Source organism: Sarcophilus harrisii, chromosome 4, assembly GCF_902635505.1.
Source record: "Sarcophilus harrisii chromosome 4, mSarHar1.11, whole genome shotgun sequence".
In the NCBI taxonomy this organism is placed as follows: domain Eukaryota; kingdom Metazoa; phylum Chordata; class Mammalia; order Dasyuromorphia; family Dasyuridae; genus Sarcophilus; species Sarcophilus harrisii.
In genome coordinates, this window is record NC_045429.1 from 428475994 (window position 1) to 428547724 (window position 71731).

General features: G+C 38.5%; 4 protein-coding genes and 1 pseudogene across 4 annotated transcripts; all 5 read right to left on the reverse strand.

The window, feature by feature from the left end:
* Positions 1-8911: 8911 nt before the first annotated feature.
* Positions 8912-10626, reverse strand: LOC116423764 (C-C motif chemokine 3-like). The gene is made up of 3 exons (XM_031969158.1): positions 10441-10626; positions 9725-9836; positions 8912-9277 (listed from the first exon to the last, which is right to left on the reverse strand). The coding sequence occupies exons 1-3, from the start codon at positions 10619-10621 to the stop codon at positions 9175-9177; spliced, it is 396 nt and encodes a 131-aa protein (XP_031825018.1). The 5' UTR covers positions 10622-10626; the 3' UTR covers positions 8912-9174.
* Positions 10627-26877: 16251 nt separating this feature from the next.
* LOC116423442 (C-C motif chemokine 4-like) lies at positions 26878-28582 on the reverse strand. Its single transcript, XM_031967572.1, has 3 exons — positions 28399-28582; positions 27711-27825; positions 26878-27263 (listed from the first exon to the last, which is right to left on the reverse strand). Exons 1-3 carry the CDS (start codon positions 28544-28546, stop codon positions 27176-27178), a joined length of 351 nt encoding a protein of 116 aa, XP_031823432.1. The 5' UTR covers positions 28547-28582; the 3' UTR covers positions 26878-27175.
* Positions 28583-34765: 6183 nt separating this feature from the next.
* Positions 34766-36356, reverse strand: LOC116423443 (C-C motif chemokine 3-like). The gene is made up of 3 exons (XM_031967573.1): positions 36238-36356; positions 35557-35671; positions 34766-35142 (listed from the first exon to the last, which is right to left on the reverse strand). Exons 1-3 carry the CDS (start codon positions 36308-36310, stop codon positions 35028-35030), a joined length of 303 nt encoding a protein of 100 aa, XP_031823433.1. The 5' UTR covers positions 36311-36356; the 3' UTR covers positions 34766-35027.
* A 17898-nt stretch (positions 36357-54254) lies between these two features.
* LOC116423444 lies at positions 54255-63124 on the reverse strand (annotated as a pseudogene).
* Positions 63125-68904: 5780 nt separating this feature from the next.
* On the reverse strand, positions 68905-70820 carry LOC100916478 (C-C motif chemokine 4-like). The gene is made up of 3 exons (XM_003770433.4): positions 70468-70820; positions 69786-69900; positions 68905-69333 (listed from the first exon to the last, which is right to left on the reverse strand). The coding sequence occupies exons 1-3, from the start codon at positions 70538-70540 to the stop codon at positions 69246-69248; spliced, it is 276 nt and encodes a 91-aa protein (XP_003770481.1). The 5' UTR covers positions 70541-70820; the 3' UTR covers positions 68905-69245.
* Between the last annotated feature and the right edge of the window lie 911 nt (positions 70821-71731).

A 71731-nucleotide genomic window follows, 5' to 3' on the forward strand; every position in this document is an offset into this window, starting at 1 on the left:
ATAAATGTCATAACATTTAAATTGTTTCCTTTAGAATTCTCTGTTCATACATTCATTCCTATCCACTCTCTCATATGACTGTAAGTAGTTCTTTCTGTTTTTCTAGATCTACTTTTTTAAAAAAGCTTAACCTTATTTCATAAATCTTTATTTCATAAAGATCTTTCAATATTTCTCTCTATCTTTCATACTTATTGATCTAAACTAAGCTATAAAATTTTATTACATTAACATTCTTCAGTTTATTTCCCATTCCTCTCTTTTTGGACATTCACAATCATAGAATTAAACATTTAGAGTTGAAAGAAACATTAAAGGCTAGGGAATCTAACCACTTCACTTTCCAGAAGAGGAAACTAAGGTCAATTGAGGTTACAGTGTCTGAGCGAGGATTTAAACCCTGTTCTCCATGTTTCCAAAACTAGTGCCTGCTCTTCTAGAAACAGCTGGTACTACAATGGATTGAGTGTTTTTCATTGTGTGACTTTGGACAAATCATTTAACCTCAATTTTCTTCATTTCCTTAACTATCAGAAGAAGATAATAATAACATCTACTTTGCAGAATTCTTATGAAGATCAAGAAGATCTAAAAAGCACTTAGAACAGTGTAAGGCACATAGTAGATACTGTATAATTATTCATTCCCTTCCCCTTTGCCTTCTCCATCTACCATGCTATGCTGCTTCTCCATCTGATTGCTCTAAAGTGTGTTTTTGAGGTTTTTGTTTTTGCAGTTACAAATAATACCCTGTAGAATTCTTGGAACAGGCTGCCCTTTGGTTTGATTGTATTTGGTAATGCTTCCCTGAGTACATTGCCAATGGTGGAATTGTTCAATTACTCTAGTTCTTCAGTTAATTAGTATTTCTCCATGTTCTCAGACAGTTTGGACACCGAGGCTACAAGGTATGTCTTGAAACCTAAAACCATCAAGCATTCAGGAGCCATGAGAGAAATAGAGATTCTAAACGATATGTAGACCCAAACTATCTGTTTCTTTATTTGTCTGGAAAAACACTTGTTCTGTGTCCATCTTCTCGCTACATTTGGAATTTGGAAAGTTCCAGCTCCAGAAGATCCAGGACTAGCTAATAAAGCTGAATGGCAACAAGAAAGAAAAGGGAATCATAACTCTCAGTGCTGTAAAGGTGGAGAGGGCTTGAAAGAACCTTAGTTTCCCCCTCTTTTGCCTCCTCAAAATCTCCAAAGTGGGATGAATCCCAAAAAGATAGAGGGAGGGATAGATGAACCCCTTTGCTTATATTTCTCCAGGAATCCCCAGAGTATATCCTTCTTGGACATGGTGAGGGAATACATTGAAGTTAAAGGGGAAGCAGTTACTGGGGACCCAAAAAGTGACCCAATAATCCCAAGGTTAATAATAATACTGGCCCTTTTAAAGTTTGCAAAGAGATTCCTATCCATCTTCTTACTTGAGTCTCATGATACCGCTGTGAGGATATTATCATGCCCACTTTATAGTGGAAAAACTATAGCTCAGAGAGGTTAAATCATAATATTGTTGTTTAGTCATTTCAATTGTGTCTCTCTCTGTTAGAGATCCCCATTTGAGATTTTCTTGGCCGAGATACTGGAGTGTTTTGCCATTTCACTCTAGGTCATTTTACAGATGAGGAACCTTAGGCAAATAGGGTTAAGTGACGTGCCCAGTGTCACACAGCTGGTAAGTATCTGGGGCCAGATTTGAACTCAGATGTTCCTAACTTCAGGTCCAGTGGTCTATCCACTGCACTTACTAGCTGCCCCCAAGTCATAGTAGCTAGCATTTAATACAGTGCCTTATGGGTTGAAAATACACATCAATGAGTTAGAAAGAGCAGTAGGTGGTTTTGCTAGAGATAGAAGTAGGAGTAAATCCCCAAATTCATAACAAGGTTCTAGAGATATCTTGAAAAAAAGATCTGGGTTTTGGGCTTCAAATGTTCATTTCAGAATCACAGCTGAGAATTTGAGCTAGAAAGGGATATAGAATTAGTCAGCAATTATTAATAATGGTAGTTTTTGTCACTGAGTCATTTCCGTCACATCTGACTATGACCTTATCTGGGGTTTTCTTGGCAAAGATACAGAAATGGTTTGCCATTTCCTTCTCCAATTCATTTGATAGAGGAAGAACTGAGGCAAACAGGGTTAAGTGACTCACTAAGGATCCCCCCAGCTAGTAGGTATCTGAGACTGGATTTGGACTCAGCTCCTCCTCACTCCAAGGTCAAGGCTCTATCTATTTTGCCACTTAGCTGCCCCAGTAATAATAGTTAACACTAGCGTACCACTTTGTGAGTCACAAAATACTTTACTAATCTAATCTGATTAGATTAATCTAATTTGATAACAATTGTGATCCTCACAATAATCCTGCAAAGTGGGTGCTATTATTATCCCCATTTGACAATTGAGGAAACTGAGGCAGACTGAAGTTAAGTGATTTACACAGTCACACAGCTAGTAAGTATCTGAGACAGGATTCTAACTCAGACTTTCCCAATGCCAGATCAGTTGTCTGTGCCATCTATTTGCCTTTGTAATACTGAAGGTCTGTGCAACAGGTTCATATAAGGCTTTAGCCTGGACTTTCACCAGTTGACCCTGCTCTCCTGGCTCTCTTCAGCTGGGGATCTCTTAGTGTTGTTACTTTCTTCATTAATCATCTTGAAATCTATAGGGTGGTGGATAAGCATGGAATGCTAAACTGGAAGAAAACCAAGATGAACACCAAAATGAATCTGTAAGGCAGTGTTTAGGGGGGATGAGTAAAAGAAAAACTTGATATATCAGAATTTTCCTGTGGAGCGTAAACTAGTCATCTTGATACAGATGTGTCATAGGATCCTAGATTTAGAGGCAGAAATGACCTGAAAGGCTGTCTACCCCACCCCCACCCCCTCATCCCCACGTCATTTTACAGATAAGTCCTGAGAAATTGTGATTTGTTTGAGATCACACATGTAGGAAGCAACCAGAGATGTTATTTAATTGAGGTTTTGTTTTGTTTTGTTTTTGAGAAACAATTTGGGATTAAATGATTTGTCCGTAGTCACACAGCTAATAAGTGTAAAGTGTCTGAGGCCAGATTTGAACTCAAGTACTCCTGACTCCAGTGCCCCATCCACTGTGCCATCTAGCTGCAGGCTTTATTTGAATCCAGAAAGTCTAACTCCTTAGCCACTGAAACAAGTTGTTACATTCTGTTTATTTCCTGCCCCCCAGGTGATAGACAGTAGCCAGGTAAATTTTTACCTAAAGATATGGCACTTCAAAAGTATGAAATCAACTAGGGTCTAAGCTGGAGCTAAAATGGAAGGGGGGGACACAATGGATCCAGAAAATCTCCAGAGAACTGATGAGTAGCATAGATGGTAAGGAATGGATTTTTTTCTTTTACTTTTTATTATCTTTATATATATTAAATATATTATATTATAATTAACATATATTATGTATAATATATATTAAATATATATTTATTATGTTGGTCAAGTCATCAGAGACCACATGGAAATCATCATGCTTGTAGATAAGGGCAAGCCAGTCGTGAGATCCAACACTCCTACTCCCCAGGAACACAAGAGATTTGGCAGAGAAGGTAGCAAGCCTTTGGGTTTCTCTATGGGATCCTTGGCTTAGTCACACACTGCCCAGGATTGTATAAGAAGCACACAGCTATAGCTACCCAAACCCCAGAAGACTATATGCAAGGGTATGAGCAGTTTGCTGGAACTGATAGCAGAGACACAGTACTGTAGGCAGAACAATGATCAAAGATCCTGCCTGGGATGATACAAAGTTAAGAATAAATACACTGGAATCTATCATCCAGATGGTTTTGGAGTCAAAGAGTCCTATGTAGCACCAATGGTCTGGGAACTCTTGGGACATATCTCATGCTGGTCTGTTGTCCCTACCTGGGACCATCTGTAGCTGATAACCTCCCAAATATACCAATTAGACGCCCTCACAAGCATTCACTCCATTTAAAAAAATTATTAAATATCTACTCTGTGTTAGTCACTGTAAGGATAAAGACCAAAATTTAGCAATGTCTTCCCTCAGAGAGCATTTATATTCTATAAACATACATACACATGTGTGTAAATACGAATATATGTATCTACATATACATACATATGTATGTGATATAAAACGTCTGTATATATACACTTATGTATATTTACATGTATATATAGTATCTACCTGTGTATCTCTCTTTCTGTATCTCTCTCTTTCTCTCTCTCTCCACATATATATATATATATATATATATATATATATATCATATATATATATATATATCATATATATATATATACACACACACAAGTGTGTATGTGTGTTTGTGTATGTGTGTGTGTACACATACATACATATACATAATAAGTAGCAGGTCATCTAAAGAGGGGAAAGTACCAGAGATTGGGGGGATAAGGGAAAGCCTCATGGAGAAAATGATATTAAAGATGAGCTTTGAATGAAATTCAAGATTCTAAGAGGCAGACATGAGGCAAGAATGCATCCCTGGGCCAAAGAGTAGAGATAGAATGCTACATGTGATGCTCTATAACATGGGCAATAAAGAAGGAGCACTGTGTTAGAAGCTAACAATTAAGTAAGAACTAGGTTGTAAAGAAAAAGCTTTAAATATCAAAGACAGTGCTTTATATTTGCTACTTGAAGTTATAGAGATCCACTGGAATTTATTGAGGAAAGAGATGCCATAGTCAAAGTTGTGCCTTAGAAAAATCAAGATGATAGAAATGTCTGTTTGATGAAAAAAGCACTTTCATTGCAACTTCATTCCAAATTATATTTTCTAGTCTTATTAAGAACCTTTAAAGGAGGGGGAGGAGGGGGGAAACAGGGCTATATCTTCCCCTTAAAAGTCAAATCCCTTGTGCTAGGAATTCCACAACCTGGAGAAGAAGAGTCCATACTGGAAGGTACTTTTAGGTCTATCCCTGGGACCTGCACTTATTTTGCAGGACAGAGAAAGGCTGCATCAATAACAGGAATGGGAGGTCAGTTGAACTGGGTGGAGCTGCATCAACTTGAGACCCAAGTTACTGTTTCCTGTACTACTCAAAAAATATGAACCTTGCATCAGAGACCAAAGGATGAGAGGAGCCTGTGGAAATGTCACACTTCTAGCCAGAAATCTAAAGAAGTCTCTTAATGGGCTACCCAGTGAACAAGAATTGACGATGGTCATGGTGTGCCTCAAGAAAGCTATCTTACCAGAAAAGTAAAATAGAAACACTCAGACATTGTGCAATAGGTAAAGTCCCAAATTGCTACATCACTCAATTTTCATTGAGAAATGTTTTTAGATGGCTGATGGACATGTAAAAATGAGGGAAAAAAGAAGACACTTTTCAGAAGCAGAAGGCTGACATGCCTAAACAGCTGACCTTGGAGTCAGAAAAAACTGAGCACCTGATGGCTTTATTACTCTAGGATGCAAATCTCTTAGCTTTTCATAGATTGGTGTCAAGCTCAAGTCCAAATGAGAGTCACTAAACCATGTGGAAGGACTTCTATGGGAAACATAATGACTTAAAAAATAACATATTTTTAATATTTTTATTAATAGAAAAGCATATTAAAATCACATAGAAATTATATTTTAATCTGATTTGGGAGATACTTTGGGAGTATTGTGGACCATGTGAGGGTTCATGAGCCATTTATTTGATACCTCTGCTCAAGGCAACTCTGTTTCTTTTTTATTAAAGTTTTTTTTTAATTTTCAAAACATATGCATTGATAATTTTCAACATTCACCTTTGCAAAACCATAATTTATTCAGCCATTCTCCAACTGATGGGCATCCATTCAATTAAGACAACTCTTTAAGGGGAAGGGAGAAAAGAAGGAATGGCCAAGTTCTGTGCCAAGTATATTATCTCATTTTATTCTCACAACATCCTTGCAAAGTAGGTGCCATTTGAGAAATAGCAAGTAGTTGAAAAATTGAAGCAAACAGAGTTTAAGACTTTAAGACTATAACATTGCAGAGAAGGGTTCCATCTGTACTACTAAGGCGTTTAGTCCCTAAGGATTCATTACACTGATAAAATCACAAGTCTAGTTTAAAAAATAATACAAGACCCAGAGACAAAGTAGCACTGTCTAAGGCCATTGAACTTAAGCATCTGACATTCCATTGTTAATTTTAATCATTTTAATTTTTTAAATGTCATTTTAATCATTTTAATGTCATTGACTTTGGCAGGCTAGTCAATCTAAGGATCCCTTTTCAGAAGAATGATTTTAAATGATGCAAAATCATTTGCTAATGCAAAATTTCAGTTAGAGGTGAGTGAAAATAAAAATACATTTCCCCCTCACTTCACTCAGCAACAATTCATGTAAGCCTCTCCAGGCCTCTCTAAAATCATCCTCCTGATCATTTCTTATAGAACAATAATATTCCATAACATTCATAGACCACAACTTATTTAGCCATTCTCTAGCTGATGGGTATCCATTCAATTTCCAGTTTCCTGTCTGTCACTACAAAGAGGGCTGCCACAAGCATTTCTGTCAAATAGTGAGTTCTTATCCCAGAAGAAAAAGACTTGGAATTTTGATATTGTCTTACTTGTCTTTTTCAGTTCTAGGTACAGGGAGTAGAATCTCAGACCCAGTAGCTCCAGCCATGGAGATGTAGAAACTCAAGAAGCCAAGCCAGAAGCTGCAACCAGTTTCTAAATAAACCCTGTGAAACCAGGGTCCCAGGGATGGAGCAGGAGACTGACTTGGCATCTGATGAGATAATGGTATGTAAGAACTGAGCTGAAATCTAGATTGTGAGCTCCTAGAGAGTTGGAACTATCTCTACTTTGTATCCCCACCACTTAACACAGCACTCTGCACATAGTAGAGGTAAAGCAAATGATTTTTGATTAATTAGTATATTTATTCATTCATTCAAAAATAATACTGAATAAGTAGAATCAGATTGTGGAAAGCTTTAAATAGCAGACTAAGGAATTTTTTTTAATCCTAGAGACAAATGGAGTCATTGAAATTTTTGAGCAAGAGAGTGACATGACTAGACCTCTGTTTTATACAAGTTATTTTTGCCTCGTGCAGAAGAATAATTAAAAAGGACAGAAACTATTACAATAAGTTAGATGAGAGTTGATAAAAGCATGAGCTAGAGTGTTGACTATGTATGTGGAGCGAAGGGAGTAGACACTAAAGGTGATATGGAGGAAGAACCAACATGATTTATGATTAATTGGATACTGGGGTGACGAAAGGGAAAGAGTCAAAAGGAACTCTGAGGTTACAAATCTCAGTAACAGTCAAGATGAAGGGCCATTTAGCAGAAGAAGGAAAGTTCAGAGGAAGGTAGGATTCAGGGAGAAAAATAATGAGTTCTGCTTTAACATGTTAAATTTGAAATGTCTAGCAGGGAGATGATAAGGCATAACAGGAATTAGAGAGATAGATGAAGGCTTTATATACAAATTTGGAAGTCATTGGTATAAAAATGTTGCTTGGATCAATGGAAACAGACTTGGGATAAGGCTTGATAAGATGTGTTAAAGAGCATGCTTATCTATGAGAGTTTCATCTATATTAAAAAAAATCAATATTGAAATTCTGAATGTATAGTCTGTAATAGCTATGATTAATGAGATCAGATAATCTACTGTTCAGCTGGCTAGAATACTGTTATTTTTAAGTTCTAATAGTCTTAATCCCTGGCAGATTTGTTAATGTGTAGAGCCTTCTGGCTCCTATTCAGGAATGAAATGGATGGCTGGAAACTCATAAATCTTAGTACACTGGGTCTTGTCTGTTACTCATGCCATTACTTTCTGTATCTCAGTTCAACAATATTTTCTACTCCATTGTGTCACGTGGTGTACTGTTATAAACATCTAGAATAGTTCTTATCCCATTGTTAGATGCATCCATTGTTTTAAAACAGAACACTGAAAACTCCATATTTTTGACTAACTAGAGCAATCAAACATGTTTTTTTTGTTGTAATATGCAAATCAAAATAACAGAACAAGAAATATAAGTTATGCTTCAAATAATTGGATTTAGAAGCATAAAGGGAGGGGAGAATTATGGAAGGATATTATGTTCTCCATTTATATTTTAACCAAAAATACTAATAAAAGGAGCCAGATGGCAGAGTAGAGACAAGGACTCATCAGAACCCAACAGTCCTTTCCAAATAACTTTAAAATAAGATTTTAAATCTAATTCTTCAGTGTTAAGAGATAAGAAAAGATCAGGATGAGACATTTTTATGACTTAAAACAACTTGGGAGGGCAACAAAATAATGACTTCTATCTCCTTATGTGATAATATTACCAGAATGCATTTGTATAATATTTTAAGGTCACAAAGTACTATTTCATCTGTTATCCCATTCCATCTTTTTTTTCCTAAAGCAAAAATTGAAATTAAATGATTTCAATGGGGTCACATACCTAGTAAGTATCTGAGGCCACATTTGAATGCAAGTCTTTCTTATTTCAGAGCTGGTACTCTATCCACTGTGCCACCTAACCCCACCACCTCATTTCACCTTAAAGACCCAATTAATTTATTTATTATTAATCATAATTATAATTAATTAACAAGTTCAATAAATAATTAATTTGACTTCTGAGGTAGGCAGGCTTATTGTTGTTATCACCATTTTATTCATAATGAAATTGTGAGTTGAAGTACATGTGAGATCTTGTCTAAATTATTTTTTCCCAACTTTTTGGTTTTCCCAGAAGTTTGGCTGAAGAGAGTCAAATTTGAACTCAGGTCCTCCTGACTTAAGGGCTGGTGCTCTATCCATTGCATCACCTAGCTGCCCCCAACAATCCTATTTCTGCTGAGAAAACCAAAAACACTCAGAAATCATATAGCTTGAAAAAGTTTTATTATGAAATCTTTGTCCAAAAGATGGTTATGGAATCCAACAAATGGCCCCAGGATTCAAAGGAACCAAGGTTTGGCTGCTAACAGAGCTCTCCATGGGGAAGACCAGTATCCTCCAAAAGTGCAAATAGTACTAATAAATACCCCAAATTGCCACCAAATAATTTACATAAATTAAATTTCACTTATATAAAGCTTCGAGGAAGGCTGGGGTCTGGGGAGATTGCTTCTGAGTGTCGAATCCTTTGGCTCAGTCTATTTTCCTGTAGGGTTAGACCTTGATTTCACATAATTAATATAGTCCCGAACCCAGGCATCTCTGGGGTTGGCACACACCTTTCCATTGTTAGTTATGAACCTGTGAAATGAGAGGAGAGGACATGAGAGACCAAAGACCTTTTCAGCTGGAGATAAAAGGAAGATTTCTCTGTTGCCCTCTTCCCAACTCCCTGCAGATTTCTAGAAGGGATTAAGGAACCACTATTCCATCTTCTGAAATCTCCATCAGACTCCTTGAGTCCACCTGTTTCTTTTTAAAGACCTCTTTAGAAGAGATTATCTTAGACTCCTTTTCAGCCTCTGATTCCTGTTGTTTCCCTTTATCTCTCCATTGAAGGGAGTCGCTTGCATCTTGCTCTTGGGAGGACCAAACCTGGCCATGGGACCACATGGATCACTGCTCTACCTTTTATCTACCTGAGTTGCCTCATGTAGCCATTTGGCCAAATTGCCAAACAGCTTCATTTTCTCTTTCCATCATCTCACCCTTTTTCACCCTAAGGAAACTCAGTGGGTAGATACTCACACCACAGCTGGTTTGGAACACTGGCTGCCGGTCTCAACATAACTTTGCACAAGATGTCTTGGGATCCGCTTGTTATATTTGTAGCAGCAGAAGGGAGAAGTTATGATGCTCCCTGTAAAGGAACGAGATCCCTAAAATGAGTAAGGTCATACCTTTAGGTGCTGGAATTATCTCAGCAACATGCTTTCCATCAGGCACACTGTGGATGTGGTCCCTCATGTCTCCCTACCCTGGTTCTCTCCAGCACCAAGTATGATTCTCATCCCACCTAGAGGAGGGTCAGATCTGCTCTTCTCCTCCCCAGAAGGGAACCCTGAGAAAACCTGAAATATGAGAGCTGGAAGGGATGTCAGAGATCCATGCAATTTCTAACTTTTATAGAGGAATCCAGTTGCTGCAGATCCCATGGGTACTTAGTGTCAGAGTCACTAGAAGATAGTCTTGGACCCTTTCTGCTCTTTTCTCCTGCCTTGAGCTTGCATATTTACCAGCACATATTGTTAAGAGTATGTTAATGTTTTCGAGTCCAAAATGCTTAGAAGGCATCCCTGTTCCTACTTTCCCACTCTCCCACTCTTCCCTCTCCAGCCTCCCTCTCCATCCCTCCCTTACCAGACTCCTTTGATCATACTGTGGGTGCTCTTTGGCCAGAGCTCTATTTAGCTTGTGTTTGGAGCCTGAACACAGCCACAGAAGGCAAGAAGAAGTCCACTTACATGGTGCAGAGGATGTTAGAGAGCTGAAAGCCATGACCATGAGGATGGAGAGGGCAGCCACAGAGACCTTCATGATCCTGAGAGAGAGCAGCTGGAGGAGCAGAGCACAGGCTGAGAAACACTGTAAATCTGTGCCTGGATCGTGTCTGGATCCTCTTTTTATACAGGACTGGGAGTTCATGAAAAGATGGAATCAACAGAAAATGAAGAAAATTTCCAAGAAATAGATGATGCCATAGTGAGAATTTGGAAACTGGAAATTCAAACTTGCCTATCAAGAGCTGACATTTTCTTCCTCATTGTGGTTTCATCATGGTGGGAGGAATGCTTATGAAGAGACAAGATAAAGAGAGAAGGATGTGGGGAATTGGAGAGTGGTGCTCACTAGGGATGTGATGAACTTGAGTTAGTAGCAGAGACAAGCAAAACCAAAGAGGAAGGATAGTAATATTAATCATCAATTTAAAGGGGGGGAGGGGGTATTCAGAATGAGTTCCATATTGACATGTCTTTGCCTACTTAAATCACAAGATTGTAGATTTAGATGTAGAAGTGATCACCTAGCCCAAATTTCTCATTGATTATATCCTATGTAGGCACTATGGATCTTTATTGGAACATTCAATCCAAATGAGAAGTTAAGTTGAATTTGGCTCCATGTTCTCCCCATCCTTATCCCACTCCTGCCCTTTAGCTTATAAAAACTTCTTTAGAAGGTTCAGGGAGTATTCCCTAATTCCATAAAATGGAGCTTTGTTTGTTTCCCTCTGAAATTATGTGTTGAGAATCAATCGAATCATTCAGATTTGAACAGTTTTTACAAAGAAATATCAGCTAAAGTGGTTGCATAAAAACAGTTGGTACATAAGTCTGTGACACATCCCCTCAAGGACATCCAGGGTTCCAGGGAAAGTGAGTTCCAGCTTAGAGAGTACAAAGATGATTAAGCAATGTGGTGACTGAGAGTTGTGCTTCTGACAAAGGTTTAAATCATAGCCTCCATCCATGGAACAGTTAAGCAGCTCCATTGAGCATGATGCATCTTCCTGGCTTGTGATGTGGACAGTGACATCCAGGTGAAACAAGGGAATTGATAGGAAAGCAGGGAAAGATAGGAAGTCCAAAATCTTCCAGAAGCATTGCACCAATACATGATATAAGCTACCAATAAAGCAAGCATGATATTCATCCAGCCAATTAAGGGATGTCGATTAGGAGTGGGAAGAAGACCTGGCCAAGGTTTAAGCCAAAATCTCTCCTTAGGCATTTCCTTCTGCACAGCAGTTACTCTAGGAAGCCACACTTGTCCCAGTTTCTGGAATTTATCTCTTCTCAACTTCCTTGATAATTCATAGATGATCCTTGGACTGAGGTTTCTTCCTTGACCTTTCTAACATAATTCATGTGTAAGATCATTTCAATTTAAAGGATGTTTAGCCCCCAATTTATCACCAATATATGAGTGAAATGTGTGTGTGTGTTTGTATATATCTATGCTTTGTGTGTTTGAATGTATACACACAGAAGTAAATACCCTCCCATTACCAGTTGCTTTTCTGTGTCAGCCAACAAATATCCAGGAATTATGTAATAGAGTATATATATATATATATATATACCCTAATTTCACAGACTCCACATTTTACCAGGGGAACCATGGAAGAATTTGTTGCAAATGCTGGTCGAGCACAAATAGGGAATGAGTACTCTGAGATCGTGGCTCCTATCTCCTTATGTGATAAGATTACCAACATATATTTGTATAATATTTTAAGGTCACAAAGTACTTTTTCATCTATTATCCCATTTCATCTTTTTTTTTCCTAAAGTAAAAATTGAAATTCAACGATTTCGTTGGAGTCACATACCTAGTAAATATCTGAGGCCACATTTGAACTCAAATCTTTCTTACTTCAGAGCTGGTACTCTATCCTCAGTGCCACATAATCACCCCACCTCATTTCACCTTAAAGAGCTCAATTGATTAATTTATTATTAATTAACAAGTTCAATTAAGTAATTAATTTGGCTTCTGAGGTAGGCAGGCAGGTTTATTGTTGTTATCACCATTTTATTCATGGTGAAATTGTGTCTTGAAGTACATGTGAGATCTTGTCTAAATTATTTTTTCCTGACTTTTTTGGTTTTCCCAGAAGTTTGACTGAAGAGAGTCCTACCTAGTAAGTGCTGTCTTTGGGTTTGCCATGATCTGTGATGTCATTTTTTTTTACTTCTGTATGAGAGTTAAGTGAAAAGGAGACAGGGGAAGAATTCATACAATGGCAGCAAAATGTGGAAAGAAGTAACTGAAACAACTGAGAATGCTGATCAGTGGAATGACTAATCATGATTTCCAAAAGACTGATGATAAAACTTGTTTCCCACCTTTGCCAGAGTCCACATACTTAGCACTAGAAAGGAGCAAACATTATAACCATGATTGTTTATTATGCTTATTTGTTACATGTGACAGGTTCCTTTTGGGAGGAATGAATGCAAATTTGGGGGTGCAATCCTGATGCAAAAAAGAAAAAGACAAAAGAGTATCAATGGAAAAAATAATACAAAGGAGGCAGTAGGAGAAAGAAGAAAGTTCAAAAGGGGATCCAGGAAAGCAAGGGGATTTACTGATCATTGCGACAAATTACCTACATACTAAATAGACCATTAAGAGCAGTTCAGGAAAGCCTAATTTTCTCTATTGCTTCTAAATCACATATTGGGATTTTATACTCTGCAAAAATCTTTCCTGTCTCTGTTTCTCTGATTCCCTTTAGCACTCTGTCTCTGTTTTGTGGTCTCTGTTTGTCTCTCTCTTTCTCTGTCTCTATCTCTCTATCTCTTTCTCTGTAACTCTATCTCTTTCTTGATTCTGTTTCTAGCATTCTGTTTCTGTGTCTGTGTCTTTCTATCTGTCCATCTGTCTATCTCTGTTTTTATCTCTCTATCTCTGTCTTTCTGTCTGATTTCCTCTAGCACGCTTTTTCTGTTTGCCTCTGTATCTTTCTGTCTTTCCATTCATCTGTCTGTCCACCTATCTGTCTGTCTGTCTGTTTCTCTCTCTCTGATTGTGTCTTTCTCTCCAATTTAACCTCTTCCTCTTCCTCACTCTCTTTGAGCTTGTGTTTGATAAGAGAAACACAAGATATGAATAAGTATCCTCAGTCAATCCAAACACTCCTATCTTCACACCTGTTCATCCAAGGATTTTTCTCCTTTAACCTCAAGTGTCTGATTGACAGTTGCTTGAGACTTGTCATCTTTCATTTTATAATTTACTTTGAGAATGGGGCCAATTGACTTTTTTTTTTGCTCATTCAATAGTCTAACACACACACACACACACACACACACACACACACATATGCATTGTTATGGCAATTAATGTCTTTAAAAAATATCATTTGAAAACTAAAAGTGGCAGTACTAAGAATTTACACCTGCTGATTCCAAATCAAAATTAGCCAATTTAATAGGGATTTTTCCAACTTTAAAACAAGTACTTCTTAAATTAAAGTTAAATGTACTGAATCTGTATAGAAGCCCAGTTTAGCTACGCTGTACATAGTCACTCAGATTGTGAACACAGGATTTGGACCTAGTAATTCTGACTCCAAATGTAATATTTTTTTCTGTTATCACATCATGCGGAATACTTCCCTTTTTGATGACCCCTTTTCCTCATTCTCTTTTCCATTCTGACACGGATTTTCCACTGTGTTTTGAGCCTATCCCTTACATACATACTATTTCCTGACAGTTCTCTCTCAGAATCATAAAATCGTAGAATTGAAGATTTGAAAGGGACCCCATTAGACATACCCTACTACAACTACCTCCATAGGTAGTCACCCACCTCAGGCCTGTTTAATGGCCTCAAAGGAGAGGAACTAAGTGCCATTTGAGGCAGCTGGTTTCAGTTTTGGACAGCTTTAATTATTGTTTGGTTGTGCTATGATTAAGTTTCTATTTATTTCTTTGTTACTTCTACCCATTGCTCATGGTGAAATAGTGCTTCCATAAAAACTAAGTATGTACTTGAATATCAGTACAATGAAGATCCTGAATTTTTTCTTTCTTCACTGGTCATCCTACAACTCATTCTTAAATCAGGGACTCTCGACTCTTTTTCTTCCTGATTGCTTTCCTTGGCACACTATCAGCTTCCAAATATTTTTCTTAAACTGTGTGCCCAGAACTGAACATAGGCCACATGCCAGAATATGAATGGCATTAGCCTCTTACTCCTGGAAGCCATGTTTCTCCAGGTAGATTAGACATTTGGTAACTATTCAAAGTGCTAAGTCAAAATGAGATTGTCATACACTTCAATTATCAAATTTTATTTCTTTCAGAACAAATGCTGTCTGACAAGTCTTCCCTTACCTAGTATAATAATACAGAAAATACACCTGAACAATGCTATTTCTGTCATAGTAACTTTTTTTCCCCTGAGGCAATTGGGTTTAAGTCACTTGGCTAGGGTTAGGAAGTGTTGGGAAGTGTTAAGTGTCTGAGGTCAAATTTGAACTTGGGTCCTCCTGATTACGGGCTGGTGCTCTATCCATTGCATCACCTAGCTGCCCCCAACAATCCTATTTCTGCTGAGAAAACCAAAAACACTCAGAAATCATATAGCTTGAAAAAGTTTTATTATGAAATCTTTGTCCAAAAGATGGTTATAATCCAACAAATGGCCCCAGGATTCAAAGGAACCAAGGTTTGGCTGCTAACAGAGCTCTCCATGGGGAAGACCAGTATCCTCCAAAAGTGCAAATAGTACTAATAAATACCCCAAATTGCCACCAAATAATTTACATAAATTAAATTTCACTTATATAAAGCTTCGAGGAAGGCTGGGGTCTGGGGAGATTGCTTCTGAGTGTTGAATCCTTTGGCTCAGTCTATTTTCCTGTAGGGTTAGACCTTGATTTCACATAATTAATATAGTCCCGAACCCAGGCATCTCTGGGGTTGGCACACACCTTTCCATTGTTAGTTATGAACCTGTGAAATGAGAGGAGAGGACATGAGAGACCAAAGACCTTTTCAGCTGGAGATAAAGGAAGATTTCTCTGTTGCCCTCTTCCCAACTCCCTGCAGATTTCTAGAAGGGATTAAGGAACCACTATTCCATCTTCTGAAATTCCATCAGACTCTTGAGTCCACCTGTTTCTTTTTAAAGACCTCTTTAGAAGAGATTATCTTAGACTCTTTTCAGCCTCTGATTCCTGTTGTTTCCTTATCTCCATTGAAGGGAGTCGCTTGCATCTTGCTCTTGGGAGGACTCAAACCTGGCCATGGACCACATGGATCACTGCTCTACCTTTTATCTACCTGAGTTGCTCTCATGTAGCCATTTGGCCAAATTGCCAAACAGCTTCATTTTCTCTTTCCATCATCTCACCCTTTTTCACCCTAAGAAACCTCAGTGGGTAGATACTCACACCACAGCTGGTTTGGAACACTGGCTGCGGTCTCAACATAACTTTGCACAAGATGTCTTGGGATCCTTGTTATATTTGTAGCAGCAGAAGGGAGAAGTTATGATGCTCCTGTAAAGGAACGAGATCCCTAAATGAGTAAGGTCATACCTTTAGGTGCTGGAATTATCTCAGCAACATGCTTCCATCAGGCACACTGTGGATGTGGTCCTCATGTCTCCCTACCTGGTTCTCTCCAGCACCAAGTATGATTCTCATCCCACCTAGAGGAGGGTCAGATCTGTCTTCTCCTCCCCAGAAGGGAACCCTGAGAAAACCTGAAATATGAGAGCTGGAAGGGATGTCAGAGATCCATGCAATTTCTAACTTTTTATAGAGGAATCCAGTTGCTGCAGATCCCATGGGTACTTAGTGTCAGAGTCACTAGAAGATAGTCTTGACCCTTTCTGCTCTTTCTCCTGCCTTGAGCTTGTATATTTACCAGACACATATTGTTAAGAGTATGTTAATGTTTTGAGTCCAAAATGCTTAGAAGGCATCCCTGTTCCTACTTTCCCACTCTCCCACTCTTCCTCTCCAGCCTCCCTCTCCATCCCTCCCTTACCAGACTCCTTTGATCATACTGTGGGTGCTCTTTTGGCCAGAGCTCTATTTAGCTTGTGTTTGGAGCCTGAACACAGCCACAGAAGGCAAGAAGAAGTCCACTTACATGGTGCAGAGGATGTTAGAGAGCTGAAAGCCATGACCATGAGGATGGAGAGGGCAGCCAGAGACCTTTCATGATCCTGAGGAGAGCAGCTGGAGGAGCAGAGCACAGGCTGAGAAACACTGTAAATCTGTGCTGGATCGTGTCTGATCTCTTTTATACAGGACTGGAGTTCATGAAAAGATGGAATCAACAGAAAATGAAGAAAATTTCAAGAAATAGATGATGCCATAGTGAGAATTTGAAACTGGAAATTCAAACTTGCTCTATCAAGAGCTGACATTTTCTTCCTCATTGTGGTTTCATCATGGTGGGAGGAATGCTTATGAAGAGACAAGATAAAGAGAGAAGGATGGGGAATTGAGAGTGGTGCTCACTAGGGATGTGATGAACTTGAGTTAGTAGCAGAGACAAGCAAAACCAAAGAGGAAGGATAGTATATTAATCATCAATTTAAAGGGGGAGGGGTATTCAGAATGAGTTCCATATTGACATGTCTTTGCCTACTTAAATCACAAGATTGTAGATTTAGATGTAGAAGTGATCACCTAGCCCAAATTTCTCATTGATTATATCCTATGTAGGCACTATGGATCTTTATTGGAACATTCAATCCAAATGAGAAGTTAGTTGAATTTGCTCCATGTTCTCCCCATCCTTATCCTACTCCTGCCCTTTAGCTTATAAAACTTCTTTAGAAGGTTCAGGGAGTATTCTAATTCCATAAATGGAGCTTTGTTTGTTTCCTCTGAAATTATGTGTTGAGAATCAATCGAATCATTCAGATTTGAACAGTTTTTACAAAGAAATATCAGCTAAAGTGGTTGTAAAAACAGTTGGTACATAAGTCTGTGACACATCCCTCAAGGACATCCAGGGTTCCAGGGAAAGTGAGTTCCAGCTTAGAGAGTACAAAGATGATTAAGCAATGTGGTGACTGAGAGTTGTGCTTCTGACAAGGTTTAAATTATAGCTCCATCCATGGAATAGTTACAGCTCCATTGAGCATGATGATCTTCCTGGCTTGTGATGTGGACATGACATCAGGTGAAACAAGGGAATTGATAGGAAAGCAGGAAAGATAGGAAGTCCAAAATCTTCCAGAAGCATTGCACCAATACATGATATAAGCTACCAATAAAGCAAGCATGATATTCATCCAGCCAATTAAGGGATGTCGATTAGAGTGGAAGAAGACCTGGCCAAGGTTTAAGCTAAAATCTCCTTAGGCATTTTCTGCACAGCAGTTACTCTAGGAAGCCACACTTGTCCAGTTTCTGGAATTTATCTTTCTCAACTTCCTTGATAATTCATAGATGATCCTTGACTGAGGTTTCTTCCTTGACCTTTCTAATATAATTCATGTGTAAGATCATTTCAATTTAAAGGATGTTTAGCCCCAATTTATCACCAATATATGAGTGAAATGTGTGTGTGTGTTTGTATATATCTATGCTTTGTGTGTTTGAATGTATACACAGAAGTAAATACCTCCATTATAGTTGCTTTTCTGTGTCAGCCAACAAATATCCAGGAATTATGTAATAGAGTATATATATATATATATATACCTCTAATTTCACAGACTCTTACATTTTACTAGGGGAACCATGGAAGAATTTGTTGCAAATGCTGGTCGAGCACAAATAGGGAATGAGTACTTGAGATCGTGGCTCCTATCTCCTTATGTGATAAGATTACCAACATATATTTGTATAATATTTTAAGGTCACAAAGTACTTTTTCATCTATTATCCTATTTCATCTTTTTTTTTCCTAAAGTAAAATTGAAATTCAACGATTTCGTTGGAGTCACATACCTAGTAAATATCTGAGGCCACATTTGAACTCAAATCTTTCTTACTTCAGAGCTGGTACCTATCCTCAGTGCACATAATCACTCCCACCTCATTTCACCTTAAAGAGCTCAATTGATTAATTTATTATTAATTAACAAGTTCAATTAAGTAATTAATTTGGCTTCTGAGGTAGGCAGGCAGGTTTATTGTTGTTATCACCATTTTATTCATGGTGAAATTGTGTCTGAAGTAATGTGAGATCTTTGTCTAAATTATTTTTCCTGACTTTTTGGTTTTCCAGAAGTTTGACTGAAGAGAGTCCTACTTAGTAAGTGCTGTCTTTGGGTTTGCATGATCTGTGATGTCATTTTTTACTTCTGTATGAGAGTTAAGTGAAAAGGAGACAGGGGAAGAATTCATACAATGGCAGCAAATGTGGAAAGAAGTAACTGAAATAACTGAGAATGCTGATCAGTGGAATGACTAATCATGATTTCAAAAGACTGATGATAAAACTTGTTTCCACCTTTGCCAGAGTCCATACTTAGTACTAGAAAGGAGCAAACATTATAACCATGATTGTTTATTATGCTTATTTGTTACAGTGACAGGTTCCTTTGGGAGTGAATGAATGCAAATTTGGGGTGAATCCTGATGCAAAAAGAAAAAGACAAAGAGTATCAATGGAAAAATAATACAAGGAGGAGTAGGAGAAAGAAGAAAGTTCTAAAAGGGATCCAGGAAAAAGGGATTTACTGATCATTAGCATAAATTACCTAATACTAAATAGACCATTAAGAGCAGTTCAGGAAAGCCTAATTTCTCTATTGCTTTAAATCATATATTGGGATTTTATACTTGCAAAAATCTTTCCTGTCTCTGTTTCTCTGATTCCCTTTAGCACTCTGTCTCTGTTTTGTGGTCTCTGTTTGTCTCTCTCTTTCTCTGTCTCTATCTCTCTATCTCTTTCTCTGTAACTCTATCTCTTTCTTGATTCTGTTTCTAGCATTCTGTTTCTGTGTCTGTGTCTTTCTATCTGTCCATCTGTCTATCTCTGTTTTTATCTCTCTATCTCTGTCTTTCTGTCTGATTTCCTCTAGCACGCTTTTTCTGTTTGCCTCTGTATCTTTCTGTCTTTCCATTCATCTGTCTGTCCACCTATCTGTCTGTCTGTCTGTTTCTCTCTCTCTGATTGTGTCTTTCTCTCCAATTTAACCTCTTCCTCTTCCTCACTTTCTTTGAGCTTGTGTTTGATAAGAAACACAAGATATGAATAAGTATCCTCAGTCAATCCAAACACTCCTATCTTCACACCTGTTCATCCAAGGATTTTTCTCTTTAACCTCAAGTGTCTGATTGACAGTTGCTTGAGACTTGTCATCTTTCATTTTATAATTTACTTTGAGAATGGGGCCAATTGACTTTTTTTTTTGCTCATTCAATAGTCTAACACACACACACACACACACACACACACACACACATATGCATTGTTATGGCAATTAATGTCTTTAAAAAATATCATTTGAAAACTAAAAGTGGCAGTACTAAGAATTTACACCTGCTGATTCCAAATCAAAATTAGCCAATTTAATAGGGATTTTTCCAACTTTAAAACAAGTACTTCTTAAATTAAAGTTAAATGTACTGAATCTGTATAGAAGCCCAGTTTAGCTACGCTGTACATAGTCACTCAGATTGTGAACACAGGATTTGGACCTAGTAATTCTGACTCCAAATGTAATATTTTTTTCTGTTATCACATCATGCGGAATACTTCCCTTTTTGATGACCCCTTTTCCTCATTCTCTTTTCCATTCTGACACGGATTTTCCACTGTGTTTTGAGCCTATCCCTTACATACATACTATTTCCTGACAGTTCTCTCTCAGAATCATAAAATCGTAGAATTGAAGATTTGAAAGGGACCCCATTAGACATACCCTACTACAACTACCTCCATAGGTAGTCACCCACCTCAGGCCTGTTTAATGGCCTCAAAGGAGAGGAACTAAGTGCCATTTGAGGCAGCTGGTTTCAGTTTTGGACAGCTTTAATTATTGTTTGGTTGTGCTATGATTAAGTTTCTATTTATTTCTTTGTTACTTCTACCCATTGCTCATGGTGAAATAGTGCTTCCATAAAAACTAAGTATGTACTTGAATATCAGTACAATGAAGATCCTGAATTTTTTCTTTCTTCACTGGTCATCCTACAACTCATTCTTAAATCAGGGACTCTCGACTCTTTTTCTTCCTGATTGCTTTCCTTGGCACACTATCAGCTTCCAAATATTTTTCTTAAACTGTGTGCCCAGAACTGAACATAGGCCACATGCCAGAATATGAATGGCATTAGCCTCTTACTCCTGGAAGCCATGTTTCTCCAGGTAGATTAGACATTTGGTAACTATTCAAAGTGCTAAGTCAAAATGAGATTGTCATACACTTCAATTATCAAATTTTATTTCTTTCAGAACAAATGCTGTCTGACAAGTCTTCCCTTACCTAGTATAATAATACAGAAAATACACCTGAACAATGCTATTTCTGTCATAGTAACTTTTTTTCCCCTGAGGCAATTGGGTTTAAGTCACTTGGCTAGGGTTAGGAAGTGTTGGGAAGTGTTAAGTGTCTGAGGTCAAATTTGAACTTGGGTCCTCCTGATTACGGGCTGGTGCTCTATCCATTGCATCACCTAGCTGCCCCCAACAATCCTATTTCTGCTGAGAAAACCAAAAACACTCAGAAATCATATAGCTTGAAAAAGTTTTATTATGAAATCTTTGTCCAAAAGATGGTTATAATCCAACAAATGGCCCCAGGATTCAAAGGAACCAAGGTTTGGCTGCTAACAGAGCTCTCCATGGGGAAGACCAGTATCCTCCAAAAGTGCAAATAGTACTAATAAATACCCCAAATTGCCACCAAATAATTTACATAAATTAAATTTCACTTATATAAAGCTTCGAGGAAGGCTGGGGTCTGGGGAGATTGCTTCTGAGTGTTGAATCCTTTGGCTCAGTCTATTTTCCTGTAGGGTTAGACCTTGATTTCACATAATTAATATAGTCCCGAACCCAGGCATCTCTGGGGTTGGCACACACCTTTCCATTGTTAGTTATGAACCTGTGAAATGAGAGGAGAGGACATGAGAGACCAAAGACCTTTTCAGCTGGAGATGAAAGGAAGATTTCTCTGTTGCCCTCTTCCCAACTCCCTGCAGATTTCTAGAAGGGATTAAGGAACCACTATTCCATCTTCTGAAATCTCCATCAGACTCCTTGAGTCCACCTGTTTCTTTTTAAAGACCTCTTTAGAAGAGATTATCTTAGTCTCCTTTTCAGCCTCTGATTCCTGTTGTTTCCCTTTATCTCTCCATTGAAGGGAGTCGCTTCCATCTTGCTCTTGGGAGGACCAAACCTGGGTATGGGACTACATGGACCACTGCTCTCCCTTTTATCTATTTGAGTTGCCTCATGTAGCCATTTGGCCCAATTGCCAAACAGCTTCATTTTCTCTTTCCATCATCTCACCCTTTTTCACCCTAAGGAAACTCAGTGGGCAAATACTCACACCACAGCTGGTTTGGAACACTGGCTGCCGGTCTCAACATAACTTTGCACAAGATGTCTTGGGATCCGCTCGTTATATTTGTAGCAGCAGAAGGAAGAAGTTATGACACTCCCTGTAAAGGAACGAGATCCCTAAAATGAGTAAGGTCATACCTTTAGGTGCTGGAATTATCTCAGCAACATGCTTTCCATCAGGCACACTGTGGATGTGGTCCCTCATGTCTCCCTACCCTGGTTCTCTCCAGCACCAAGTATGATTCTCATCCTACCTAGAGGAGGGTCAGATCTGCTCCCCTCCTTCCCAAAAGGGAACACAGAGAAAACCTGAAAGATGAGAGCTAGAAGGGATGTCAGAAATCCATGCAATTTCTAACTTTTATAGAGGAATCCAGTTGCTGCAGATCCCATGGGTACTTAGTGTCAGAGTCACTAGCAGCCAGTCTTGGGCCCTTTCTGCTCTTTTCTCCTGCCTTGAGCTTGCATGTTTACCAGCACATATTGTTAAGGGCATGTTAATGCTTTCCAATCCAAAATGCTTAGAAGGCATCCCTGTTCCTACCTTCCCACTCTCCCCTCTCCAGCCTCACTCTCCATCCCTCCCTTACCAGACTCCTTTGATTATACTGTGGGTGCTCTTTGGCCAGAGCTCTATTTAGCTCATGATTGGAGCCTGAATACAGCCATAGAAGGCAAGAAGAAGCCCACTTACATGGTACAGAGGATGCTAGAGATCTGAAGGACATGATCATAAGGATGGAGAGAGCAGCCATAGAGACCTTCATGATCCTGAGAGAGAGCAGCTGGAGGAGCAGAGCACAGGCTGAGAGACACTGCAAATCTGTGCCTGGATCGTGTCTGGAGTCTCTTTTTATACAGGACTGGGAGTTCATGAAAAGATGGAATCAACAGAAAATGAAGGAAATTTCCAAGAAAGAGATGATACCGTCAACAGCTGACATTTTCTTCCTCATTGTAGTTTCATCATGATGGGAGGGATGCTTATGACGAGACAAGATAATGAGAGAAGGATGTAGGGAGTTGGAGAGTGGTGCTTCACTGGGAATGTAATGAACTTGAGTTAGTAACAGAGACAAGCAAAACCAAACAGGAAGGCTAATAATATTAATCATCAATTTAAAGGAAGGTATTCAGAACGAGTTCCATATTGACATGTCTTTGCTTACCTATATCACAAGATTATATATTTAGATGTAGAAGTGATCACCTAGCCCAAATTCTCATTGATTATATCGTATGTAGGCACTATGGATCCTTATTGGAACACTCAATCCCACTGAGAAGTTAAATTCCCTGAATTTGGCTCCATGTTTTTCCCATCCCTATCCCACTCCTGTTCCTTAGCTTATAAAAACTTCTTCAGAGGGTATTCCCTAATTCCATAAAATGGAGCTCCCATTAGTTTGTTTCCCTCTGAAATTATCCGTTGAGAATCAATTGAATCATTCAGATTTAAACAGTTTTTACAAAGAAATATTAGCCAAAGTGCTTCCATAAAAACAGCTGGTACATAAGTCTGTGACACATTCCCTCAAGGACATCCAGAGTTCCAGGGAAAGTGAGTTCCAGCTTAGAGAGTATAAAGATGATTAAGCAATGTGGTGACTGAGAGTTGTGCTTCTGACAAAGGTTTAAATCACAGCCTCCATCCATGGAACAGCTAAGCAGCTCCATTGAGCATGATGCATCTTCTTGACTTGTGATGTGGACAATGACATCCAGGTGAAACAAGGGAATTGATAGGAAAGCAGGGAAAGATAGGAAGTCCAAAATCTTCCAGAAGCATTGCACCAATACATGATATAAGCTACCAATAAAGCAAGCATGATATTCATCCAGCCCATTCAGGCATGTAGACTAGGAGTAGTAAGAAGACCTGGCCAAGGTTTAAGCCAAAATCTCTCCTTAGGGATTTCCTTCTGCACAGCAGAGTTACTCTAGGAAGCCACACTTGTCCCAGTTTCTGGAATTTATCTCTTCTCAACTTCCTTGATAATTCATAGATGATCCTTAGACTGAGATTGTTTACTTGACCTATCCCAACATAATTCATGTGTAAAGTCATTCCAATTCAAAGGACATTTAGCCCTCAGTTTATTGCCAATATGTGATTGAGTGATGATTTAAATTAAAGTGTTCCCATTTTTAAAATGGCATTAGGTGCTTTAGTCATATACATATCACAAGTTTTTTATATATAATATATATACATATGTGTACATATGTATATATACACAGAGATAGATATCCTTCTTCTACTTGCTGCTTCTCTTATGCCAGCCAAAAGATATCGAAGAATTATGTGATAGAGTATACATATATTTTAAATTCACAGACTCCATGTTTCACCAAGTGAACTCTGGAAAAAATTTTACAAATGGTGATCATCTACAGAGATAGGGAACGAGGATTCTGATGGCCTGGCTTATTCCTCTGTCTTCTTATGTGATAATATTATCAGTAGATATTTATTTAGCATTTTAAGGTCACAAAATACTTTGACATCTATTATCCCATTTCATCATTTTTTCCCTAAAGGGAAATTTGAAATTAGATTATTTCCCTAGGGTCACATACCTAGTAAGTGTCTGAGGTTGCATTTGAACTCAGTTCCTCTTGACTCCAGGGGTGGTATTCTAGCCACTGTGCCACCTAGCCACCCCATGTCTTTTTACTTAAAGAGTTCAATTAATCATGATGAAATTTCTTGGCTTCTGAGGCAGGCAGGCTTGTTATTGTTATCCCCATTCTATTCATGGTGAAATTGTGTCTTGAAGTATACGGTGTGAGATCTTGGTCTAAATCTGTTTTTTCCAAACTTTTCCCAACATTTTGGTTGAAGAGAGTCCTTACCTAGTAAGTGTTGTCTTTGGTTTACCATAGTTTTCTACTTCTGTATAGAGAGTTAAGTGAAAAGGAGACAGAAGAAGAATTTATACAATGACAGCAATAATGGGAAAGCAAGATCTTTGAAATAATTAAGAATCCTGATTAGTGAAATGACTCATGACATGTTTTTCAGAAGACTGATGGTAAAGCTTGCTTCCTACTTTTGCCCGAGTGTATATAGACAACAGAGGACTAGAATAGGGGCAACAATTTTCAACCATGGCTAATATTTCCATTTATTTTATGTGATTATGCTTATTTATTACATTTGGTTTCTTTTGGAGGAAAGAATGGTGAATGGTGGGTGTAATAATGAAAAGACTACCAACAGAAAAAAATACATAGAATATAGTAGAAGAAGAAAAAAATTCAAGAGAATCCAGACAAGCAAAGGTATTTACTTACCACTGTGATAAATTACGTATATACTTAATAGACCATTTGGAGCAGTTCAAGAAAATCAAGTGTTTCTCTATTGCTTCTAAAATCATATATATAACCATTTCTTTGGTATTTCATACTCAGCAACAGTCTTTTCTGTGTCTGTTTCTCTCTGTATCTTTCTGTCTGTCCATCTTTCTATTTATCTCTGAGTCTATAAATATATATACATATACATCTGTCTTTCTATTTCTGTCTCTCTGTCTCTGTCTTTCTCTTTATTTTGATCTCTCCTCTTCCTCACCCTCTCTGAGCTTCTTTTTGAAAAGAGAACCACAAGATATATATAAGTATCCTCAGTTAATCCGAACATTCTTTCTGTCTTCATCTCTGTTCATCCAAGGATTTATTGTCATTTAACCTAAAGTGTTTGATTGCCTATTGCTTGAGACTTGTTGTTTTTGACCTTATAATTTATTTTAAGAGAAGTGGGGCTACTTGGATTTTTTGCTCATTCAGCAGCCCACCCTTATAAAAAAAGACTATGTATACGAAAATCCATGTTTTTATAAAATATTATTTGAAAGCTACAAAGTATCAGAGTCAAGACAAAAATTCAAACCTACTGATTCTAAATCAAAATCAGTTTAAAACAAGTACTTGGTAGGTTAATGTTAAATATACTGAATCTTTGTAGAAGCCCAGTTTAGCTAAGCTCTGCATCATAACTCAGACAGTAAAAACAGGATTTGGATCTAATAATTCTGACTCCAAATGAAGCATTTTTTCCTGCGGTCATGTGAAATAATTCCTGTTTTGATGACCTCTTTCCTCATTACCTTTTCCTCTCTGACATTAATTTTCCACAGTATGCTGAGAATATCTCTTACATATACACTATTTTTTGACAGTTTCCTGACAACATCAAAGAAATGAAGAACTGATGCAACTATCCAGTCCAAGATATACTCTACTAGAACTTCCTCTTTAGATAGTCACCCAACCTCTATTTAATGATCTCCAAAGGAGGGGAACCAACTGCCATTTGAGGCTGCTGATTTCAGTTTTGGACAGCTCTAATTGTGAGAAAGTTTTTAATTGTTATTAAGCCTTTATTTACCTCTTTGTCACTTCTAATTGCTCTTGGCAGGTACAGATAGAACAAGTGTGATCATCTTCCTCATGATGGCCCTTCAAATACTTGAATATTAGTACAATGACTCCCCTAAATATTTCCCTTTCTTCACTAACTATCCTTCCATTCATTCTTAAATGACATGAACTCTAGACCCTTCTTATTCCTGATTACTATTCTTTAAACATTATTAATTTCCCAATATCTTGCTTAAACTGTGGTGTTCAAAGTTATAATAGAGGCCAGAATATGGTGAGGTTAGCAATCGTTATTTCAGGAACATATACCTCTTGGTGTAGATTAAACATTTAGGGGGCCAGTCAGGGTGCAGCATCAGAGATTGTCATACACTTCAACCATAATTTTTTTTTTAATTCAGAACAAATGATGTCTGAGTAATCATCCCTTATCTGGTATGATAATAAGAGGTCCAATGGAACAATCTGATTTCTTGTGAGAAAACCAAAAATACACAAAAAGCATGTGGCTTGAAAAAGTTTTATTCTGAATTCTTTGTCCAACATATATTCATGGAACCCAGCAGATGGCTCTAGGATTCAAAGGAACCAAAGTTTAGCTGCTAATCAAAGTCTCCATGGGGGACAGGTGTCCTCCAAATGTGCAAATAGTACTAATAAATACCCAAAAGGGCCACCCAATAATTTAAATAAATTAAATTTCACTGATAAAAATATCTCAGGAAGGCAGGCATCCATTATTTCTGAATGTGGAATTCCTTAGCTTGGTCCATTTCCTTTTAGGGATTCATTGTTTTAAGCTCTGGGGCCTTCAATTCAGCTCTGAATCAGCTATGTACTTCTGAACCCAGTCATTACTGGGATCTGCACACATCTCCCGTCCCTTTTTGGTCAGGAACCTGTAGAACAAGGAGAGAGAATAGGAGAGATCGTGGAGCTTTTCAAGTGGAGAAAAAGGGGAAGTCTCTCTGTTGCTCTCTTTCCAACTTTCTGTAGATATCTGGAAGGGACTAAGGAACCACTTTCCCAAGTTCTGACATCTCCATCAGACCCACTGAGTCCATTGTCTCTTTCTAGAGACATCCCCATGAGATATTTTCTCAGCCCCCTTCCTGACATCAAATTACTGTTGCTTCCATTCATCCCTCTCCATTAGAGGGCGTTTTTCACTTCTTTCTCCCAGAAGGGCCAAACCTGGACATGGGACCACATGGGCCACTGCTCTCCCTTTTATCTACCTGAGCTGTCTGATGCAGCCATTTGGCCAAATTGCCAAGTAGCTTCATTTACTCTTTTCATCATCTTGCCCCGTATCCCCTAAGAAGCCTCAATGGGCAGATACTCACACCACAGCTGGTTGGGAACACAAGCTGCTGGTCTTATAATAGTCTATCACAAATTTTCTGGGGATCTGCTGTCTGACATGGGAGAAGCAGCAGGCGGTGGGAGTGCTGGAGCCCACTGTAAAGAAAAGAGTTGCATGAAATCAGTAAGACCATACAGTCACCCTGCAGATTCCTTGGGTGTTTACATTATCTCAGGAACAGGCTCTTCATCAGACACACTGGGGATGTCCTTTCTCATATCTCTCCTCTAGTACTAGGCATAGTTCTCTGGGAAGGAGGAAGATGAGACCTGCCATTCCTGTTCCCAGGTGGGTATCAATGGAGAAAACATAAAAAGCTAGAGATGGATGGGATGTCACACATCACATTGTCCAGATTCTGTTTTAGAGAGGAAAATGCTTGTCACAAGTAATTTAGTGTCAGAGCAAGAACTAGGACCAAGGTGGATAAAGGCTCAGTCTAGTACCTCTTGCCTGTCTTGATCTTGCATATTAAATAACAAATGCTGTCATGAGCATATTCCTAATTTCAAGTTCCAAGGCATATGTGTTCCTGCCCCTGTCATTCAAGTCTCCTCCACCCCACACTCATAGATCTCTGTGATTAGACCAGGCTAATCTGTCAGGGTTGTCTCCAGATTATGCCTAGTGCCTGGGTACAGGCACAGGGGAGAAGGAAACTCACTTACTTGGTGCAGAAGATGCCAGAGAGCTGAAGATCATGATTATGAGTATGGAGAGGGCAGCCACAGAGACCTTCATGATCCTGGGGGCAAAGCAGGCTGTAGGAGCAGAGCACAGTCTAAGAGATTCTTCAGGTCTGTGTCTCAGTCTCATGTTTGGACCCTGATTTTATAGGGGCATCTGAGAGAACCCAGGGAGATGGAGGCAACATAAGAAAGTGGAAATTCCTGTATAGAATGTATGATGTCATGGGGGGAATTGTTAACTCAAAAGTTACAAAGGAAATATAAGGCTGGTGTGAAGAAACTCAGGTACTCACCCAGTTTCATCATGGGAGAAAAAGGAAGGGGGATAGAGAGAGGAGAAGTGTGCATGTGGTAGGGCGGTAAAGGTGTTAAGGGGGAAGTGGTGAAATTGTTTTAGAAGCACAGACAGATGAAAAAAGTGCAAAATCAAATAGCAAAGGATTATGTTCATCATTTATCTAAAGGAGTATTCGTACTGTCTTAATATCATAGCAACCTATATTTTAGGAGTATTAATTTAAAACTAGAAATGTCATTAGTGATTTAGTCCAACACTTTCTTTTTAAAACTAAAGAAACTGTGGTCCAAAGAGATGTGACTAATCCTAGATCACAGTGGCAGTTAGAAGTACTTCTTGGATATGATTCCATATCTGCTGACTCTACATCTTTTCAGTCAAGAAGACGAGCCCATACAAGAAACTCCTGTGCTCTTATCAAGACCCACAAGGAAAATTTTTTGTGGAAATTAAGACAGAACAGCAACAGGCAATGGGGACATTTAATTTTGTTCCATTCCTTTCTATATGATGCATTAGCATCCATTTGCATAACTTTTTAAGGGCACAAAAAAATGTTGACATTGACCATTTAATCTTCACAATAACCATGTAAAGTAAGCAAGCTTGGTATTCTTATCCCCTTATTTCTAAACCTTACTAGCTGTGTGATCTTTAATCTCATAGCTAACAGACTAATAAGAGGTAGTGTAGAAGAGTGGCTACAAAATTATTAGTTATTGTAAGGAAGCATCTTGTCTAGTTTCCATAGATAGTGAGTAACAGATTCAGGATTCAATCTTGGACTTTCTGATGTCAAGGAAATTTATATAAACTGTGGGGGACACTTAAGGGGAAGGAGGCAATGGGATACTGTAGTGGGACTATAGGTATGAAACAATGAGTAGAATTGTTAGATATTAATACAATATCATCATAGATATGTGCTTTTTTAGAAAATGAAAATGAATTTGATTTACAATCAACAAAACATTATGTGGAGAAATGCTTGAGATGTGAATAGAATAGATAATGTTGCCACTAGATGAAGTCTGGAATGATTGTCAGGTATCTCCTTCCATTTCTCTCCAGTTTGCTTTTGATACAGTCTTTCATGTCTAGGTATGGTGATTCTTTGGAGGATATTGCAATATATATTATATGATGCTACATCTGATTTCTGACTGCCTTCTAGTTGTCCTAGAATTTTTGATCCCATACTAATTTTTCCCCAAGTGGGTGACATTCTTGAGTTGGTCAAACTCTCTTTTAGTATATATACAAGCTCCTAATTCAGAATGAAGTGAATGGAAATAGGAGAAAAACTGATGCAATGACTATAATATTGTAGAGGAAAGCAATTTTGAATGAGTTAAGAATGCTGATGATTGCAATGACTAATCATTCTATGAAAAGACTGAAGATGACCCCATTTTTCCTCTCGTTTGGCATGGAGGTGACAAATTAGAAGTATCAAATCAGTCAAGCATTTTCAGTCATTGCCAATGTTTTGGGTTGCTTTGTTATTTTCACTTGATGTATTATATGGATGGGTTTCATTTGGGAAGTCATGGCAGTTAGTGGATAAGGATGGCCATCTAAAAGGAAAATCAAAGTTCAGGGATGAAAAAAAAATTTCAGAGCAGAAATAAGGACAGAAGGAGATGCCAACAAACAGGGGAATTTCCCTACCATTGTGATAAAGTTAATATATACTTTAAAATAACCAAATATGAACATTCATTGATATTTTATTATTTATAATAAAAAAGGAAACATTTTATGGTCTATAAGCATCATGGCAATGTTTTTTGTATGGAAGAAATTAGGAGACATTACAACATGGGTTTAGAGATCACTCCCTTTTAGTCAATGGTTTTTCTTGCAAATTTCTTAGTCCTGGTATAGGTTTGGACTGTGGCTCTTCCCTATGACTCCTTCCATGTTCAGAGAGTCCTAAGTTACTTTTTCTTATGCTCAGTGTTGTCTGAGTCATGGGAGAGGAAAAAAAAAAGTGAAGGAAAGAACATTTTCTCAGCCAAGAAGGAAGAGGGAGAAAAAAATCAAAACAGATCTAGGATTCTCTCCCTTCATAGTATGTTAAAAAAAAAAAAATGGACTTCTTTCTCAACAGTGTTTCATTCAGAAATGAGGATCCCACTCACATAACTAGAGCAGATTTTGTTGATTTCCTGTTCTTTTCTCCTTCAGAGTAGGTAATGTAGCATAATGGATAGATGGTTGAACTTAATTCAAATCCTATCTCTGAAACTTACAAGCAGAGTGTCCCTGGGCAAGTCACTCAATCATGTTTATCCATGAATATACCTCATTCTCGCCCTTAATCCTTGAAATTGTCTGAGCCCTACTCTCATATCTCCAACCATCTCAAAGTACATTTCATCAGGAGATCCAATTAACATTTTGAATTCAGCATACTTCAGGCAAGTGTTACCACCTACAAAAATCCATTTCTAATTCCCCATGTATACAGTGCTTCTCTTCATCCCCTGTAGTTACTGTAAATTTATTTGGTAAATAGATTTTAAAATTTACTTCTCTGGCTGTGTGTAGTTTCCTTACACTGGACTTCATAGTCCCTTGAATTACAAATTCCTTCTGGGTAGGGATTGTTTCATTTTTTTTTCCTATCTGGGACTTCACCACCTAGAATACATCATATGGTAGCCACTTAATAAAAACTTGTGGAATCCCAATAAATGTTGTAGAGAGATTTGTTATCCAAGGTAGAAGATTGGCCTCATTTGCCTCGAAGTTCCTGCCAGTCCTGCGTTTCTTCAGTTCTACTCTTGCTCTTTTTATTTTCATTTTATATTATCTTTTTTCTCCATTTTTTCTTAAAGCTTTTTCTTTTCAAATTTGGTATTTAATGGAGGGTTTTTAATTTGTTCTTTTTCTAGCTTTTTAATTGTAAAGTCAATTCACTGATCTTCTCTTTTTCTGTTTTATGGAAGTAAGCACCTAGAGATATAAAATTTCCCCTAATAATCACTTTGGCTGCATCCCACAAAGTGTAGTATGTTGTCTCATTATTGTCATTCTCTTGGATGAAATTACTGATTGTGTCTATGATTTGTTGTTTTACCCATTCATTCATTGGACTTAGATTATTTAGTTTCCAATTAATTTGGGGACTATTTTCCTCTGGCCAAAAATGCATTTAATATTTCTACCTTTCTGCATTTGATTTTGCGGTTTTCATGCCTAAAATATTTTTGTATAGTTTCCATGAATCATTGAGAAAAAAGTAAAACTCCTTTCCATCTCCATTCAATTTTCTCCAAAGATCTATCATACCTAACTTTTCTAACATTGTTTACCTCCTTAACTTCTTGCTTATTTATTTTGTGTTTTGATTTATCTAATTCTGAGAGAGCAAGGTTGAGATTTCCCCACTAGTGTTGTTTTGCTGGCTATTTCTTCTTGCATCTCTCTTAACTTCTCTAGGAATTTGGCTGCTACACTACTTGGTCCATATATGTTTAGTATTGATATTCATCTTCATTAACTATGATAGCCTTTCCTTATCTCGATTAAATCAGTTTTACTTTTGCTTGATCTAAGATCAGGATTGGTACCCCTGCTTTTTTTTTTTTAATTTTATGAAAGCTTTTTATTTACAAAACATATGCAGGGGTAATTTTTCAACATTGATCCTTGCAAAATTTTCCATTCCAAATTGTTTCCTTCTCCCCCCCCCCCCACTCCCTCCTCTAGATGGCAGGTTGTCCAAGACGTGTTAAATATGTTAAAATATATATTAAATCCAATATATGTATATGTATTTATACTGTTATCTTGCTGCACAAGAAATCAGATCAAGAAGGGAAAAAAAACCTGAGAAAGAAAACAAAATGCAAGTAAACATCAATAGGAAGAGGGAAAATGTTATGTTATGGTCCACACTCACTTCCCACAGTCCTCTCTCTGGGTGTATATGGCACTCTTCATCAGTGAGCAATTGGAAGTGGTTTGAATCATCTCATTGCTGAAGAGAGTCATGTCCATGAGAATTTAGTTTTATCTGTTATTCTCTCTCTTAACCTTGACTTCCCATCTTCCTCACACTCTCTGAGCTTTTAGTTTGTTATGGGCCAGAACTCTGAACTTGAAACAAAGAATTCTTACAAGGTATTAAGTCAGTGGAATTGATAGAGACGATTGTTATCTAATTTAGCCTGGTTCAGTATGATTGATTTGCTCCTACAAGGAGATGTTATGGGCCAGAACTTGCAACAAGGTACTAAGTGGAATTGAAGAGACAATGGTTAAATCTAGTTTAGCACTGATTTAATCCTATAACAAATAATGGTTTCCTAGTGATATAATGATTGCTGTATACTCAGTGGGGGCATATAAGCAAGAAGTCTCAGGGCCAGCAGGACAACTGCACTAGAAGCTCTCAGAGCCTCACCCAGGATTCAGTCCTGGAGATTCAGAAGCCAGAGAAGGCAGCAGGAGCTTAAGCTCTCCAAATCAAGGAGAGAGATAAGCCTTTAAGAAAGCTAACTAGGCCCCAGGAAAGGAGACAAGACTTGGAAAGAGATAATAAAGGATTTGGACTTTAACATCTGGTTGCATTTGTGTGATTACTCTGAAGTGAAACAAAGCTGCCTCCAGACACCCCAAGGAAACCTCAACAGAGAGCATTACATTTTAGAGGAGAATATTACATTGGTTGATAAGAGAAAAAATATATAAACATATTTCTTCAGCCAATCCGAACATTCTTTGGGTCTTCACACTGTTCATTCAAGGATTTTTTCTAATTTACCCTAAAGAATGGCATTGACTAGTTGCTTAAGACTTCTCATCTATCACCTTATGACTTACTTTGAAAGAGATAGGGTCACTTGATTTTTTTTTTTTGCTAAATCAACAATTCATCTTTATATAGTATATATATATACATTGACATCCAAATTCATGTCTTTATAAACTCTCATTTGAAAATGAATAAATGTCAGAGCCAGGATAAGAATTCACACCTACTGAATCTAAATCAAAACTAGGCCTTTTAATAGAGATTCCTCCAACATTAAAGGAAGTACTTGTTAAATTAATATTAAATATACTGAATCTGTGCAGAAGCCCAGCTTAACTAAATTGTACATGGTCACTCAGTGAAGACAGGATTTGGACCTAATTATTCTGATTCTAAATGCAACGCTTTTTTCTGCTGTTATATCATGAGAAATAATTCCCATTTTGATGACCTCTTCCCTCATTCTCTTTTTGTGTTTGAGCCTGATTTTCCATTGTGCCCTGAGCATATCCCTTACATATACACTATTTCCTGGCAGTTCCCTGATGACATCAGAAAAATCATGGGATTGGAGACATGGAAGGGAACTCACCAGACATCTAGTTCCAGACATAGCCAACTAGAGCTTCCTCTATAATTGGTCACCTGACCTCTTTTTAATGACCTCTAAGGAGAGGAACCAACTGCCATCTGAGGCATCTGGTTTCAGTTTTGGAAAGTTCTAATTAGTGGGAGGTGTGTCCTATTATTAACCCTCTATTGACTTTGTCATTTCTACCAATTGCTCATGTGGGCACAAACAATACAAGTCTGACCCTCTTCCTCATGATAGCTCTTCAGATACTTCAGTACTACTACCATAACTGCCATGAATTCATTCATTTCTTCATTAGCCATCCTTCAACTTATCCTTAGGTGACAGGAACTCTGGACCTTTCTTCTTTCTGATGACTATCCTTTAAACACTAGAGGTAACCCAATATCTTTCTAAGATATGGTGCACAGAATTTAACATAGTATTAGAGGCCAGATTATGGAGGGATTAGCAATCCTTATTCTGGGAACCTATACCTCTTGATGTAGTAATCTACATTGGGGAGCCACTGAACATGCTGAATCAAAATGAGATGGTAATACACTTCAACCACCAATGTTTTTTTCATTCAGAACAAATGGTACCTAAATCATTTCCCCCTTTCTAGTGTGATAATTCAGGAACTCCACCTGAACAATCCTATTTCTCCTGAGAAAACCAAAAACACACAGAAAACATATGGCTCAAAAAAGGTTTATTCTGAATTCTTTGTCCAACACATATTTGTGGAACCCAGCAGATGGCCCCAGGACTCAAAGGAACTGAAGGTTAGGGTCTAACTCCCATGAGGGATGGGTGTCTTTCCAAGTATAACTAGTACCAATAAATACCAAAAGTGACAACCAATAATTTACATAAATTAAATTTAACTTATTAAAACAACCCAGGAAGGCTGGGCTCTGTGGTGATTTCATCTGAATCTGGAATTCCTTAGCTTTGTCCATATCCTTTTACGATTCATTGTTCTGGACTCCTGAGGCCTTTAAATTCAGGTCATTCACATAATTCTGAACCCAGGCATCTTGGGGGTCAGAACATATACTTCTATTCCTTTTGGTCACAAACCTGTGGAGTGTGAGAAGAGATGAGAGACCCAGAAGCTTTTCAGCTGGAGATGAAGGGAAGGGTAATCAGTTGACCACTTCCCAACTTCCTCTAAATGTCTGGAAGGGATTAAGGAACCACTTTCCCATTTTCTGAAACCTCCATCAGAACTATTGAGTCCATTTGTCTCTTTCTAGAGACATGCCCAGGAGAGATTTCCTTATCCTGCTTCCATTTATCCCTGGCACTTGGAGGTAGTTATTCCTGGGAGAACCAAACCTGGGCATGGAACCACAGGAGCTACTGCCCTCCCTTTTATCCACAGCCTCACCAGAATTGCCTCAGGGATTTCTTTGGCCAAATTCCCAAATGGTTTCATTTTTCTTTCCTTTATCCTCTTTATCCTTTAAGGAGACTCAGGGGATAGATACTTACACCACACCTGGCTTGAAACACTGGCTGTTGGTTTTATAAAAGTCAATCACAAGTGTTCTGGGAATCTTGCTTTGGATATAGTTGAAGCAACAGGTACCAGGATCAGTGGAACTCGCTGTAAAGGAAAGAGTTGCTTTAAGTTAGTACGGCCATACCCTCATATTGCACATTCCTTAGACGCTTTTCATCGGGTACGCTCCTTCATGTCTCCCTAAGCCAGGTGCTCTCCAGCACCAGGTGTGATTCCCATTGCACCTGGAGGAGGGTCAGACCTGATCTTCTTGTCTCCATAAAGGAACCTAGGGAAAACCTGTCATAGGAGAGCTAGAAAGAATGGCAGAGATCTACTCATGCAAATCCAATCGATTATAGAGGAAGCCAGTGGCTGCAGAAGCCAAGAGTATGTAGTATCAAAGTTGGAACTAGAACCTAGTTGGACTAAAAGACAATCTGCTGCTCCTTCTCTTTTCTCTTGCCTTGAACTTAGCTATCAAACAGCATTGTCAAGGTCATGTTAATGCCTTTAAGCCCCAAATCTGTAGAAAACCTCTTACATCTTCACTCTCCTCTACACCCTCACCAGACTCCTTTGATCATACTATAGCTGTCTCTGATCAAGGCTATCCACCTCACAAGCAGAACCTGGGCAAAGCCACAAACAGTAGGAACAAGCCCACTTACTTGTTGCCGAGGGTTTGGGAAAATTGAAGGCCATGACCATGAGGATGGAGAGTGCAACCACAAAGAACTTCATGATCCTGAGAGGAGAGAGGAGCTGGAGGAGCAGAGCACAGGCTGAGAGACACTGCAGCTGTGTGCCTATCTCATGTTTGGGTCCCCTTTTTATAGGGTTTTGGGAGTTCATGAAAAGAGGGAACCAACAGAAAATGAATGGAATTCCTAAGAAAGAGATGATGTCATTGTCAGAAATCGGAAACTGCAATGCAAAGTTGTTATCAAGAGCTGATGTTTTCTTCCTCATTGCAGTTTCATCATTTTGTATGTGTGTGTGTGGAGGGGGGTCTTACAGGGAGAAGGAATGAAGAAAGAAAGTGTTGAGAAGTGGAGATTGGTGCTCAGTGGGGATGTGATAAACTTGAGTAGTAGCAGAGACAGGCAAAGCTAAATAAGAAGGATAGTAATGTTAATCATCAATTAGAAGATGGCACTCACAATGAATTCCACATGCCACCTAGATTCTAAGATTATAGATTTAGATCTAGAAGGGCCCTTAGCGATCATCTAGTTTAAACTTCTCATTGATTATAGCCCATGTATCCTCTATGGCTCTTTATCTAAATGCTCAGTTCCACTGATGAGTCTGTTGAACTTGGCTCTGTATTTTCCCCATCCTTACACCCTCCCTTAGCTTATAAAAGCTTCTTTAGAAGATTCAGATATTATTCCCTAATTCCATAAACTGGAGCTTCAATGAATTGTTTCTCTTTGAGATTATCAGTTGAAAATTAATTGAATCATGCAGATTTAAGCAGTTTTTGCAATAATGTATTAGCTATGGTGGTTCCATAAAAACAGCTGGTACAAAGCTTCTTTCAAAAGTCTGGGACTCACTGTCCCAGAAGAACATCCAGAATCAAGGAGAAAATGGGCTTCAGCTGAAAGAGTGTAGAGATGATTAGGCGAGTTGTACTTGTGACAAAGGTATAAATCATAGCCTCTCTTTGCTGAAATGTTTCTTCCATTCATGGACTAGTTAAATAGTTCCATTAAGCATGATAAATCTTCTTGGTTTGTGATGTAGACCATAATGAAACAAGGACATTGACAGTAAACACATCTATTCAAAGTTTAATTCAAAATCTCTCCTTAGACATTTCCTCCTGCACAGCAGAGGCATTCTTGGAAAGCAAGGAAACCACACTTGGCCCAATTTCTGGAATTTATCTTTTCTCAGCTCACTTGATAATTCATATTTGATCCCTAGGCTGAGGTTGTTTTCTTGACCTATGCTAACATAATTCACGTGTAAAGTCATTCTTATTAAAAGGTGGGTTTAAAAGTTAAAAGGCGAAAAAGAAGTTGTGTGCTTTATTTTCACTCATATAATAAGTTTGATAGACAGACAGATATAAATGTACACATATAGGTGTGTGTGTATGTGTGTGTATAATGTGTACACAAAGATCAATATCTTCCCTTCACCTGTTGCTTCTCTTCTGCCAGCTGGCAGATACTCAGGAACTATTTGACAAAGTATACATAACTTTAACTTCTCAGATTCCAGGTTTCACCAGAGGAACCATGGAAGAATTTGTTGCAAATGCTGCTCATGAACAGAAGTAGGAAATAAGAACTCTGAGGACCCGGCCTATTCTTCTGTTTCCTTATGTGATGATATTAGCAGCATACATTTGTACAACATTTTAAGATCACAAAGTACCTTGACATCTATTATTCCATTTCATTTTTTTCTGAAGAAAATAGTCAACTTAAATGATTTATTTAAAGTTACATGCCTAATAAAAGTCTGAGGCTGTATTTTAACTCAGGTTCTCCTGATTTCAATTAAGCATAATAAACTTTCTTGGCTGCTGAGAAAGCCAGGCTTATTATTTTTATCTCCACTTTATTCATGGTGAAATTGCATCTTGAAGTATATGGTGTGAGATCTGGGTCTAAATCTATTTTCCCAGCAGTTTCAATGAAGAGAGTTCTTACCCAATAAGTGATGTCCTTGGGTATACCATAGTATGTTCGGTCATTTTTTCTGCTTCTGTGTGAGAGTTCAGTATAAAGGAGACAGGGGAGGAATTTATACAATGATTGCAAAATATCTCTGGAAGTTACTGAGTATGCTGATCATTGAGGTGCCTTATCATGTTTTTCAAAAGACTGATGATAAAATTTGCTTTCCACTTTTGTCTGACTGTCCATAGACTAGAGAGCACTAGAACGGGGCAAACATTGCAGTCATGGCTGATGTCTTTATTTATTATGTTTGATAATACTTATTTGTACATTGTACATTGTTATTGTCTCTGTTTTGTTGTCTCTTTCTATCTCTGCCAATCTCTTCCAACTCTCTGTCTCTGTCTGTGTCTCTTTCTCTCTCTTATTCTATCTCTGTATATCTCTCTTTTTCTGTTTCTATCTATGTGCCAATCTCTGCATCTCTCTGTGCATGTTTGTGTGTCTCTGAATTTCTCTCTGTGTGTGTTTCTGTTTCTGTCTATGTGCCTCTGTCTGTCTGTCTGTCTGTCTCTGTGTGTGTGTGTGTGTGTGTGTGTCTCTGTCTCTCTTTTCCAATCTAGTTCTATCTGTCATTCTCTCTCTTAACCTCCACTTCCCATCTTCCTCACCCTCTCTGAGCTTCTGGTTGATAAGAAAAGCAAGATATGAATATATTTCTTCAGCCAATCAAAACATTCCTTCTTTCTTCACACTGTTCATCCAAGGATTTTTTCTAATTTAACCTCAAGAGTGGGATTGACTAGTTGCTTAAGACTTCTTACCCATCATCTTATGACTCACTTTAAAAGAGATCAGGGAACTTGATTTTTTTCTCAGTTAAATCAGCAGCCCACCCTTATAATATATAGCATGTATATGCACTGATATGCAAATCCATGTCTTTATAAACTCTCATTTGAAAGTGAATGAATGTCAGAGCCAAGATAAGAATTCACAGCTGATGAATCCAAATCAAAACTAGCCAATTTAGTCGAGATTCCTCCAACATATTTGTTAAATTAATATTAAATATACTGAATCTGTGCAGAAGCCCAACTAAATTGTACATGGTCACTCAGTGAAGACAGGATTTGGACCTAATTATTCTGATTCTAAATGCAACGCTTTTTTCTGCTGTTATATCATGAGAAATAATTCCCATTTTGATGACCTCTTCCCTCATTCTCTTTTTGTGTTTGAGTCTGATTTTCCATTATGCCCTGAGCATATCCCTTACATATACACTATTTCCTGGCAGTTCCCTGATGACATCAGAAAAATCATGGGATTGGAGACATGGAAGGGAACCCACCACACATCTAGTTCCAGACATAACCAACTAGAGCTTCCACTATAATTGGTCACCTGACCTCTGTTTAATGACCTCTAAGGAGAGGAACCAACTGCCAAACTGATTTCAGTTTTGGAAAGCTCTAATTAGTGGGAGGTGCGTCCTATTATTAACCCTCTATTGACTTTGTCATTTCTACCAATTGCTCATGTGGGCACAAACATTACAAGTCTGACCCTCTTCCTCAGGATAGCTCTTCAGATACTTCAGTACCACTACACTAATTGCCATGAATGTTTTCCTTTTTTTTATTAGCTCAACTTCAACTCATTCTTAAGTGATAAGGACTCTGGACCCTTCTCCTACCTGTTTACTATCCTTTAAACACTGTCAGCATCCCAATATCCTTCTAAACTGTGGTGCACAGAATTAAACATAGTATTAGAGGCCAGATTATGGAGGGATTAGCAATCCTTATACTGGGAACCTATACCTGTCCATGTAGATTAGGCATTTGGGGGCCACTGAGCGTGCTGAATCAAAATGAGATGGTAATACACTTTAACCACCATTTTTTCCATTCAGAACAAATGCTGCCTAAATCAACTTCCCATTTCTAGTATGATAATAAAGGAACTTCACCTGAACATTCCTATTTCTACTGAGAAAACTAAAAAGACACAGAAAACATATGACTTGAAAAAGGTTTATTCTGAATTCTTTGTCCAACACATATTTGTGGAATCCAGCAGATGCCTCCAAGATTCAAAGGAACCAAAGGTTAGCTGCTAAGCAAGTCTCCATGGGGGACAAGTGTCCTTTAAAGTGCAAATAGTACCAATAAATACCCAAAACTTCCACCTCATAATCCATATAAATTAAATTTCACTGATTAAAAACAACCTAGAAAGGCTGAGGTCTGGGGAGATTGCATCTGAATAGGGAATTCCTTAGCTTGGTCCATTTCTTTTTAAGATTCATTTTCGTAAGCCTCTGAAGCCTTCGGTTCACCTCTCAGTCATGTATGTACTTCTGAACCCAGTCGTCATTTGGGTGACACACTTCTCCTGTCCCTTTTTGGTCAGGAACCTGTAGAGTAAGGAAAGAGAATATGAGAGATCAAGGACCTTTCCAAGTGGAGATCAAGAGGATGTTTCTCTTCCCCTCTTCCCAACTTTCTGTAGAAATCTGGAAGGGAGAAAGAAACCACACTCCCAAGTATCAAATCCCCCATCAAGCCCACTGAGTTCATCTGTCTCTTTCTAGAGACATCCCCAGGAGAGATTTTCTCAGCCTCCTTCCTGACCTCAAATTATTGTTGCTTCCATTCATCCCTCTCCATTAGAGAGTGTTGTTCACCTCTTGCACACAAAAGAACCAAACCTGGACAAGGACCACATGGGCCACTGCTCTCTATTTTATCTACCTGAGCTGTTTATGCAGCCATTTGGCCAAATTGCAAAATAGCTTCATTTACTATTTTCCTCATCTTACCCTGTATCCCCTAAGAACCCGCAATGGGTAGATACTCACACCATAGCTGGCTGGGAACACGGGCTGCTGCTCTTATAATAATCTATCAGAAATTTTCTGGGGATATGATGTCATGGGGGAATTGTTAACTCAAAAGTGAAAATAGGAAATATAAGGCTGGTGTCAAGAAACTGAGGTAGTCACCCACAGGACAGTTTCATCATGGGACAAAAAGGAGGGGGGATAGAGAGACAAGAAGTGTGCATGTGATAAGGTGGTAAAGATGTTAAGGGGGAAGTGGTGAACTTGTGTTAGAAGCAGAGACTGATAAGAAAAGTGCAAAATCAAATGGTAGAGGGTTAGCCATCATTTATCTAAAGGAGTATTCCTACTGCCTTGATATCAGAACAGCCTATATTTTAGGAGTGTAGATTTAAAACTAGAAATGTCATTAGTGATTTAGTCCAACACTTTCTTTTTAAAACTAAAGAAGCTGTGGTCCAAAGAGATGTGACTAATCCTAGATCACAGTGGCAGTTAGAAGCACTTCTTGGATATGATTCCATATCTGCTGATGCTACATCTTTTCACTCAGGAAGACAAGCCTATACAAGAAACTCCTGTCCTCTTATCAAGACCCCCCAAATAAAATTTTTGTGGAACTGGGAACAGAGCAGGATCAGGCAATGTGGACATTTAATTTTGTTCCATTCCTTTCTATATGATGCATTGGCATCCATTTGCACAACTTTTTGAGGGCACAAAAATTTTTGAGATTGACCATTTAATCTTCACAATAACTATGTAAAGTTACTAGCTGTGTGATCTTTCATTTCACAGCTAACAAGAGATATTGTAGAAGAGTCGCTAAAAAATTCCTGGTTATTGTAATGAAGCATCTTGTCTAGTTTCCATAACTAGTGAGTAACAAATTCAGGATTCAATCTTGGCCTTTCTGATGTCAAGGAAGTTTATATAAATTGTGGGGACACTTAAGGGGAAGGAGGCAATGGGATACTGTAGTGGGGCTGTAGATATGAAATAATGAGTAGAATTGTTAGATATTAATACAATATCATCATAGATATCTGCTTTTTTAGAAAATGAAAATGAAATTGATTTACAATCAACAAAACATTATGTGGAGAAATGCTTGAGATGTGAATATAATAAATAATGTTGCCACTAGATGAATTCAGGAATGATTGTAAGGTATCTCCTTCCATTTCCCTCCAGTTTGTTTTTGATACAATCTTTCATGTCTAGGTATGGTGATTCTTTGGAGGATATTGCAATATATACTATAAGATGCTATATCTGATTTCTGTCTGACTTCCTTCCAGTTGTCCTAGAATTTTTGTTCACCTACTAATCTTTCCCCAAGTGGGTGACATTATTGAGCTGGTCAAACTCTCTTTTGGTATTGTTCTGTGATTTAAGGGAAAAGTTCAGATTCACTCTTATAAATGACTCTCTGGGACTCAATCAAAGTGAAAGTAAAAGTTAATTACACAATACACAGAATAGAATGCTTAAAATAACAACTAATCCAGCAAATAATACCTAAAAGACAAAGAATAATGAGAATTGTGATTGGGATAGCAGACAGAGAGAGAGAATACATCACCGATCAGGGGAGCTCCGACTCTAACTTACTTACACTGGCTGGGAAACCCTGGTAATTCAGCCTTTGAGTCCCAAACGGGAAAATCCTAGGCAGATCATCATCTCTGTAGGTGAGGTTTCAAATAGAGAATGATTCACTTGCCTTTTATAGGAATCAGGCTTTGTGCCAAATAAAGACATCATATAAGACAGGGAAGTATCAACAAGGGCTCCAGGTAGTTGTAGTCAAGTGTTGCATTGACAAGGGGGCCAGTCCTTATCGACAGCAACTGTTCCAAGGAGTGGAGAGTTCCTGGAATCATGTAGTTGGAGCTAAAACACATGTGGTACATTCCCAGCTTATAGGCTAAAAAATGATCAAGTCCTCACGGGAGAAGGAGCTAAAACACCTGTTCTTTTGGGTTAGGGAATGGTCACCTTCCCACAGGAGAAGGAGCAAAAATATATGTTCTTATGGGTGAGAAAACGGTCAAGTTCTCACACAAGTCATATCATAGCTTGATTAGGTTCACTTCGGGAAAATCATTCACATGGATATTGGGTTCACATGGTTCGGATGGAGATTAGGTTCACATGGGGAAAGTCACATTCTTACAATGATTTGAAATGAACTTACTAATAATATGGAGATTTCCTATTCAGGTATATATGCAAGCTCCTGATTCAGAATGAAGTCAATGGAAGTAGGAGAAAAACTGATGCAATGACTATTATATTGTAGAGGAAAGCAACTTTGAATGAGTTAAGAATGCTGATGATTGCAATGACTAATCATTCATTCCATGAGAAGACTGAAGATGACCCCGTTTTTCCTCTCGTTTGGCATGGAGGTGACAAATTAGAAGTATCAAATCAGTTAAGCATTTTCAGTCATTGCCAATGTTTTGGGTTGCTTTGTTATTTTCACTTAATCTGTCATATGAAAGGCTTTCTTTTGGGAAGTGATGGCAGTGGATAAGGATGGCCATCTAAAAGGAAAATCAAAGTTCAGGAATGAAAAAAAAATTTAGAAATACAGAGAGAGCAGAGCAGAAATAAAGACAGAAGGAGATGCCAACAAGCAGGGAAATTTCTCTACCATTGTCTTAAAGTTAATATATACTTTAAAATAACCAAATATGAGCATTCATTGATATTTTATTATTTGTAATAAAAACGAAACACTTTATGATCTATAAGCATCATGGCAATGTTTTTTGTATGGAAGAAATTAGAGGAGACACTGCAACATGGGTTTAGGGATCACTCTCTTTTAGTCAATGGTTTTTCTTGCAAAATTCTGCTTAGTCCTGGTATAGGTTTGGACTGTGACTCTTCCCTGTGACTATTTCCATGTGCAGAGAGTCCTTAGTTACTTTTTATTATACTCAATGTTGTCTGAGTCATGAAAGAGGAAAAAAAGAGAAGGAACGAAGATCTTCTCAGCCAAGAAGGAAGAGGGAGAAGAAAATCAAAACAGATCTAGCATTCTCCCTTCTTAGTATATTTTTTAAAAATGGACTTCTCCTTTCTCCACAGTGTTTCATTCAGAAATGAGGATCCCACTCACATGACTAGAGCAGATTTTCTTGATGTCCTGTCCTTTCCCCCTTCACAGTAGGTAGTGTGGTATAGTGGATAGCTGACTGAACTTAATTCAAAACCTGTCTCTGAAACTTTCAAGCAAACAGAGTATCCCTGGGCAAGTCACTCAATCATGTTTATCCTTGAAATTCTCTGATCTCATTTCTGAGTCCTACTTTCTTGTCTCCAACCATCTGAAAGTACATTTCACCAGGAGATCCAGTTAACATTTTGAACTCAGCATACTGCAGACAAGCATTACCTCCTACAAAAATCCATTTCTAATTCCCATGTATACAGTGCTTCTCTCCATCCCCTGTAGTTACTGTAAATTTATTTTGTAAATAGATTTTAAAATTAATTTCTCTGGCTGTGTGTAGTTTCCTTACACTGGACTTCATATTCCCTTGAACTACAAATTCCTTCTGGGTAGGAATTGTTTCATTTTTTTTTTCTATCTGGGACTTCACCACTAGCACACATCATATGGTAGCCACTTAATAAAAACTTGTGCAATACCAATCAGAAGATTGTCCTCATTGACCTCAAACTTCCTGACAGTCCTGCATTTCTTCAGTTCTACTCTTTCATTTTTTTTCATTTTATATTCTCTTTTTTCTCCTTTTTTTTCCTTAAAGCTTTTTCTTTCCAAATTTCGTATTTACTTGAGGGTTTTTAATTTGTTCTTTGTCTAGCTTTTTAATTGTAAAGCCAATTCACTGACCTTCTCTTTTTCTATTTTATGGAAGTAAACATCTAGAGATATAAAATTTCCCCTAATAATCACTTTGGCTGCATCCCACAAAGTGTAGTATGTTGTCTCACTATTGTCATTCTCTTGGATGACATTACTGATTGTGTCTATGATTTGTTGTTTTGCTCATTCATTCATTGGGATTAGATTATTTCGTTTCCAATTAATTTGGGGACTATTTTGCTCTGGCCTTTGCATATGATCTGAAAAAAAATGCATTTAATATTTCTACCTTTCTGCATTTGATTTTGAAGTTTTCATGCCCTAAAATATGGTCAATTTTTGTATAGTTTCCATGAATCACTGAGAAAAAAGTAAAACTCCTTTCTGTCTCCATTCAATTTTCTCCAAAGATCTATCATACCTAACTTTTCCAACATTGTTTTCCTCCTTAACTTCTTGCTTATTTATTTTGTGTTTTGATTATCTAGTTCTGAGAGAGCAGGGTTGAGATCCCCCACTAGTGTTGTTTTGCTATTTTTTCTTGCATCTCTCTTAACTTCTCCTCTAGGAATTTGGCTGCTACACTACTTGGTCTATATATGTTTAGTATTGATATTCATCTTCATTAGTATTGATATTCATCTTCATTATCTATGGTAGCCTTTAGCAAGATATACTTTCCTTCCTTATCTCAACTAAACCAAGTTTTACTTTTGCTTGATCTGAGATCAGGATTGCTACCCCTGCTTTTTTTTTAATTTTATTAAAGCTTTTTATTTACAAAACATATGCAGGAGTAATTTTTCAACATTGATCAAATGTTGAAAATTGCAAAATTTTTTCCATTCCAATTTTTTCCTTCTCCTCCACTCCCTCCCCTAGATGGCAGATTGTCCAAGACATGTTAGATATGTTAAAATATATGTTAAATCCAATATATGTATACATATTTATACAGTTATCTTGCTACACACAAAAAAAAAAAAAATCAGATCAAGAAGGGAAAAAAAAACCTGAGAAAGAAAACAAAATGCAAGTAAACATCAAGAGGAAGAGGGAAAATGTTATGTTGTGGTCTACACTCTGTTCCCACAGTCCTCTCTCTGGGTGTATATGGCACTCTTCATCAGTGAACAATTGGAAGTGGTTTGAATCATCTCATTGCTGAAGAGAGTCATGTCCATCAGAATTTAGTTTTATCTGTTATTCTCTCTCTTAACCTTGACTTCCCATCTTCCTCACCCTCTCCGAGCTTTTGGTTTGTTATGGGCCAGAACTCTGAACTTGAAACAAAGAATTCTTACAAGGTATTAAGTCAGTGGAATTGATAGAGACAATAGTTATCTAATTTAGCCAGGTTCAGTATGATTGATTTACTCCTACAAGGAGATGTTATGGGCCAGAATTTGCAACAAGGTACTAAGTGGAATTGAGGAGACAATGGTTAAATCTAATTTAGCACTGATTTAATCCTACAACAAATAATGGTTTCCTAGGGATATAATAATTGCTGTATACTCAGTGTGGGGCATATAAGCAAGAAGTCTCAGGGCCACAAGGACAAGCACACTAGAAGCTCTCAGAGTTTCACCCAGCATTTAGTTGGGGAGATTCAGAAGCCAGAGAAGGCAGCAGGAGCTTAAGCTCTCCAATTCAAGGAGAGAGACAGGCCTCTAAGAAAGCTAACTGGGCCCCAGGAAAGGAGACAAGATTTGGAAAGAGACAATAAAGGATTTGGACTTTAACATCTGGTTGCACTTGTGTGATTACTCTGAAGTGAAACGAAGCCGCCTCCAGAGACCCCAAGGAAACCTCAACAGAGAACATTACATTTTAGAGGAGAATATTACATTGGTTGATAAGAGAAAAAAATATATGAACATATTTCTTCAGCCAATCTGAGCACTCTTTGGGTGTTCACACTTCATTTAAGGATTTTTTTCTAATTTACCCTAAAGAATGGCATTGACTAGTTGCTTAAGACTTCTTATCTATCACCTTATGACATACTTTGAAAGAGATAGAGTCACTTGATTTTTTTACTTTGCTAAATCAACAGTTCATCTTTATATAGCATTCATGTACATTGACATCCAAATTCATATCTTTATAAACTCTTACTTGAAAACAAATAAACGTCAATGCCAGGATAAGAATTCACACCTACTGAATCTAAATCAAAACTAGCCATTTTAGTAGAGATTCCTCCTACACCAAAGGAAGTACTTGTTAAATTAACATTAAATATACTGAATCTATATAGAAGCTCAGCTTAACTAAGCTATACACAGTAACTCAGATAGTGAACACAAGATTTGGATGGAATTATTCTAACTCTAAATGCAACACTTTTTTCTGCTGTTTTGTCATGAGAAATAATTCCCATTTTGATGACTTCTTCCCTCATTTTTTTTTCCTGCATGACTCTGATTTTCCATTGTGCCCTGAGCATATCCCTTACATATACAATATTTCCTGACAGTTTCCTGATGACATCAGAAAAATCATAGGATTGGAGACATAGAAGGGAACCCTCCAGATATCTAGTTCCAGACATAACCAACTAGAGCTTCCCCTAATTGGTCACCTGATCCTTGTTTAATGACCTCCAAAGAGATGAACCAACTGCCATCTGAGGCATCTGGTTTCAGTTTTAGAAAGTTCTAATTAGTGGGAGGTATATCCTATTATTAACCCTCTACCTCCTTGTCATTTCTATCCATTGCTCATTTGGGCACAAACACTACAAGTCTGACCCTCTTCCTCATGATAGCTCTTCAGATATTTCAGTACTACTACCATAACTGTCATGAATTCATTCATTTCTTCATTAACCATCCTTCAACTCATCCTTAGGTGACAGGAACTCTGGACCTTTCTTCTTTCTGATGACTATCCTTTAAACACTATAGGTAACCCAATATCTTTCTAAGCTATGGTGCACAGAATTGAACATAGTATTAAAGGCCAGACTATGGAGGGATTAGCAATCCTTATTCTGGGAACCTATGCCTCTTGATGTAGATTAGACATTGGGGAGCCACTGAACATGCTGAATCAAAATGAGATGGTAATACACTTCAACCACTAATTTTTTTTTTCGTTCAGAACAAATGGTACCTAAATCATTTCCCCCTTTCTAGTATGATAATTCAGGAACTCCACCTGAACAATCCTATCTCTCCTGAGAAAACCAAAAACACACAGAAAACATATGGCTTGAAAAAGGTTTATTCTGAATTCTTTGTCCAACACATATTTGTGGAACCCAGCAGATGGCCCCAGGATTCAAAGGAACTGAAGGTTAGGGTCTAACTCCCATGAGGGACGGGTGTCCTTCCAAGTGTAACTAGTACCAATAAATACCAAAAGTGACAACCAATAATTTACATAAATTAAATGTAACTGATTAAAACAACCCAGGAAGGCTGGGGTCTGCGGTGATTGCATGTGAATATGGAATTCCTTAGCTTGGTCCATATCCCTTTAAGATTCATTGTTCTGGACTCCTGAGGCCTTTACTTTCAGGTCATTCGCATAATTCTGAACCCAGGCATCTTGGGGGTCGGCACATATGCTTCTATTCCTTTTGGTCACAAACCTGTGGAGTGAGAGAAGAGATGAGAGATCCAGAAGCTTTTCAGCTGAAGATGAAGGGAAGGGTAATCAGTTGACTACTTCCCAACTTCCTCTAAATGTCTGGAAGGGATTAAGGAACCACTTTCCCATTTTCTGAAACCTCCCTCAGACCTATTGAGTCCATCTGTCTCTTTGTAGAGAAATGCCCAGGAGAGACTTTTTTAGCCTCCTTCCATTTATCCCTGGCACTTGGAGGCAGTTATTCCTGGGAGAACCAAACCTGAGCATGGAACCACAAGGGCTACTGCCTTCCCTTTTATGCACAGTCTCACCAGAATTGGTTCAAGGACCTCCTTGGTCAAATTCCCAAATGGTTTCATTTTTCTTTCCTTTATCCCCTTTATCCTTTAAGGAGATTCAGGGGGTAGATACTTACACCACACCTTGCTGGGGACAGTGGCTGTTGGTTTCATAAAAGTGAATCACAATTTCTCTGGAAATCTGATTTTTGGCATAGTTGAAGCAACAGGTACGAGGAAAGAGTTGCCTTAAGTTAGTATGGCCATACCCTCATATTGGACATTCCTTAGGGCTTTTCATCGGGTACGCTCCTTCATGTCTCCCTAAGCCTGGTGCTCTGGAATCACCAGGTGTGATTCCCATTGTACCTGGAGGAGGGTCAGACCTACTCTTCTTGTCTCCATAAAGGAACCTAGGGAAAACCTGTCATAGGAGAGCTAGAAAGAATGGCAGAGATCTACTCATGCAAATCCAATCTGTTACAGAGAAAGCCAGTTTCTGCAGAAGCCAAGAGTATGTAGTATCAAAGTTGGAACTAGAACCTAGTTGGACTACAAGGCAATCTGGTGCTCCTTCTCTTTTCTCCTGCCTTGAACTTACATGTCAAACAGCATTGTCAAGGGCATGTTAATGCTTTCGAGCCCCAAATCTGTAGAAAACTTCTACATCTTCACTCCCCTCTACACCCTCACCAGACTCCTTTGATCACACTACAGCTGTCTCTGATCAAGGCTCTGTCCAGCTCACAAGCAGAACCTGGGCAAAACCACAAACAGTAGGAACAAATCCACTTGCATATTGCCGAGGATTCGGGAAAATTGAAGGCCATGACCATGAGGATGGAGAGTGCAACCACAAAGAACTTCATGATCCTGAGAAGAGAGAGGAGCTGGAGGAGCAGAGCACAGGCTGAGAGACACTGCAGCTGTGTGCCTATCTCATGTTTGGGTCCCCTTTTTATAGGGTTTTGGGAGTTCATGAAAAGAGGAAACCAACAGAAAATTATTGGAAATCCCAAGAAAGAGATGATGTCATTGTCAGAAATCGGAAACTGCAATGCAAAGTTGTTATCAAGAGCTGACGTTTTCTTCCTCATTGCAGTTTCATCATTTTGTCTGTGTGCATGTGGAGGGGGGTCTTACAGGGAGAAGGAATGAAGAAAGAAGGTGTTGAGAAGTGGAGATTGGTGCTCAGTGGAGATGTGATGAACTTGAGTAGTAGCAGAGATGGGCAAAGCTAAATAAGAAGGATAGTAATGTTAATCATCAATTAGAAGATGGCACTCACAATGAATTCCACATGCCACCTAGATTCTAAGATTATAGATTTAGATCTAGAAGGGCCCTTAGCGATCATCTAGTTTAAACTTCTCATTGATTATACCCCATGTATCCTCTATGGCTCTTTATCTAAATGTTCAGTTCCACTGATGAGTCTGCTGAACTTCGCTCCATATTTTCCCCGTGCTTACACCCTCGCTTAGCTTATAAAAGCTTCTTTGGAAGATTCAGATATTATTCCCTAATTCCATAAACTGGAGCTTCAATGAATTATTTCTCTTTGAGATTATCAGTTGAATTTCTACTCATATGAAAAGATGCTCCAAGTCATTATTAATCAGAGAAATGCAAATTAAGATAACTCTAAGATACCACTACACACCTGTCAGATTGGCTAAGATGACAGGAAAAAATAATGATGATTGTGGGAGGGGATGTGGGAAAACTGGGACATTGATGCATTGTTGGTGGAGTTGTGAACGAATCCAACCATTTTGGAGAGTAGTTTGGAACTATGCTCAAAAAGTTATCAAACTGTGCATACCCTTTGATCCAGCAGTGTTACTACTGGGATTATATCCCAAAGAGATTATAAAGAAGGGAAAGGGACCTGTATGTGCACGAATGTTTGTGGCAGCCCTTTTTGTAGTGGCTAGAAACTGGAAACTGAATGGATGTCCATCAGTTGGAGAATGGCTGAATAAATTGTGGTATATGAATATTATGGAATATTACTGTTCTGTAAGAAATGACCAACAGGATGATTTCAGAAAGGCCTGGAGAGACTTACACGAACTGATGCTGAGTGAAATGAGCAGGACCAGGAGATCATTATATACTTCAACAACAATACTATATGATGACCAGTTCTGATGGACCAGGCCATCCTCAGCAACGAGATCAACCAAATCATTTCCAATGGAGCAGTAATGAACTGAACCAACTATGCCCAGAGAAAGAACTTTGGTAGATAACTAAAAACCATTACATTGAATTCCCAATCCCTATATTTATGCCCACCTGCATTTTTGATTTCCTTCACAAGCTAATTGTACAATATTTCAGAGTCTGAGTCTTTTTATACAGCAAAATAATGTTTTGGTCATGTATACTTATTGTGTATCTAATTTATATTTTAATGTATTTAACATCTACTGGTCATTCTGCCATCTAGGGGAGGGGGTGGGGAGTAAGAGGTGAAAAATTGGAACAAGAGGTTTGGCAATTGTCAATGCTGTAAAGTTATCCATGCATATAACCTGTAAATAAAAGGCTATTAAATAAAAAAGAAAAAAGAAAAAAAGAAAAAGAAAAAAAAGAGATTATCAGTTGAGAATTAATTGAATCATGCAGACTTATGCAGTTTTTGCAATAATGTATTAGCTATGGTGGTTCCATAAAAACAGCTGGTACAAAGCATCTTTCAAAAGTCTGGGACTCACTGTCCCAGAAGAACATCCAGAATCAAGGGGAAAATGGGCTTCAGCTGAAAGAGTGTAGAGATGATTAGGCAACTTGATGACTGCGAGTTGTACTTGTGACAAACGTATACATTATAGCCTCTGGTTGCTGAAAGTTTTCTTCCATTCATGGACTAAAGAGTTGCATTAAGCGCGATAAATCTTCTTGGTTTGTGATATAGATCATAATGAAACAAGGACATTGATAGAAAATAATGTTAAAATAAGAAGGCCAAAATCTTCCAGAAATTTTGCACCAATACAGGATGTAATCTACCAATACTTGCTATTCTTCTAGCCAAATCAGGGATGTAGTTTAGGAGAAGTAAACAAATCTGATCAAGGTTTAATTCAAAATCTCTCCTTAGACATTTCCTCCTGCACAGCAGAGGCATTCTTGGAAAGCAAAGAAACCACACTTGGCCCAATTTCTGGAATTTATCTCTTCTCAACTCCCTTGATAATTCATATTTGATCCCTAGGCTGAGGTTGTTTTCTTGACCTAGCCTAACATAATTTATGTGTAAAGTCACTCTTGTTAAAAGGTGAGTTGAGACCTGATTTCACCTACCCTGGCTAAAAAGGAATTGTGTGCTTTAGTTTTACTCACATAATAAATTTTGTAGATAGATAAATAGATATAGATGTACACACATATGTATGTGTGTGATGACCGCGCATTTTAAAATCAGCCGGAGTCAGAAATTCAGGTTAGGGGAAAATCATCAATCTTTATTCTTAGCAGAGATGAAGAAAGGTCGGAGGTAGAAGGGAATCTACAATAGCAATGTCAGCAGCTGAGTCAAGAAGCTAGCTAGACCAGAAGCCATGAGACCAGCAGCTCCCAGAATCCAACCCAGCCCCAAACTCTCTCCGCCTCTCTTCCTGTCTCTCTGCCTCTACCCACCAAAATCGTCATTTCCTATACAACACATCAGGACTTGCACAGAGAGTGGGTGGGGGCCATTCTTTATCCAAGCATGTATATTAATAGAGTATGGTCCAATTACTATTTAGCCTCACATGCTTAGGACCTCAGTGCAACAACTCAAGCCTCAGCCCATTACATATGTGTGTAAATACACACATAGGTGTGTGTGTGTATAATGTGTACACAAAGATCAATATCTTCCCTTCACTTGTTGCTTCTCTTGTACCAGCTGGCAGATACTCAGGAACTATTTGACAAAGTATACATAACTTTAACTTCTCAGATTCCAGGTTTCACCAGAGGAACCATGGAAGAATTTGTTGCAAATCCTGCTCATGAACAGAAGTGGGGAATAAGAACTCTGAGGAGTTCTTCTGTTTCCTTATGTGATGATATTAGCAGCATACATTTCTGTAACATTTTAAGATCACAAAGTACCTTGACATGTATTATTCCATTTCATTTTTTTCTAAAGAAAATAGTGAACTTAAATGATTTCTCTAAGGTTACATGCCTAACCTTAGAGGCTGGGATTTAACTCAGGTTCTCTTGACTCTAGGGTTGATACACTATCCATTGTGCCATCTAATGGCCCCACCTAATTTTGCCCTAAAGATTTCAATTAAGCATGATAAACTTTCTTGGCTGCTGAGAAAGCCAGGCTTATTATTTTTATCTCCACTTTATTCATGGTGAAATTGCATCTTGAAGTATATGGTGTGAGATCTGGGTCTAAATCTATTTTTTCAGCAGTTTCAATGAAGAGAGTTCTTACCCGATAAGTGATGTCCTTGGGTATACCATAGTACGTTCTTTCATTTTTTTCTGCTTCTGTGTGAGAGGTCAGTATAAAGGAGACAGGGGAAGAATTTATACAATGATTGCAAAATATCTCTGGAAGTTATTGAGTATGCTGATCTTTGAGATGACTTTTCATGTTTTTCAAAAGACTGATGATAAAATTTACTTCCTACTTTTGTCTGACTGTCCATAGACTAGAGAGCACTAGAACGGAGCAAACGTTGCAGCCGTGGCTGATTCTTTATTTATTATGTTTGATAATACTTATTTGTACATTGTACATTGATATTGTGTCTCTGTTTCTCTGTCTCTTTCTATCTCTGTTAGTCTCTTCCAACTCTCTGTCTCTATATGTGTCTCTCTCTGTCTCTCCCTTATTCTGTCTCTGTGTCTCTCTTTTTCTGTCCCTATCGCTGTCTTTTTCAATCTCTGTATCTCTCTGTCTCTGTTTGTCTATGTCTCTTTCTGGCTGTGTGTGTTTCTGTTTCTGTCTCTCTATCTGTCTGTCTGTCTGTCTCTCTTTCTCTCCATCTCTCTCTCTCTCTTTCTCTCTTTTCCAATCTAGTTCTATCTGTCATTCTCTCTCTTAACCTCCACTTCCCATCTTCCTCACCCTCTCTGAGCTTCTGGTTGATAAGAGAAACAAGGTATGAATATATTTCTTCAGCTAATCAAAACACTCCTTCTTTCTTCACACTGTTCATCCAAGGATTTTTTCTAATTTACCCTAAAGGGTGAGATTGCCTAGTGGCTTAAGACTTCTTATCTATCACCTTATTTTAAAAGAGATAGGGCCACTTGATTTTTTTCCTGGCTAAATCAACAGCTCATCCTTATGATACATAGCACATATATGCATTGCCATGCAAATTCATGTTTTTATAAGCTCTCACTTGAAAACTAATAAATGTCAGAGCCAGGATAAGAATCTACACCTGATAAATCCAAAGCAAAATTAGACAATTTAATAAAGATTCCTCCAACATTAAAGGAAGTACTTGTTAAATTAATATTAAATATACTGAATCTATATACAAGCTCAGCTTAGCTAAGCTGTACATGGTCACTCAAATAGTGAAGACAGGTTTTGGACCTAATTATTCTGACTCTAAATGCAATACCTTTTTTCTGCTGTTATATTATGAAAAATAATTCCTATTTTGATCCTCATTTTCTTTTCCTGCATGACTCTGATTTTCCATTGTGCCCTGAGCGTATCCCTTACATATACACTATTTCTTGACAGTTCCCTGATGACATCAGAAAAATCATAGGATTGGAGACATAGAAGGGAACCCACCAGATATCTAGTTCCAGACATAACCAACTAGAGCTTCCTCTAATTGGTCACCTGATCTTTGTTTAATGACCTCCAAAGAGATGAACCAACAGCCATCTGAGGCATCTGGTTTCAGTTTTAGAAAGTTCTAATTAGTGGGAGGTATATCCTGTTATTAACCCTCTACCTCCTTGTCATTTCTATCCATTGCTCATTTGGGCACAAACACTACAAGTCTGACCCTCTTCCTCATGATAGCTCTTCAGATATTTCAGTACTACTACCATAACTGTCATGAATTCATTCATTTCTTCATTAGCCATCCTTCAACTCATCCTTAAGTGACAGGAACTCTGGACCTTTCTTCTTTCTGATGACTATCCTTTAAACACTATAGGTAACCCAATATCTTTCTAAGCTATGGTGCACAGAATTGAACATAGTATTAAAGGCCAGACTATGGAGGGATTAGCAATCCTTATTCTGGGAACCTATGCCTCTCAATGTAGATTAGACATTGGGGAGCCACTGAACATGCTGAATCAAAATGAGATGGTAATACACTTCAACCACCAATTTTTTTTTTCGTTCAGAACAAATGGTACCTAAATCATTTCCCCCTTTCTAGTATGATAATTCAGGAACTCCACCTGAACAATCCTATCTCCCCTGAAAAAACCAAAAACACACAGAAAACATATGGCTTGAAAAAGGTTTGTTTTGAAATCTTTTCTCCAACACATATTTGTGGAACCCAGCAGATGGCCCCAGGATTCAAAGGAACTGGAGGTTAGGTTCTAACTCCCATGAGGGACGGGTGTCCTTCCAAGTGTAACTAGTACCAATAAATACCAAAACTGACAGCCAATAATTTACATAAATTAAATGTAACTGATTAAAACAACCCAGGAAGGCTGGGGTCTGCGGTGATTGCATGTGAATATGGAATTCCTTAGCTTGGTCCATATCCCTTTAAGATTCATTGTTCTGGACTCCTGAGGCCTTTACTTTCAGGTCATTCACATAATTCTGAACCCAGGCATCTTCAGGGTTGGCACATATTTCCCTTTTCTTTTGGGTCACAAACCTGTGGAGTGTGAGAAGAGATGAGAGACCCAGAAGCTTTTCAGCTGGAGATGAAGGGAAGGGTAATCAGTTGACCACTTCCCAACTTCCTCTAAATGTCTGGAAGGGATTAAGGAACCACTTTCCCATTTTCTGAAACCTCCCTCAGACCTATTGAGTCCATCTGTCTCTTTCTAGAGATATGCCCAGGAGATATTTTTTTAGCCTCCTTCCATTTATCCCTGGCACTTGGAAGCAGTTATTCCAGGAAGAACCAAACCTGAGCATGGAACTACAGGAGCTACTGCCCTCCCTTTTATGCACAGTCTCACCAGAATTGCTTCAAGGACCTCCTTGGTCAAATTCCCAAATGGTTTCATTTTTCTTTCCTTTATCCCCTTTATCCTTTAAGGAGATTCAGGGGGTAGATACTTACACCACACCTTGCTGGGGACAGTGGCTGTTGGTTTCATAAAAGTGAATCACAATTTCTCTGGGAATCTGATTTTTGGCATAGTTGAAGCAACAGGTACCAGGATCAGTGGAACTCGCTGTAAAGGAAAGAGTTGCCTTAAGTTAGTACGGCCATACCCTCATATTGTACATTCCTTAGATGCTTTTCATCGGGTACGCTCCTTCATGTCTCCCTAAGCCTGGTGCTCTGGAATCACCAGGTGTGATTCCCATTGTACCTGGAGGAGGGTCAGACCTACTCTTCTTGTCTCCATAAAGGAACCTAGGGAAAACCTGTCATAGGAGAGCTAGAAAGAATGGCAGAAATCTACTCGTGCAAATCCAATCTGTTACAGAGGAAGCCAGTTGCTGCAGAAGCCAAGAGTGTGTAGTATCAAAGTTGGAACTAGAACCTAGTTGGACTACTAGACAATCTGCTGCTCCTTCTCTTTTCTCCCGCCTTGAACGTACATGTCAAAGAGCATTGTCAAGGGCATGTTAATGCTTTCAAGCCCCAAATCTGTAGAAAATTTCTACATCTTCACTCCCCTCTACATCCTCACCAGACTCCTTTGCTCACACTACGGCTGTCTCTGATCAAGGCTCTGTCCAGCTCCCAAGCAGAACCTAGGCAAAGCCACAAAGAGTAGGAACAAATCCACTTACTTATTGCCGAGGATTCGGGAAAATTGAAGGCCATGACCATGAGGATGGAGAGTGCAACCACAAAGAACTTCATGATCCTGAGAAGAGAGAGGAGCTGGAGGAGCAGAGCACAGGCTGAGAGACACTGCAGCTGTGTGCCTATCTCATGTTTGGGTCCCCTTTTTATAGGGTTTTGGGAGTTCATGAAAAGAGGAAACCAACAGAAAATTATTGGAAATCATAAGAAAGAGATGATGTCATTGTCAGAAATCGGAAACTAAAATGCAAAGTTGTTATCAAGAGCTGATGTTTTCTTCCTCATTGCAGTTTGATCATTTTGTATGTGTGTATGTGGAGAGGGGTCTTACAGGGAGAAGGAATGAAGAAAGAAGGTGTTGAGAAGTGGAGATTGGTGCTCAGTGGAGATGTGATGAACTTGAGTAGTAGCAGAGACGGACAAAGCTAAATAAGAAGGATAGTAATGTTAATCATCAATTGGAAGTTGGCAGTCACAATGAATTCCACATGCCACCTAGATTCTAAGATTATAGATTTAGATTTAGAAGGGCCCTTAGCGATCATCTAGTTTAAACTTGTCATTGATTATACCCCATGTATCCTCTATGGCTCTTTATCCAAACACTCAGTTCCACTGATGAGTCTGCTGAACTTCGCTCCATATTTTCCCCATGCTTACACCCTCCCTTAGCTTATAAAAGCCTCTTCAAAAGATTCAGATATTATTCCCTAATTCCATAAACTGGAGTTTCAATGAACTGTTTCTCTTTGAGATTATCAGTTGAGAATTAATTGAATCATGCAGATTTAAGCAGTTTTTGCAATAATGTATTAGCTATGGTGGTTCCATAAAAACAGCTGGTGCAAAGCTTCTTTCAAAAGTCTGGGACACACTGTCCCAGAAGAACATCCAGAATCCAGGGGAAAATGGGCTTCAGCTGAAAGAGTGTAGAGATGATTGGAAACTTGATGACTGCGAGTTGTACTTGTGACAAACGTATACATTATAGCCTCTGCTTGCTGAAAGTTTTCTTCCATTCATGGACTAAAGAGTTGCATTAAGCGCGATAAATCTTCTTGGTTTGTGATATAGATCATAATGAAACAAGGACATTGATAGAAAATAATGTTAAAATAAGAAGGCCAAAATCTTCCAGAAATTTTGCACCAATACAGGATGTAATCTACCAATACTTGCTATTCTTCTAGCCAAATCAGGGATGTAGTTTAGGAGAAGTAAACAAATCTGATCAAGGTTTAATTCAAAATCTCTCCTTAGACATTTCCTCCTGCACAGCAGAGGCATTCTTGGAAAGCAAAGAAACCACACTTGGCCCAATTTCTGGAATTTATCTCTTCTCAACTCCCTTGATAATTCATATTTGATCCCTAGGCTGAGGTTGTTTTCTTGACCTAGCCTAACATAATTTATGTGTAAAGTCACTCTTGTTAAAAGGTGAGTTGAGACCTGATTTCACCTACCCTGGCTAAAAAGGAATTGTGTGCTTTAGTTTTACTCACATAATAAATTTTGTAGATAGATAAATAGATATAGATGTACACACATATGTATGTGTGTGATGACCGCGCATTTTAAAATCAGCCGGAGTCAGAAATTCAGGTTAGGGGAAAATCATCAATCTTTATTCTTAGCAGAGATGAAGAAAGGTCGGAGGTAGAAGGGAATCTACAATAGCAATGTCAGCAGCTGAGTCAAGAAGCTAGCTAGACCAGAAGCCATGAGACCAGCAGCTCCCAGAATCCAACCCAGCCCCAAACTCTCTCCACCTCTCTTCCTGTCTCTCTGCCTCTACCCACCAAAATCGTCATTTCCTATACAACACATCAGGACTTGCACAGAGAGTGGGCGGGGGCCATTCTTTATCCAAGCATGTATATTAATAGAGTATGGTCCAATTACTATTTAGCCTCACATGCTTAGGACCTCAGTGCAACAACTCAAGCCTCAGCCCATTACATATGTGTGTAAATACACACATAGGTGTGTGTGTGTATAATGTGTACACAAAGATCAATATCTTCCCTTCACTTGTTGCTTCTCTTGTACCAGCTGGCAGATACTCAGGAACTATTTGACAAAGTATACATAACTTTAACTTCTCAGATTCCAGGTTTCACCAGAGGAACCATGGAAGAATTTGTTGCAAATGCTGCTCATGAACAGAAGTGGGGAATAAGAACTCTGAGGAGTTCTTCTGTTTCCTTATGTGATGATATTAGCAGCATACATTTCTGTAACATTTTAAGATCACAAAGTACCTTGACATGTATTATTCCATTTCATTTTTTTCTAAAGAAAATAGTGAACTTAAATGATTTCTCTAAGGTTACATGCCTAACCTTAGAGGCTGGATTTAACTCAGGTTTTCTTGACTCTAGGGTTGATACACTATCCATTGTGCCATCTAATGGCCCCACCTAATTTTGCCCTAAAGATTTCAATTAAGCATGATAAACTTTCTTGGCTGCTGAGAAAGCCAGGCTTATTATTTTTATCTCCACTTTATTCATGGTGAAATTGCATCTTGAAGTATATGGTGTGAGATCTGGGTCTAAATCTATTTTCTCAGCAGTTTCAATGAAGAGAGTTCTTACCCGATAAGTGATGTCCTTGGGTATACCATAGTACGTTCTTTCATTTTTTTCTGCTTCTGTGTGAGAGGTCAGTATAAAGGAGACAGGGGAAGAATTTATACAATGATTGCAAAATATCTCTGGAAGTTATTGAGTATGCTGATCTTTGAGATGACTTTTCATGTTTTTCAAAAGACTGATGATAAAATTTACTTCCTACTTTTGTCTGACTGTCCATAGACTAGAGAGCACTAGAACCGGGCAAACATTGCAGCCATGGCTGATGTCTTTATTTATTATGTTTGATAATACTTATTTGTACATTGTACATTGATATTGTGTCTCTGTTTCTCTGTCTCTTTCTATCTCTGTTAGTCTCTTCCAATTCTCTGTCTCTATATGTGTCTCTCTCTGTCTCTCTCTTATTCTGTCTCTGTGTCTCTCTTTTTCTGTCCCTATCGCTGTCTTTTTCAATCTCTGTATCTCTCTGTCTCTGTGCATGGCTCTGTTTGTCTATGTCTCTTTCTGGCTGTGTGTGTTTGTTTCTGTCTCTCTATCTGTCTGTCTGTCTCTCTCTTTTTCTCTCTGTCTCTCTCTCTCTTTTCCAATCTAGTTTTATCTGTCATTCTCTCAACCTCCATTTCCCATCTTCCTCACCCTCTCTGAACTTCTGGTTGATAAGAGAAACAAGGTATGAATATATTTCTTCAGCCAATCAAAACACTCCTTCTTTCTTCACACTGTTCATCCAAGGATTTTTTCTAATTTACCCTAAAGGGTGAGATTGCCTAGTTGCTTAAGACTTCTTATCTATCACCTTGTGACTCACTTTAAAAGAGATAGGGCCACTTGATTTTTTTCCTGGCTAAATCAACAGCTCATCCTTATGATACATAGCACATATATGCATTGCCATGCAAATTCATGTTTTTATAAGCTCTCACTTGAAAACTAATAACTGTCAGAGCCAGGATAAGAATCCACACCTGATGAATCCAAATCAAAATTAGACAATTTAATAAAGATTCCTCCAACATTAAAGGAAGTACTTGTTCAATTAATATTAAATATACTGAATCTACATAGAAGTCCAGCTTAGCTAAGCTGTACATGGTCATTCAGATAGTGAAGACAGGATTTGGACCTAATTATTCTGACTCTAAATGCAATACATTTTTTCTGCTGTTATATTATGAAAAATAGTTCCTATTTTGATCCTCATTTTCTTTTCCTATATGACCCTGATTTTTTATTGTGCCCTGAGCGTATCCCTTACATATACGCTATTTCCTGACAATTCCCTGATGACATCAGAAAAATCATAGGATTGGAGACATGGAAGAGAACTCACCAGACATCTAGTTCGAGACATAACCAACTAGAGCTTCCTCTATAATTGGTCACCTGACCTCTGTTTAATGACCTCTAAGGACAGGAAACAACAGCCAAACTGATTTCAGTTTTGGAAAACTCTAATTAATGGAAGGTGTGTCCTATTAGCAACCCTCTATTGACTTTGTCACTTCTATCTATTGCTCATGTGGGCACAAACAGTACAAGTCTGACCCTCTTCCTCATGAGGGCTCTTCAAATACTTCAATACTGCTGCACTGACTGCCATGAATCCTTTTCTTTTTTCGTTAGCCTTCAACTCATTCTTAAGTGACAGGGACTCTGGACCTTCTTCTTCCTGATTACTATCCTTTCAGGGGTCCTCAAACTTTTTAAATAGGGGGTCAGTTCACTGTCCCTCAGACTGTTGGAGGGATGGACTATAGTAAAAGCAAAAACTTTGTTTTGTGGGCCTTTAAAGAAACTTCATAGCCCTGGGTGAGGGGGATAAATGTCCTCAGCTGCTGCATCTGCCCTGTGGGCTGTAGTTTGAGGACCCCTGCCACTTTCAGCATGCCAATATCCTTCTAAACTGTGGTGCACAGAATTGAACATAGTATTAGAGGCCAGACTATGGTGGGATTAGCAATCCTTATTCTGAGAACCTATGCCTCTCAATGTAAATTAGGCATTTGGGGGCCACCGAGCGTGCTGAATCAAAATTGAGATGGTAATACACTTTAACCACCACTTTTTTTTTTCATTCAGAACAAATGCTGCCTAAATCGTCTCCCCCTTTCTAGTATGGTAATACAAGATTTCCACCTGAACAATCTTATTTCTACTGAGAAAACCAAAAAGACACAGAAAACATATGGCTTGAAAAAGTTTTATTCTGAATTCTTTGTCCAACACATACTTGTAGAATCCAACAGATGCCTCCAGGATTCAAAGGAACCAAAGGTTAGCTGCTAAGCAAGTCTCCATGGGGGACAAGTGTCCTTCAAAGTGCAAATAGTATCAATAAATACCCAAAACTGCCACCTCATAATTCATATAAATTAAATTTCACTGATTAAAAACAACCTAGGAAGGCTGAGGTCTGGGGAGATTGCTTCTGAATGGGGAATTCCTTAGCTTGGTCCATTTCCTTTTAAGATTCATTGTTGTAAGCCTCTTAAGCCTTCAGGTCAGCTCTCAGTCATGTATGTACTTCTGAACCCAATCATCATTTGGGTTGGCACTTCTCCTGTCCCTTTTTGGTCAGGAACCTGTAGAGTAAGAAAAGAGAATATGAGAGATCAAGGACTTTTCCAACTGGAGATCAAGAGGAAATCTCTCTTCCCCTATTCCCAACTTTCTGTAGACATCTGGAAGGGAGAAAGGAACCATTCTCCCAAATATCAAATCTCCCATCAAGCCCACTGAGTCCATCTATCTCTTTCTAGAGACTTCCCCAGGAGACATTTTCTCAACCTCCTTTCTGACCTCGAATTACTGTTGCTTCCATTCATCCCTCTCCATTAGAGGGCATTGTTCACCTCTTGCTCCCAGAAGGACCAAAGGTGAACATGGGACCACATGGGCCACTGCTCTCCCTTTTATCTACCTGAGCTGTCTGATGCAGCCATTTGGCCAAATTGCCAAATAGCTTCATTTTCTCCTTCTATCATCATACCCTGAATCCCCTATGAAGCCTCAATGGGTAGATACTCACCCCACAGCTGGCTGGGAACACAGGCTGCTGGTCTTATAATAATCTATCACAAATTTTCTGGGGATCTGCTGTCTAACATGGGAGAAGCAGCAGGCGGTGGAAGTTTTGGAGCCCACTGTAAAGAAAAGAGTTGCATGAAATCAGTAAAACCATACAGTCACCCTGCAGATTCCTTAGTTATTTGCATTATCTCAAGAACAGGCTCTTCATCAGACACACTGGGGATGTCCTTTCTCATATCTCCCCTGCAGTACTAGGCATGGTTCTCTGGGAAGGAGGAAGATGAGACCCATCATTCCCATTCCCAGGTGGGTATCAGTGGAGGAAACATAAAAAGCTAGAGATGGATGGGATGCCAAACATCACACTGTCCAGATTCTGTTTTAGAGAGGAAAATGCTTGTCACAAGTAATTTAGTGTCAGAGCCAGAACAAGAACCAAGCTGGATGAAGTCTCAATGTAGTGATTCTTGCCTCTCTTGATCTTACAACCTAAATAGCAAATATTGTCAAGAGCATATTGCTAATTTCAAGTCCCAAGGCATAAAAACCCTATGTGTTCCTGCCCCTGTCATTCAGGTCTCCTCCTCCCCACACTCATAGATCTCTGTGATTAGACCAGGCTAATCTGTCAGGGTTGTCTCCAGAGTATGACTAGAGCCTGGGTACAGGCACAGAGGCATAAGGAAACTCACTTACTTGGTGCAGAAGATGTCAGAGAGCTGAAGATCATGATCCATGACTATGGAGAGGGCAGCCACAGAGACCTTCATGATCCTGAGGGGCAAAGGGGACTGTAGGAGCAGAGCACAGTCTAAGAGACTCTGCAGGTCTGTGTCTCAGTCTCATGTTTGGACCCTGATTTTATAGGGGCATCTGAGAGAACCCAGGGAGATGGAGGCAACATAACAGGAAATTCCTGTGTAGAATATAGGGAGGGGGGAATTGTTAACTCAAAAGTTAGGAAATGTAAGGCTGGTGTCAAGAAACTGAGGTACTCACCCCCAGGGCAGTTTTTTCATGTAAGAAAAAGGAGGGGGATATAGAAAGAAGTGTGCATGTGGTAGACAGTAAGGGGAAATTTTTTGTGGAAATGGGGACAGAGCAGGAACAGACAATGAGGACATTTAATTTTGTTCCATTCCTTTCTATATGATGCTATTAGCATCCATTTGCATAACTTTTTGAGGGCACAAGAATTTTTGAAATTGACCATTTAATCTTCACAATAAAGTAAAGTATTCTTATATCCATTTTATTTATGAGGAAATGAAGATGACATTTAGTGGACTGAATTCTATGCTTGAAGACAAGAAGACCTGAGGTGAAGTCCTTTTACTAAAATCTTAATACTATGTGATCTTTAACTCACAACTAACAGTCTAATAAGAAGAAATGTAGAAGAGTGGCTACAAAATTATTGGTTATTATGAAGCATCTTGTCTAGTTTCCATAACGAGTGAGGAACAGATTCAGGATTCATTCTTGGGCTTTCTGATTTCAAGTAGAGTTACATAAATTGTAAGCAACACTTAAGGGGAAGGGGGCAATGTGATATTGTAGTGGGGCTGTAGGTATGAAATAATGAGTAGAATTGTTTGATATTAATTCAACATCAACATAGACATGTCCTTTTTTAAAAAAAAATTAAAATGGAGTTGATTTACAATCAACAAAACATTATGTGGAGAAATGCTTGAGATGTGAATAGAATAGATAATGTTGCCACTAGATGAAATCAGGAATGATTGTAAGGTATCTCCTTCTATTTCCCTCCAGTTTGCTTTGGATACAATCTTTCATGTCTAGGTTTGGGGATTCTTTGGAGGATATTGCAATATATAGTATAATTTCTGTCTGATTTCTGTCTGACTGCCTTCCAGTTTTCCTAGAATTTTTGGTCACAAACTAATCTTTCCCCAAGTTGGTGGCATTCTTGAGTTGGTCAAACTCTCTTTTGGTATATAGACAAGCTCCTGATTCAGAATAAAGTAAATGGAAGTAGGAGAAAAACTGATGCAATGATTATAATATTGTAGAGGAAAGCAACTTTGAATGAGTTAAGAATACTGATGATTGCAATGACTAATCATTCCATGAAAAGACTGAAGATGACCCCGTTTTTCCTTGGCATGGAGGTGACAAATTAGAGGTATCAAATCAGTCAAGCATTTTCAGTCATTGCCAATGTTTTGGGTTGCTTTGTTATTTTTACTTAATCTGTTATATGAAAGGGTTTCATTTGGGAAGTGGTGGCAGTTAGTAGATAAGGATGGCCATCTAAAAGGAAAATCAAAGTTCAGGAATGAAAAAAATTTAGAAACAGAGAGTAGAGAAGAAATGAGAACAGATGATACTGGCAAGCAGGGGAGTTTCCCTACCATTGTGATAAATATAACCAAACTGCTTTCAGTAAAATGTCACAGATCCATATATCTTCCTTTTTTCTGTCTTTCTTTATAGATTCAAATATGATTATTCACTTATAACAAAAAGGAAACACTTTATAATCTAAGGGTCATGGCAAATATGAAAGAAATTAGAAGATACACTACATTGTAATATGTACTTTAAAATAACCAAATTTCATTGTGAATCCTGTCTTGGGCACTTCCTAGATGAATTGAAAATTATATTTCATGTTTTACATAACTTCACATGTCTCTTTTCAATGAAGAAGAGTTCAGTGAGAATGGAGGAAGAACATTTGGAACTCAAAATTTTAAGAACAAATATTAAAAATTGTTTTACATGTCATTTGAGGGAAATAATAAATAAGAAAAAAAAGAAGAAAATCATACTTCACTCCTCAACAACCTGTCCTGTGCTGTAGGCAGCAAAAGGAACGTGATAATAGTATCTACAGACTGCACACATAAGTAGAAGATGACCAAAAAATAAAGAATAATATTTTCCTCCACTTTCCATGGTGATTCTTTAGAAAAACTGCTCTGTGATAATTGTTTTTTGCTTATACCTTGACAATATCTCATTTTAAGTTTTGGGAGAGATCACAGTAATCTAGTCCAAAAGATGACTAAAAGAATCACCACTGTCACATTCTCTGTAAATGATCACTAGCATCTATCTAAAGACCTCCAAGGAAACCCACACAGCTTGAGGTAATATGTAACTATCTGGTTAACTATAATTGTTGAGAAATTTTCCTAATTCCAGACCTAAATTTAGGCCCCTAAAAATAATGCCTATTACCCAGGTTCTGTCCTTTGGACTGAAAGAGCACAAATATATATTCCTCTAGAAAACAAAACTTTCTGTCTCTGGGACCTCACCACTTAGCACAATCCTTAGCATATGGTAGTCACTTAATAAAAAATTAAAAAAAAAAAAAAGCCCAACTTGTGGAATCCCAATGAATGTTGTAGAGGAGATTGCTATCCAAGGTAGAAGACTGGGCTCATCAACCTCAAAGATCCTTCCAGGCCTGCATTTCTCCAGTTGTATACTTGTTCAAGAAACTATATATTCATAATTAGAAGAGTTGAGAAAATGTACCACCACTCTCCAATGAAGATGGGGAATTTAGAGTGCTATTTGTGTTGGTGAGTTCTGCTGAATTTCCCTCCCCCTATTCTGTTCTTGCTTTAAAATCTCTGTTGCATGGGTGATTCATTGGGTAAAAGGCATATGATATTAAAAATATGCTAACCAAAATAAGATTAAACTGTAAAAGAAGAACAAGAAAAGTACAAATACATCCTTTGAATTTCTCCATTTTTTTCCGGGGCCATGAAAAGGCTCTTCCATTCTTAAAGATACAAAGAGATTTCCTCTCATACATTGTAGTGAACAATGCAACCCAACCTAGTGGAGTATTCAACTTCCTGGCATTGAAATTGTAAACCCTGTCTTGGGCACTTCCTAGATGAATTGAAAATCATATTTCATGTTTTACATAACTTCACATGTACCTTCTCAATGAGGAGGGGTGAGGTAAGGAGGGAGGAAAGGAGAGCATTTGAAACTCAAAATTTGAAAAGATAATGTTGAAAGTTGTTTTACATGTAACTGAAGGAAAACAAAATATTAATCTAAAAAAAAGAAAATCATACTTCATCTCCTCAACAACCAGGAAGGAAGGAAGGAAAGGAGGAAGGAAGGAAGGAAGGAAGGAAGGAAGGAAGGAAGGAAGGAAGGAAGGAAGGAAAGAAGGAAGGAAGGAAGGAAGGAGAGAGGGAAGGAAGGAGAGAGGATGGAAAGAAGGAAGAAAGGAAAGAGGGAGAGAAGGAGGGAGGGAGAAAGGAAGGAGGAAGGAAAAAAGGAAGGAAGAGAGGGAGGGAGGGAGGGAGGAAGGAAGGAAGGAAGGAAGGAAAGAAGGAAGGAAGGAAGGAAGGGAGAGAGGGAAGGAAGGGAGAGAGGATGGAAAGAAGGAAGAAAGGAAAGAGGGAGAGAAGGAGGGAGGGAGAAAGGAAGGGAGGAAGGAAAAAAGGAAGGAAGAGAGGGAGGGAGGGAGGGAGGAAGGAAGGAAGGAAGGAAAGAAAGAAGGAAGGAAGGAAAGAAGGAAGGAATGAAGGAAGGAAGGAAGGAAGGAAGGAAGGAAGGAAGGAAGGAAGGAAAGAAGGAAGGAAGGAAGGAAGGAAGGAAGGAAGGAAGGAAGGAAGGAAGGAAGGAAGGAAGGAAGGAAAGAAGGAAGGAAGGAAGGAAAGAAGGAAGGAAGGAAGGAAGGAAGGAAGGAAGGAAGGAAGGAAGGAAGGAAGGAAGGAAGGAAGGAAGGAAGAAAAAGAGCATTAATGAAAAATTTTGTAAAAGACACAGGTGAGAATGAAAGGAATTTCAGAGGTTCCAGCAATCAGAAGTTTCCCTACCATTGTGTTAAACTCAACATGTACTTTATATATAGATAGATATATACTATAGATATATGTATATATATATGATATATATATGATTTTGTGAATTTCCTATCCTCTTTCTCCCCAGGACAAGTAGTTTGTCATAGAGGGTAGAAGGCTGGACTAGTCTGAAAGATGGGAGAAACTTGTGACATAGAGATCAGACAGCAGGCTATCATTTATTTAATTAGGGTGGAGTGACTTGATTGATTTCTTTATGTTCAACTGAAGCTTACAAAAAATACAGAGACATTGACAATATATGTTTTAGTTTATTTTTTATTTAATTTAAAGCTAGGGTAAGAATCCAGATCTTGTGATTTGAAATCCAAGTTCATTTCCTCTATGTTTCTCCTCCAAAGACAAAAATAATTTTTAGGTTGCTGAAACCTAGAATGAGAATATGACTTGATGACAATTACACAGTTAATGAAGGCAGGATTTGATACTGATGATACTCTGATAGCCTGACTGAAATGACCACGCTAGCACCGAGGACACCCCAGAATCAGCCGGAGTCAGGATAAGCAAAAGTCTGTCTTTATTCTTGGTCTTAGACTTAGGATTGAACAGGATGGAAACAGAATCTCTGCAACCGCCTTCCTCCTTGTCTACTGCTAAGAGTGTGTCCCTGGCTAGCTTTACTACAGCCCCTAGAGCCTCCTACAATCCTCTATACAACAATCATTGAGCCAGTACAGACCATTTTCCAAGCATATGCCCATAGAGTATCATCCAATCAGAAGTTAGCCTCAAGCACTCAGCAGTCCCGACCTCAGTACATCAACCCAATAGTTCCAGCCCTCTACACCTGACTGCCAATAAAAACATTTTTTTCTGATCCTATGCCTTTTGAGATAATGCTCATTCTGATAACTTCTTTCCTATTCTACTAAACTTTCCTTGGTGGTTCCTTAGAAAAATTCCTATGTAATAATTATTTTCTGTTTATACTTTGACATTGTTACAGAATCTTAGATTGGGAGAAAACACAATCACTGTGCAAAATATGACAAGGAAATCCCCACAGTAACATCCTCTGTGGATGATTACCTAACCTCTATTTAAAGATCTCCAAGGGCATCCACCATAGCTTGAGGTAGTATATTACAATTTTATCAGCTCTAATTGTCGAGAAGTTTTCCTAATGTCAAACCTAAATTTAGGACCTTAAAAATGCTGGCTATTATCCCAGCTTCTGTCCCTTGAATTCAAAGAATAAAAATTTATATTCCTCCAGAAGACAAAACTTTTAATACTTGGAGGCAGAAATCATATCTAAACTAGATCTTCTCCCACTCAGCATCACTGATTCTATCTAATCATCCTCTTGTGATTCTAGGCACTTCACATTCTCCAGCTTTCCAATCTTCTACTTAAAGTATAGATTACAGACATGATCACAAGATTCCACATTTGGTCTGAAAGACCCAAGAATATTAGGGTTATCACTTCTCTATTCCTGGAAGCTTGCTGCTCAATGCAGGAGATTAGATTTCTGGCTCTCCCATCAACCTGCTGACTGAAAATGAAATGGTCATCTACCGAACCCCCAGAGCTTTTACAGAAATTGTTTAATAATGTTTAATAATTGTTTAATAATTTGTTTAATAATGTCACATGCATATGGTATGACTATAACCGAATGTGATCACCTAAATCTCACTTCCTGAAAGAACATTAAAACCACAACAAAAAGATAAAGCTTTAGAAAATTTTATTCTGAAATATTTGCTCAACAAATGTTCATGGAATCAAGTAAGTGACCTCAGGATTCTAAGTGACAGAAGCTAAGCTGCCAAGAGAGGTCCCCATGGGAGACAGGTATATTCCAGAAGTGGAACAATAATACTAATAAATAACCACAGGTGTCACCAAATAATTTACATAAATTAAGTCTCACAGAGAAGAATAAATTATAATGGAGGAGAGCATGTCAGGAAAATTGCACTTTGAGGATGATGCATCTGCTGATGGGATTCCTCAGTTTGGTCCATTTCTTGTTAAGATTCATTTTTCTACTGAGATGTCACTGAGTCCCTCAACTCAGCTCCAGGTCTTCAACATAGCTCTGCACCCAGGCATCGGTGGGATTGGCACACACCTGCCGACCTCTTTTGGTCAGGAACCTGGGGAGGAAGGGGAGGAGAGATTAGAAGTCCTGGAAGGAAAAACGTTTCTCTGTGTTCCCTTATGTCTAGCACTGGCTACTTCTTGCAGATCTCTACAGGGCCTTGAGGAACAATCCTCATCTCTAGCAATATTTCTCAGATCCAACTGAGTCAATCACATTTTTTTTTCTAAAGACCTATCCAGTGGGAAGATTCTCAGGAAGTTCCATCTTGGCATAAAAATTTGTTGCATCAACTGATGCCTCCCTCTTAGGTGAGTAACTCCCACTTTGCTGAATGGAGAACCCAACCTTAGCCAGAGACAACCTGGGGGACTACTTTTCTTTCTCACCAGGTGTCACCTGGGTGACCTGATTCATCTCTTTGACCAAGTAGCCCAATGGTCCCATTTCTTCTTTCCATCCTCTCTCTCTATATCCCCTTGAGAATTTCAGTAGATAGATACTCACACCACAGCTGGCTGGGAACACAGGCTGCTCGTCTGATAATAGTCTGTCACAAATTTTCTCTGGATCTGTTGACTGACATAGGAGAAGCAGCAGGAGGTGGGAGGGTCAGAGCCCACTGGAAAGAAAAGGAAAAGATGAGATTAGTGAGATCATATGATTACACCTTGCATTGCTTAGCTGCTGACTCCATCCCAGGGACATATTCTACTAGGCACACTGGAGACATGTACCCTCATGTCTCCCTTACCCTGTTTCCTTCCAGTACCAGATGTGATGCTCATTGTGCCTGGAGGAGAATCAGAGCAGCTGTCCCCATCTTTATTGGGGACATTTTGAGGAAATGTGTAGTATGGGAGCTGGAAAGTATCTCATATATCTATCCAGGCAATTCCTGCCTTTGGTGAGAAAGTGTGGGAAGTTAGCCAAACTTGAAACCTAGTCTAGTGTCCTTTCTATTCTTCTGTCCTGTTCATCTAACATTTAACAAGCATATGCTATCAAAGGCATGTTAAGTAGCTTCAAGTCCAAAAGGCATAGACATTCCCCCTGATGCTGATCCTGCTCCTCTCTTTCAGGATTCCCCTTCTCACCCTAGCAGATCCTTATAATCAGATTAAGGTTCTATCCATCCTGTGAGCAGAGCCTGGACACAGTCACAGAAGGCAGGAGGAAGCTCACTTACTTGGTGCAGAGGATGCCAGAGAACTGAAGGCCATGACCATGAGGATGGAGAGGGCAGCCACAGAGATCTTCATGATTTTGAGAGGAGAGAGGAGCTGGAGGATCAGAGCACAGGCTGAGAGACACTGGAGGTTTGTGCTTCTGTCTCTTTGGAGCTTCTTTTTATAGGGGCGTCTGGAAGAACCCAGAAAGAAAAAAAACAGAACAGAAATGGAAATTCCAATGAAGAGCTGATGTCATGGTAGGAGATGGAAACTAAAACTGAACCCAGGAAATATAAAACTGCTGTCAAGGACTGAGATTCTCACCCCTAGGACAGCTTCATCATGGAGGAAATAAAAAAGGGGATCTACATGTGATGGGTGGCAAGGGTGCTGAGGGGGAAGTGGTAAACTTGTGATAGTTGCAGAGACACATAAACCTATGCAAAGACAAATAGGAAAGAGAGGTTTATTGAGCATGGGCATGAAGGAGTATTCAACCTGACTCTGCTTTGATATCATAACTGCCTAAATTTTACCATTGTAGATTTAGAGTTAGAAGGGTAATTCTAGTTCAATACTCTTATGTTCTAGCAAAAAAAGGATAAAAATGAAAATAACAACAAAAAAAAATGTGTTCCAAGGGCACAATAGTAGTCAGAAGCAGAGATCCTGAATACGGTTTCAGTTCTGCTGACTCCACATCCATATTTACAGAAAATGCCCCATTTGCAGGAACCATCATTAGTTCTTCAAGAGCACTCATGGACAATGTTTTTGCAAATTGTGGTCACGAACCAACCAGTGAAATGTGGATTCCATTCCTTTGTCTTCTTTGTTGTGTGATGCTTCTAATCTGTATCATGTTATCACAAACTTTTTAATCTTTTCCAGAATATAAAAGATTATGATGCTGATTATCTCATATTATCTTCACAAATAACCTTATGAAGTAGGCAGAATTGGTATTCTTATGTCTCATCTGTGTAGGAGACTTGACCTAAAGTGGATAAAAAGCTTGAAGTTAAGAAGATCTAAGTCCTAATCTTAGGTCTGAGACTTAGCTCTGTGATCTTTCAGCTCACAGGGCTCCCAGCCAACACTCTAATCAGATCATCGGTAGACTAGTTGCTCTAGTCTTACCAATTCTTGTGGGATGGCTTTTCCAAATTTTAATAGCCAGGAAGTGATATGTTCAGGACTCAACCTTAGGACTTCTGACTTTAGAGAGGATTTGATTAAATTAAATAGGACATTCTTTTGGGAGAAGAAGCAATATGCGAG

Excerpts from the sequence above, each read along its gene's own strand:
- LOC116423443 (XM_031967573.1), bottom strand. The coding sequence starts at position 36,310 with ATGAAGTTCTTTGTGGTTGCACTCTCCATCCTCATGGTCATGGCCTTC. Across the intron at positions 35,672-36,237 it reads TCCCAAACCCTCGGCAACAA|CGAGTTCCACTGATCCTGGT; the intron begins GTAAGTGGGCTT and ends TTTCCTTTACAG. Across the intron at positions 35,143-35,556 it reads TGTTTCAAGCCAGGTGTGGT|GTTTGTGACCAAAAGGAATA; the intron begins GTAAGTATCTAT and ends CACACTCCACAG.
- LOC116423764 (XM_031969158.1), bottom strand. The coding sequence starts at position 10,621 with ATGAACTCCCAGTCCTGTATAAAAAGAGGATCCAGACACGATCCAGGC. Across the intron at positions 9,837-10,440 it reads TCTAACATCCTCTGCACCAT|GGAGCATCATAACTTCTCCC; the intron begins GTAAGTGGACTT and ends GTTCCTTTACAG. Across the intron at positions 9,278-9,724 it reads TGTTCCAAACCAGCTGTGGT|GTTCATAACTAACAATGGAA; the intron begins GTGAGTATCTAC and ends CTCATTTCACAG.
- LOC116423442 (XM_031967572.1), bottom strand. The coding sequence starts at position 28,546 with ATGAGACTGAGACACAGACCTGAAGAATCTCTTAGACTGTGCTCTGCT. Across the intron at positions 27,826-28,398 it reads TCTGGCATCTTCTGCACCAA|TGGGCTCCAGCACTCCCACC; the intron begins GTAAGTGAGTTT and ends TTTTCTTTACAG. Across the intron at positions 27,264-27,710 it reads TGTTCCCAACCAGCTGTGGT|GTTCCTGACCAAAAAGGGAC; the intron begins GTGAGTATCTGC and ends CTTGTTCTACAG.
- LOC100916478 (XM_003770433.4), bottom strand. The coding sequence starts at position 70,540 with ATGAAGATCTCTGTGGCTGCCCTCTCCATCCTCATGGTCATGGCCTTC. Across the intron at positions 69,901-70,467 it reads TCTGGCATCCTCTGCACCAA|TGGGCTCTGACCCTCCCACC; the intron begins GTAAGTGAGCTT and ends TTTTCTTTCCAG. Across the intron at positions 69,334-69,785 it reads TGTTCCCAGCCAGCTGTGGT|GTTCCTGACCAAAAGAGGTC; the intron begins GTGAGTATCTAT and ends CTTCCTCCCCAG.